General features: G+C 42.1%; 5 protein-coding genes and 1 long non-coding RNA gene across 7 annotated transcripts; 4 read left to right on the top strand and 2 right to left on the bottom strand.

Moving 5' to 3' along the window:
• Positions 1 to 13645: 13645 nt before the first annotated feature.
• On the bottom strand, positions 13646 to 14402 carry LOC131330557 (large ribosomal subunit protein eL27x-like). The gene has a single exon (XM_058364181.1). The coding sequence runs from the start codon at positions 14236 to 14238 to the stop codon at positions 13831 to 13833; it is 408 nt and encodes a 135-aa protein (XP_058220164.1). The 5' UTR covers positions 14239 to 14402; the 3' UTR covers positions 13646 to 13830.
• Positions 14403 to 16636: 2234 nt separating this feature from the next.
• Positions 16637 to 17872, bottom strand: LOC131330555 (putative F-box/LRR-repeat protein At5g02930). Its single transcript, XM_058364178.1, has 2 exons — positions 16939 to 17872; positions 16637 to 16823 (listed from the first exon to the last, which is right to left on the bottom strand). The coding sequence occupies exon 1, from the start codon at positions 17848 to 17850 to the stop codon at positions 17023 to 17025; it is 828 nt and encodes a 275-aa protein (XP_058220161.1). The 5' UTR covers positions 17851 to 17872; the 3' UTR covers positions 16637 to 16823; positions 16939 to 17022.
• A 987-nt stretch (positions 17873 to 18859) lies between these two features.
• LOC131328632 (disease resistance RPP13-like protein 4) lies at positions 18860 to 20515 on the top strand. Its single transcript, XM_058361550.1, has one exon. The coding sequence runs from the start codon at positions 18860 to 18862 to the stop codon at positions 20513 to 20515; it is 1656 nt and encodes a 551-aa protein (XP_058217533.1).
• A 2548-nt stretch (positions 20516 to 23063) lies between these two features.
• LOC131330554 (FT-interacting protein 3-like) lies at positions 23064 to 25156 on the top strand. The gene is made up of 2 exons (XM_058364177.1): positions 23064 to 23538; positions 23873 to 25156. Exon 2 carries the CDS (start codon positions 24348 to 24350, stop codon positions 25053 to 25055), a length of 708 nt encoding a protein of 235 aa, XP_058220160.1. The 5' UTR covers positions 23064 to 23538; positions 23873 to 24347; the 3' UTR covers positions 25056 to 25156.
• Positions 25157 to 28685: 3529 nt separating this feature from the next.
• On the top strand, positions 28686 to 50045 carry LOC131330552 (small ribosomal subunit protein eS6y-like). 2 transcript variants are annotated; one of them, XM_058364176.1, is made up of 6 exons: positions 28686 to 28797; positions 30244 to 30598; positions 30715 to 30842; positions 33711 to 33768; positions 33854 to 33962; positions 49613 to 50045. In XM_058364176.1, exons 2-6 carry the CDS (start codon positions 30590 to 30592, stop codon positions 49894 to 49896), a joined length of 588 nt encoding a protein of 195 aa, XP_058220159.1. In that variant the 5' UTR covers positions 28686 to 28797; positions 30244 to 30589; the 3' UTR covers positions 49897 to 50045. The 2 variants fall into 2 exon arrangements, with proteins under 2 accessions (XP_058220159.1, XP_058220158.1); XM_058364175.1 differs by lacking the exon at positions 28686 to 28797 and having other exon boundaries at positions 30151 to 30598.
• Positions 30890 to 33095, top strand: LOC131330553 (uncharacterized). The gene is made up of 3 exons (XR_009201140.1): positions 30890 to 32259; positions 32360 to 32498; positions 32787 to 33095. It is a non-coding gene; the product is annotated as an uncharacterized LOC131330553 (long non-coding RNA).
• Positions 50046 to 62088: the final 12043 nt, after the last annotated feature.

Genomic DNA, 62088 nt, shown 5'->3' with positions numbered 1-62088 from the left:
AAACATTTTCTATGTCACGATACAAAAAATGACCATAATCAAATCAATAAAAGCTTAGATATCAAGGAGTACAAATACAAGAGAATTAAAAGAACACCATTTGCAAAGAGATTTAGCAATAAAAGTATTGCACACTACCCGGTACCACAAATTTTAATCGCAGTCGGACACCATTTGACCCACCATCGGATCTGTCCAAATCTCTTTCCCTCCATAATTTTCTCAGCTCGGCTCTTTCTCACCACAGAATAAGAATATCTCACTCATAACTTTTATCATTTGGTCTCATTACAAATATAACAGTACTAGGTACATACTAGTCATCCTAGGAAGATTATGTACGTGCCATGTATTAGCTCATACAAGTGCCACCTCTTGATATTTGTCTCAATGTTACTTGGCCTATACTTCGCCACATGTTAAAATCCATGCATAATGCCACCTCTATTTTTCAGACTAATACTCTCCTTTTTTTTTTCTTTTTTTTTTTGGCCTTTTTCAAACTCCAATATCGTAATATACTATCTAAAAGCAATGATAATTTTCAAACACCAAATTATGTGTATGGAGCCTACCCCATTGTGGGTGTGAGTGTGGGTGTGTGTAAGTATTTGTGTATTTGTTTGTAGTTGTAGCATTGTTGTATTAGCAATCACATTCTGAATGCCAACAAAGGGTAATAGGGTACAATCTATCTATCTATACTATACTATACTATAAGCAAATATGTGTGTGCCTCCCTAGCCTCCAAACTCCCAATCCTAATTTTCTAGACTTTTGATTTTTTAATTTTGAGAGAGAGAGAGAGAGAGAGAGAGAGAGAGAGAGAGAGAGAGAGAGAGATGTGGGAGAGAGACGTGGGGAGGGTGGGGAAAGAAAGAGAGAGATGTGGGAGAGAGACATGGGGAGGGTAGAGAGAGAGAGATTTTTAAGGGGAAGTGGGAAGGTAAGTTTTATTAGATGGCAAAGATAAATAAATATTACGCTTTTTAATTATTGAATTTATCTTATTTTCTCACAATTTTTCCTCGCAATAGGCTGTTCGTGTTGTAGTAGTTTCCCATGCATAAAATGGAAACACGCTACTGTGACTGGGGCAGAAAAAATATTAAAATATTTTTCTATCAATTAGCGTTGAACCCGTTCAATACAGGACCAGAAAAATCACCACTATGATTTTTTGTTTGTCCCATACATCGAACAGGCACAATGTTGGTAAATTTATATGCAACTGTAGGCTAACCAGCATGTTGGAAATGTGTGTGAATTGGCTGCTGCAATTGCTTCCAATTGGGATGATGGTTAACTTTTACCCTTTTATAATCATCTCCCCTTTCTCGTTTTTTCCTCTCCTCTAGCAATTGTAAAAAATGCCTGCTTGCATTTCACTATTTATCAGACCAAAGAACTTCTCACATATTGTGCTTTTTCCAAGATTAGATGGTGACATTTACGCTCCTCTTTGCCTTGTCATTTAAGTTCTATTGCTGCAACAACCATCAACATTGAGTAACTGTCAACATAATAATTCAAACTTCACCTAGGGATGTTCACATTTACGTAAATCTTTGACATATGGAACATTTGTTTTCACCTGCTTAATTCATAAATTTAGGCAACAAGCAGCTTGAACCAAATATCATTTTGTTTTTACAAAACAATTTCCTATCAGTTAGAATGCCCAAGTGAGCATTCTGTACTATACTCAACAATATATCTTATTAGTCGAATACATTTATGTTGGGGGTTTTCAAGTCAAAGAAGCTTAGTGATTCTCTGCTCTCCATAGGCCCTAACACCACAATGGGTATTCTTTTAGACATCCCACTTAGCGGTGGCAGAATTTCCGGCCAATGCCAAGCCGGCTTTGTAATATGTCAACGGCTTAGATTGGTTTTCCAATTCATTTTTGTAATTGAGCTCAGCAGAAATTCAATTAGACATAAACAGGAAACACAATTCGGGGTATGTAAATTTGCAACAATGTTCACAGGGCTTGAACCTTTTTTGTGTGGATTGGCTAAAAATTCTAGCTGATGAACAAGACTTTAGTAAAATTAAAAAACAGAAAGAAGAATGAAGTTAGCTACATTGGATGTCCAAAAATCAAAGAACAGTTTACATCAGATGCTTGCGCAAATTTCAAAGGGATGTAAAAGCTATAAGCTGGCAACATTTCCCATGGTTATCAAAGGGGCAAAAATATCAGTTACAGGCATACTTCCACATGAAGACCAAAAAATACACTTGCAAGGTGTGACATTATCAAAAAATGGTGTGGCAAAATCATTTCCCTTAGCAATCTACTATCAGGAACTTCACGGCAAAGCCTGCACAGAAAACTAGGATGAATATGAGAAGTTGACAACAAATTCAAAAGAACGGGAGAGCATTCCGGTCCAGAAAGACAGCATATTAACTCTCAACTAGGAATACCAGACGATCTTGACCCTCCACTAGCTTTGCGGATCGAATAAGATCCCTGGTTTTAATCTCAGGAAGAATTTCTCGTCTAACAGTTAGTGTATCTACACATTGGCATAGGAAGTTTTATAAAATGCAGTTAGATTTCAAAAGGAAATAGGTAAAAGGATGCATAGATCGGCTATTGCTAAGGGAGTCAGGACATACCCAAAGACAGAAAACTGGCCCTCATCAAAAGACAACCCACCTAAGCCAGCCTGTTGAATCCAGATCTCATACAATTAATACTAGGAAATGTTGGGAAAATTTCGGCATAACACATAATTCCAGAGAACAATTTCATTGATATTGTAACAATTACATAATCAAAACAAGATACAAATACAAAACAGAATGAAACAGTGGAGATACAAACTGATTTTTCAAAAAATCAAACCGAGTCTTGTGTGATACCACTGTAGTGCTAAACCAGAGTCAAACCAAGCAAACACAAACACACAACACAGAGAAACACAAGGATTTACGTGGTTCCCCAATAATCGGGTACATCCACGGAGGGGCAGCGGATTCACTATATTTACTGGAGGAGGATTACAACAATCACTCAGACTCACACAGTATTGCCTCACAATCTACTCGTGTATCACTCTCTTCTCTCTGATTTCTGATACAACACTCTGAACCAAAGGTCTCCATTTATAGCCAGATGAGACTCTGTTCATTTGCCACGGTAGTCTCCCTTCATTTTCCACAAAGGAGGCTGAAGGATACTGGAGGATATCAGTCAAAGATTTGGGAGGCTCCTTGTCTGCTGAGCAAATGCAGGCATGGGTTGGAGCCACAAAAGTCAACAATCTCCACCTTGGCGACAATCATTGAATCAACACTGCCCTCTGCGCCCTTAGGCGCGCACTGCTCGAGAGATGTTGATCAAGTCCAAGCAATGTTGGAACTTGATCCCTGCAACCACTTTGGTGAGCATATCCGCAGGGTTATCTGCAGTCGGAATCTTCTGAAGAAGAACATCCCCTTCCTCTACAATCTCCCTGATGAAATGAAACCGAACATCGATATGCTTGGTGCGGGAATGGTGAACCTGGTTTTTCGCCAAACAGATGGCACTCTGACTGTCACAAAAAACCTCCACGTTTTCTTGAACAATTCCCAAGTCCTCAATCAAACCATGTACCCAAATAGCTTCCTTGAAAGCCTCTGTCACTGCCATATACTCTGCCTCTGTAGTAGACAAAGCCACCGTTGACTGTAACGTTGACCTCCAACTGATTGGCCCTCCAGCAAGTGTAAACACATACCCTGTAGTCGACCGTCGCTTATCTAGGTCACCAGCATAATCGGAATCCACGTAACCAACCAAATGCTGACCAAGTTTTCTGTTTCTCTCGTACTTCAATCCAACATCCACAGTACCCTGAAAATACCGTAGAATCCATTTCACAGCCTGCCAGTGCTCTTTCCCTGGATTGTGCATGTATCGACTGACCATGCTAACTGCATGTGAAATGTCCGGCCTCGTACAAACCATAGCATACATCAAAGCTCCCACAGCATTGGCATAAGGAACCTGAGCCATTTGCTTCCGTTCGTCTTCCTTCTGCGGCGACATCGATGCACTAAGTTTAAAATGAGCGGCCAAAGGTGTACTGACAGGTTTGGCTTTCCTGTCAATCCCAAATCTCTGCAACACTCGCTTCAGATACTGCGTCTGAGTCAAACAAACTGTGCCTTTCGCCTTGTCCCGCTGAATTTCCATGCCGAGTATTTTCTTTGCCTCCCCGAGATCCTTCATGTCAAACTCCTTACTGAGTTGAGCCTTCAGTCTGTCAATCTCCACCTTGCTCTTACATGCAATCAGCATGTCATCTACATATAAGAGCAAATAGACAAATGATCCATCCGGGAGTTTGCAGAAGTAAACACAATGGTCAAAGTGACTTCTTGTGTACCCCTGCTCCATCATAAACCGATCGAAGCGCTTGTACCACTGTCTCGGCGACTGTTTCAACCCGTATAGCGACTTCTTCAGTTTACAAGCCCAATTCTCCTTTCCTGCAATTCTGTAACCATCTGGTTGAGCCATATAGATCTCCTCATCCAGATCTCCGTGTAGAAAAGCGGTCTTGACATCGAGTTGGGCTAACTCAAGGTCAAACTGTGCTACCAATGCAAGCAAGATCCTGATCGACGAATGTTTGACGACAGGGGAGAACACCTCGTTGTAGTCGATCCCCTCTGTCTGTGCGTAACCCTTGGCTACCAATCTTGCTTTGAACCTGACTTTCTCAGATCCTGTACCTTCCTTCTTCGCATAAACCCACTTGCAGCCAATAGATTTCTTGCCCTTGGGAAGTTGAACCAAATCCCATGTCTGATTCTTGGAGAGTGAACCCATCTCCTCATCCATTGCCTCTTTCCACTTGTTACTATCTGTACACTGCACTGCCTCCCGGTAAGTGGAGGGGACATCATCGTCTGTCACTGGAAGTGCATAAGCTACTGTATCAGCATATCGAGCAGGTTTCCGGATTTCCCGCCTCGGTCTGCTAGTTGCAATGGATTCTGGCTGCTGTGGTATTTCCTGTAATGAAGCCTCCTCTTCAATAATGACATCCTGATCAACGGGTTGATCCTCAGGACGGCTGACTGTCTGAACAGTCTTGGCTGGAACAAGGGGAGTCTCAACCTCCACCTGTTCTGAATGCTCCACCTGCTGCTGGGCATTCGGCTCCACATTCTCCTTGGAAGGAACCTGCTGTAACATAGCAGATTCGTCGAAAGTAACATCCCTACTTAGAATCACCTTCCTGGACTCGGGACACCAGAGCCTGTATCCCTTAACACCTGAAGTGAAACCCAAGAAAACAGCTTTCTTGGCTCGTGGATCTAACTTGGACTCAGTTACATGATAGTAAGCAGAACAACCCCAAACATGTAATGAATCATAATCTGTAACTGGTTTCTCAAACCATACCTCCATCGGAGTTTTCCCTCCGATTGCTGCTGACGGTAAACGGTTGACAAGATGGGAGGCATATTTGAGAGCCTCACCCCAGAACGCCTTGCTAAGCCCGGCATTTGACAACATGCACCGAACTTTCTCCACCAAAGTACGATTCATGCGCTCTGCTACTCCATTCTGCTGCGGCGTCCCCGCAACTGTGAAGTGTCTGACTATCCCCTCCTCCCGACAGACTTGGAGAAAAGGATCTGACTTGTACTCGCCACCGTTATCTGACCTCAGCTTCTTGATTTTCCTTCCTGTCTGCGTCTCCATCATTTTCTTCCACTGAAGGAAGATTGGAAGGACCTCATACTTGTGCCTCATGGTATAAACCCAGACACGTCTGGAGAAATCATCAATAAATGTCACGAACCATCGTTTGCCTCCCAAAGTTACATTTTTGGTCGGCCCCCAAACATCTGAATGAACATAGTCAAGAATCCCCTCTGTGCGGTGAACTCCAGTGCCAAACTTGACTCGAGTTTGTTTGCCCAATATACAATGCTCACAGAAGCCAACTTTCCCTGTCTTGGCCCCTTTCAACAAGCCTTGCCTTACTAAACCCTGTAAGGCCTTCTCGCCAGCATGCCCTAAACGCATGTGCCATAGCTTGGATGCATCGTCTTCGTCTGAGCTAGTAGTAACGGCCACTCTCCCTGTGACTGTGCAACCGTCTAGGAAATACAAGTTTCCTTTTCGGCTACCTTTCAAGACAATGAGCGCCCCTCGAACTATCTTTAGCACTCCACCCATCATCGTAATCTTGTATCCTTTCACATCAAAGGCTCCAAGCGAAATGAGATTCTTCTTCAAGTCCGGAACATACCGAACGTCTGTTAGCACCCTAAACGTCCCATCATGCAACTTCAAACGGATTGAACCTATCCCTTGGACTTTGCAAGCGGTGTTATCGCCTAGCAAAACAACTCCTCCATCGAGATCTTGAAAACTCGAGAACCAGTCCCTGTTGGGACACATGTGGTAGGAACATCCCGAATCTAGTATCCACTCATCTGAATGGCCAGGTGATGATGAAACTAATAGTGCTGACTCTAGATCATCCTCTGTCTCCTCTGCAACATTTGCAGCTAGTTGTTTGTTCGGACAATCTTTCTTCCAGTGCCCCTTTTGACGACAAAGGGCACACTCGTCTTTCCCCAATCTTCTCTCTACAGACTTCCCCCTTGATTTTGAGCGAGACCTCCTTCGCCCTCCACCACCAGTCCTCCTAGTGTCGGTTCTGCCTCTTGTTGTCAAAGCTGATGCGGACGGGTCACGGTGAGCTTGCTGATCCCTCTTCCGTACCTCGTTATTCATCAAAGCATTTGAAACGTCATTAAACTTGATTTCTTCTTTACCGTACAATAAAGTAGTAGTCAAATGATCATAAGTATCAGGCAATGAATTTAACAACAGTAAAGCTTTATCCTCATCTTCTATGGAAACGTCTAGATTTTGCAAATCAGCCAAAATCTTATTGAAATTGTTCAAGTGTTGGTTCATAGTCGTACCTTGCACGTACTGGAACCCGTAGAGCTTCTTCTTGAGATACAACCGATTCTCAATACTCTTCGTCATGTACTTGTTTTCCAATTTCTCCCATAGCTCTTTAGCTAACGTTTCCTTCATCACGAAGTATTTCTGATCCTTCGTAAGACAAAGTCTGATGGTGCCACAAGCTTGGCGATTAAGCTTTATCCAATCCTTGTCTGAAATGTCGTTCGGCCTCTCCTCTAACGTAATATCCAACTCCTGTTGATACAGAACATCCAAAACTTCGCATTGCCACATGCCGAAGTTACTTGTTCCGTCAAATTTCTCCACCTCGAACTTAGCATTGGAAACCGTATTCCTTTGCCCATAACTGCTCGAAGTGACCTTGGGATGCTCGGTATTCTTCTCTGCAGATGAAGAAACTTCCGAGGTCTCCTTAAACTCTTCTTCCGCCATTAGAACTCCTTAAACTCCACCCACGTGAATATCCGGTGCACAAAAACACCAAAAAACGGCGCTTTTTAGCCAACCAACGGACAAAACACCAATGTCAGAGCTGAGTTGCGGAAAACGGAGTGCGGCGTTGGATCCGGAACGTCGAGAATAGTCAGGAACGACTACTCACTTGCGCAAATCAGAGTTGAAATGGCTCCGAAATCGCAAAATAACACCTTCTGGAATATTCCTTGGATCAGAGAATATTCCCTCTGGTTAGGACTGACTGGACCTGCTGACTCAGCAATAAATGCTGACTGGGCGCTAATGACTGGGCCTTTTTTGCTGATGTGGCGCACACCTGGCGCTGACGTGGAAAGACACGTGGCTGAATACGTGGCTGATGACTCAGCCTCTCTGATGATGTGGCAGATGACGTGTCTGCTGACTGGGTGACACGTGGCGTGCTGCCTGGCGTAACCTTCTGGCCTTCTGAAGCTTCTGGATCGATGATGTCAAGCTGACATCAGCGTCTCTAGGTGAGCCAGTAGCACTGGATAATTTCCCCTGGCTTTGACTAGTCAAAAACCAGCACCTGGTTTTCCTCCTTACAGATATTAAAGTAAAAAAAAACTCTGTTTTCTGAAAAGATAAAAAAAAACAGATCCGGCGAGCAGCAGCTTCTTTCACGCTCAACCGTCGAACGGAGCGTGTGACCTCGTTGTTACTCCGTTTCCGATGGGTCTTGGTGCGTTGGAATCGTCTCGCAAGGACGCACAAGACTCAGTGGTCAAACGGATTCTTGGATCAAAAAAAAACGTGGCTCTGTGACTCGGACAGAACACGGACTGAGAAGCAGAGTCGGAAACTATGGTGGTTTTTGTGTTCTTGGTTCTACACTACGTGCTCTGATACCAATTGTAGTGCTAAACCAGAGTCAAACCAAGCAAACACAAACACACAACACAGAGAAACACAAGGATTTACGTGGTTCCCCAATAATCGGGTACATCCACGGAGGGGCAGCGGATTCACTATATTTACTGGAGGAGGATTACAACAATCACTCAGACTCACACAGTATTGCCTCACAATCTACTCGTGTATCACTCTCTTCTCTCTGATTTCTGATACAACACTCTGAACCAAAGGTCTCCATTTATAGCCAGATGAGACCCTGTTCATTTGCCACGGTAGTCTCCCTTCATTTTCCACAAAGGAGGCTGAAGGATACTGGAGGATATCAGTCAAAGATTTGGGAGGCTCCTTGTCTGCTGAGCAAATGCAGGCATGGGTTGGAGCCACAAAAGTCAACAACCACAGTCTCCTTAAGAAAGATTCGCCGCCTACCGTCGATGTTGTAGGATCTTGTTCGGCGTCTTCCTCCCAGGGTTGGCTCGGCTAAACCGCAAGCCGTCGGAACACTGCAGTCGACCGCCTTGGCGAACTGACTACCGCCTGTCTCTCTCTCTCAAGAACGTATATCAAAATATGTGAGGAATACTATGAATTTCTGGTGACTTCTCCAAAAATGTAAGCCTCCTTTTATAGGGTGATGGAGGCAAAAGAGGTGTAATGCTGCCATTAACATGCCAATGAATTCTGCCAATAAATAGGGAGGTTACAAAATCAATTCTCCATCATGGTGGAGGTTACGGGAGTTACAGAATACCACACATCAATACGTCTATTGATTGTGGTGCGTTAAAATTCAACGAGCCCGGAACACGCACGGTTGCCTCGAGAGACCCTCCGGTTTGCCCCGATTTCATTCATCTGAAATTCTGTAAATTTCCAACAGGAAATTGATTTTTGAATTGGGAGCTCCCCCCCTTTAGCTAGGGTATATATAAGGAAACAAATGATTCTAATGACAAGCAATGAAGGGTTTGAAACCTTCATGTTGATTTTTTTTAGTTAAGAAGCTTAAGACTTTCAAACCAGCAAGAAGTGCCTTGAATGCTACTTACACTTCTCTTATCATAAAGGTAAAAGAAAAACTGATATGGTGATGAATACTCCTCGGAAAAGTCACCGTGAGCCATGGCAACTGCACCATAAACAAATAGAGGAAGCACAGGCAGCTCTCCATCCTGCCAAAGGACAAGTTTCAACTTTGCATGCTGGAAACATGTACAATTTGTATCTAATTATAGACCCTATAAAAATGTGAAATATCAACAGACCTGCACACTGAGAGTTGTTTTGTACAGTGTCTCAAATTGCCCAGATGGCATTATCTCCAGGGGAACACTATAACCACTGTTCTTGCTGTCTGAGAGAATTGTTTGGTTAATACAACTGAGCTTCACCCCATTGTAAGCCCCGTCGACCACGTAAACCGCACATTTCAATTGTGCAAATTTGTATCATATAAAAACAAAACTGATCAATAACCGCATCAGTCAATCAAAAGATTTTCTCTTTAAGGCTCAGTCCACTTGCTATGGGTTATGCTTTGAGACACAACACAAGTACTTTCCTGAATTTCAAACTTACAAAGACCAGATATTTGTTAAAACAGTGAATTATAGAGCTTGTTAGAGCTTGTCCCACATCAGTTAATAATCACCTCCAAAATTAGTATATGAGTCTAGGCGGCCTATCCACTCATTGCCAATTGATTTTGAGTTAGATGCTTTAACATGGTATCAGAGCTAGGCTTTCAGGGGTTTTTGGACAAGACTATAAGTCATTGATGGTTGGTTTTCCCCTTTGTTTGTCGTTGATAGTTGATTGTTGTCATATGTGTTGAATCGTTTATTTACCTCACCACGTGCGAGTGTGGGGGAGTGTTAGTGTGTTTGTCCCACATCGGTTAATAGTTACCTCAAAAACTAGTTTATGAGCCTCGGCGACCTCTCCACTCATTGCCAATTGATTTTGAGTTGGATGCTTTAACAAAGCTCTTAACCAGTGTTCTCTCTCTCTCTCTCTCTCTCTCTCTCTCTCTCTCTCTCATTGCCAATTGGTTTTGAGCTGGACTCTTGAGACCTTGTCACAGTTTGTGAGCTGTCAAATTTCACAGGACTGTAAATGATTGGTTTTCATCTCCTTGTCTATTCTATGGGGTTCCAATCAACTTAAACCAGTTTATTAGGTTTCTATTTGAAAGCTTCCTGGTTGTATCTTGATACCGTATTGCTAATCTAGCAAGGCGGTTAAGACGTTTTCATTTACTGCAGAAAGAGATGTTAAACCCTCTGTGGATAGGTTAATTCATTTACTGCAGAATCTTTGTGCTCTATTAAACCCAATGTGCATAGATCAATTCATTTTCCTCTTGAAATTCCTATGAGTACTAGTGTATAGGCAGCTGGTCATCCTTTACAAACTAATCGCCGTGTTACTATCCAACTCCACTCCTAACTAGATTTGGTTACACTCACCCTTTGGTTTTGTAATTTATCAGGTGCTTGGTAATTCAACTTTCTTCTTCTTTACTGTCTTGTACTTTCTACGTGTTTGCTTTCAGAGCATGTTTGCAAACTCTTTTATGACATTTTATGAGTCTTTTCTGATGCCCAGTCGTTCTGTGTAAGTATGTAGGCTGAATACTTGGCCTCCTTGAATCATGAGGAAACATGATTAGTTAGCAATGGCATGCGAGAGGGCTTTTCTCTTGGCATTGAATGGGTCTTGTCGCACTCCAATTGCTGGATATGCATGTCGAGATGAGGATGCCTCTCCAGATGGAACCAGAGTTCGAACACTGGTTTCAGAAAAATATATCCACGACATCATATTTTAAATCTTCTTTTTTTCCTTGCAAATTACGAATCATTAGACTCTATTCGGTAATCAACTCTTTGGTTACATTAAAACTTCTTTTCTTCTGGCAACAAACATAAATGAAAACCTGTTTGATACGTTTGTGTTAGAAAACTATCTCAAATCTAGTATGGAGTTGCTGAAAGAAAGGAGTCATCGGGGGGAGTCATCATATGTGAGACCAGTGGTGGAGGGGAGTTGCTGAAGTGTCATGGGGCTAGTGGCTGGACGTGGAGCAGTCACCGGGGAGGTCATCTGAGGTGGTGATCAGAGGGACAGGCGTGGAGGAAGGCACCACGACCGCCAGAGGGTTGCCGAGGTGGTAGCCTCAAGCCTGACGTTGGGGTAGCTAAGGGAGGAAAAAGTGAAACGCTGTTTTGAAAACAAGTTTCTTTAGATTTCCAATATTATAGAACATAATAAGAACTATTATCATTTATTCTTAGTCCAATACGTCTGTGTCCAATCTCATTTTTTCCCTACTCTTACGGATTAAAGCGTTCGTCGGTAAATAAAGTGAACAGCTGGTAACATTCATCAAGAATCGCATTTCCAAGTTATCATCAATCCCTTTTGTTTTGCATCTTCCCACCCCCACAGTATCGTTTTTCCTGCTATCCAAAGTGATTGGAAATGCCTACAATGAACTACTGAGAAGGATATTTATCAAAAAAAGAAACACAAACAAAAAACTACTGAGAAGGATGATTGCGTGTACTGCAGGATACAGGATGATTGCATGTATAAAACCCATCCCGTCTAGAAACAGATAAACCTCACGCAACTCTACACAATAGGATACACAACTCCACACAATATGATCCAACACCAGACAAGTCCAGTACCGGAAGAGGCAAGGCAAAGCTGATCAGGTCCTCAGGATATCAACTTGTAGCGAGAAAGAAAAAGAAATCAATCTATCCACTCTAGATAGGTTGACCAAGCACCTCGTAAAACAAAAAAAATGTCCTGACTACCGATACAAGTAACTTACACAAACAAGAGCACCTCGCACCACAAATGTCAATTGAAAGGGTGTCACGGCATAAAGAAGCAATTTGCACTCCTAATGAGGAATCAAAGCAATTCCTTACTAATGGCACATAGTTGCTTCAGGAAATCTGTAAGAGTAGACATCTCAACAACTATAAACAATCAAATTGACACATACTTGTCACCTTCTTTATCCATGCACTAAATCAAACTCCTCTAATTGTTCAACACATAGTTTTGTGTCTATAGCTGTTCAGTGCTAGTCCATCCCAAATGACCAATTTCACCTCTAGTATGGATCTAACATCTGTTCCAGATCAATGACAGATACTTTACTCGCGGGTCATCTTTTGAGGAACTTGTCGCAATCTTGTTCAAAGGACCCAACAAGCAAACATGGTCCTTTTTCCAATCGAGGCAACATGCATTTTTCGAATCTATCATGTACACTTGATCCATATTCAAAAAGTAGTGTCGATTTTCGATCCAGTTTTTCCTTCCATCCACGATATCATAAAATTGAGGCAACATGTTATAAATTCGTTATGAAATAATAGGAAGCACCACTTATTTTCACCCACACAGCCAGTATTCTTTCAAAGCTACTACGAAAAACACATTTCAATGCAATGCCCACAGCCAATAGTCTGTATACCTCCTAGGCACCATTTAACTTTCTTCATCTTATTACTCGTAGGAGCCAATGGTGAGCTCCAATAAATGATACGGCTATGCCTTTTCCTTGAAACAAAAACTTAGAACCCAATGCAAAATAAATCACTGGTCAATAAATCACGGTGACAAGTATTTATCACCTTCTTTATCCCCATATCAATCTAAACTCCTCAAATACAGTTCCAAATTACTGGTTCAAACGAAATTTCACATATGTATCTCACCTATTCAAACTAATTTGCATATTAAGAGCAACAGAGCTGAAGTCAGGTGTTTGTCCATGGAATAGAACAATTTCCGGGTGGAGTTATGAGGTGAATATAACCATATATAGCAACAGCATACCGATGCAACAGAATCCGGGATTAAAACTCAATGTGTACTGCCACATTCGCCACATTAACAGTTTCTACAACTATATGTTGCCGACCCATGGCTCCTCATCATCATACGATTGATGTATATCTAAAACTCACAAATCTTCTCAACAGCCTTCAAAGGCACAATCCGCCCTTGTACCAAAATGCACACGCTAAACAATCACATCTTCATATGACAAGAACATGGCATGCTAAAGTGCCACAGCACAAGCCCATCTCTCAATTACGAAAAAACAAGTCAATGAAATCAATACCACAACAAACAACAGAAACAACTAAAACCCACAACATAATCAAACACTAGCATTTGGGGACGCAAGTGATTACAAGAGAGCACCATTTTACGGAAAAACAAGTCAATGAAAAACATATCACAACAAACAACAGAAACAATAACCAGAGGCCACAACACAATCAAACATAACCCAAAACCGGGACAATTTAAAACCAATCGAGAGCCGGAACAGATTCATCCATGTGAATATAACGAATATAACGAGGTCCAAAATTAAAATCTTACCATAACTTCAAAATTCAAGTCAATTTGCCAAAATATCACGAAAAACACTAGGTTTCCCTCACCAGAGTTGACATAAAACATGAACTAGGATCAGACCCAGAAACCAACTAAAAGCCCAATCAGAACCGGAGCTTGGAAAAGAACCACCGGTTCTTCCCAGTCTTGAACCGCTCCTCGAACCGGGCCTTGATCTCCTTGGCCGCTGTCACCTTCTTATCCCTCGACTGAAGCGAATCCACGGAAACAACATCTTTCAGATCGACGTCGAGGGTGTAGCGAGTGGGCATGATGTGGTTGTAGTTGACGAGCTTGACGAAGGCCTTGACGCGGGACTTCTTGGCCGTCTTCTTGGCCGAGTCTTTTCTGATGACCTTCTTCGGGTACTTGGCCACGCCGGCGACCAGGCAGTGCCCGTAGGGGCGGTCGCGGGTGCCGTCGTCGAAGGAACGGACGATAACCGCCTTGCGCCCCGCGAAGCGGCCTTGTGTTAAGATCACCGCCTTGTTCGTCTTCAAGAACTTCACCATTTTCAACGATTTCTCTCTCTCTCTCTCTCTCCCCGACGATCGGCGCGAGATAGGGTTTTGTTTTGTGGGAACGCTGAGAATTTATAGGGTGGTTGAGTTAGGGCTTTTAGGGTTCGCGATATCTACTATAGATAGAGTAAATTACGCATAGACCCCCTTATTTTTCACTTGTTCCGTTTCATCCAAGATAGTACCATCAAGTACTATCAACAAAGAAAAAACTAGGTTAAGGTTTTTTTACGGAAAGTCTAGGTACACCGCATGAAAATGCGGTGATCGTCCACCGCGTGTTTATTGGGATCCACTCCGGGCTTAAAAAAAATACAGAAAAATATTCATAAAATTTAAAATAATATTTCATGGGGTTTTGTAAAAAATCATTTCCAACAGCTATCGGCAGATATGTTTTTTGAATTTATAGGGACGTAATAGGCGCGCGATGAACGGTCACCACAAAATCCATGCGGTGACCGTAGTCCTGCTATTTTTTTTATAAGCAAAATTATGTTAAGTTCCGCTAACAACAAGAAAAAGTCCAAAAATTCTAAAAAGTTAGATTAAGTTCTGCTAAAATAAAGCCCAAAAGGTCCCCAAAAAATATGAATAAAGAAAAAACTCAAAAATTTTAAAAAGCTAAGAACTTTTTTGGAATTTTGGGGTTTTTCTTGTTGTCTTTGTTCAATTTTTTTTTGCATTTATTAGTTTTGCGCTTAACTTTTATGAATTATTGATTCGTTTCGTCTAGAGAAATCGAAAAAATTAAAAATTATAATTTTTACCCAAATATTTTTTCAAATATCCAAGATAAAGCACAAAAAATAAAAATAAAAATTGAATAAGGACAAAGCAAGAAAGAACCGAAGGTCAGCTTCCTTTAAGTATGGCGGTTCGATTATCAATTACCGGCATAGAACCCAACTAAAGTACTACAATACTCCAAAACTTCAAGAATTCGCCGATGCCCTCAAGTGAATTTGGACATTTATCTTTGTCCCGATTCTACGATGGTACCTTTAAATGAATGCCAAGAGTTAATCTCTCTATTTCAATCCAAGCTGAACCACATAATGTGGTGAATATATGCATCCGGAATCTCCAAATATTATCTTGTAATTTAGGGTATTGGAAAACTAAGCCTTTATTTTTGGAATAAAATAAAAACTCAGCTTGAGGTGACAATTTTTGAGAGACACATTAAGGCCTCCCCCGAAAAGAAAATGCAGAACACGACCAATAACATATTAAGAAGTTTAAAACCAGCTTTATTAGGGCAATTAACAGTCTCTAAATACTTACTACGGCTCTCTCCAGGTCAGTCTTTCTCTAAGGCAAATAAATGAATGATAACAGTCTTTCCCATACGCTCCCTAAATAGACACTACTTGAATTGATGAAAGGTCACTCAAGTAGGAGTCTTATGCTCTTCGATTCAAAAAAGGTGCCCACTGCATGTCTTTCACATCGTTTAGTATTTATGTTATGACATTGGCTCATCACTTAGTGCCCAACATAGTCCTGACATAGGAAAATGACAGTCAATTGTCTCAAAAGTTTATGCTGTTATGACACTAACAAATTTAGTCATAACACATTTTAAATCTTGTGCCAAACACACCACCACTTCTGCAGTAAAACTATATCACACATAGTATTTGTCAAGATTCACAAATCTCAAAAGACAAAACTACAGAGAAGACGAAAATAAACTAGTTTAAGTACTTAGCAAAGTAGGCAAAACCAATAGATATCTCTCTTCTTCTTTTTGAGGTAAATCAACTTGAAATAGAAAAAAGGCTAACCGAACCACAAGATAACGGTACAACCATAACTTAGACATTGCACTAAAGTAGGGAGCATGATTTTACAAAGATTATAACTTGGCAAACTGCGAATTAGTCCCTAGAGTTTCAGTTGAAAGATATTTGAGCGGCTTAAGAGGCTCTAGGGAAAGCTTGCAACTCCTGAGTAAGCTGGAATAATAGCTTTCGTTTCTTGCTTTTCGAGTTGCGCCCGAAATTAACTTTCTTAATGGTTGTGATGGTCATTTTCTCCAAAGCCTAGGAGTTCTTGAGCAAAAATCTCAGAAAATTCATATCGTTCTGTAGATATGCAAGGAAGTCATCAGTGGTACTCATTGGCTTGCTGTCAGGCAGTCTTACATTTTTCACGAAGTTGTAGATTTTGACATCCTTTAGATTGCACAACAGGTTGACGAATTTTGGCTCCTGAAGTTTCCAGTATTCATTCTCTTGAAAATTGTAAGTATCCTGAAAATTGGGAAACAATCATGTCTGATATACAAATGAAAACCAACAAACCACAGCAATTGTATTTACCTACACATATTAGTATCTATAAAAACAAAAAAAACTGACCTCTTTGGCCCAAATCTTGCCCCGAATCTTGTCAATACTAATGATCAGAGTTTCAACATTTGGCGAATGTGATAAAATGTAGGCAATGCCCAGCAATTCCGATTTAATCAACCCTGCCTTTATCCATAGACGTGTGACATCAAAGGATATCAAATCAATGATGTGCTTCTCTCTACAATCTTGAGTTTGATACTCTGCATTGGAAATTGCCTGAACCATTTGTAGATCACAGGACCATCGAAACAGTCAGTGAATTGACAAGCGTAAAAAAAAAAATTGGTTTTAGCAAGTACGGAAATTCATCAAGAGGACTTCATGTTCGTACTTGAATGTAGCAGCTACACATCCGAAGGTCTTTAACATGACACAGATATGCAAGATTCTCAAGATTGGTAAAATGGCTACATCGCTACCAACATGTTTTGCTGCAGACAAAACTTGCACTGCGGAGAGATTCCATTCTCTTGATGACATAGCGCTTCGAAAAAATGCCTCCACTCTCAAATGAAAGAATAAACGAAGCATCAATCTCTACTGTAGTTGAATTCCTAGAGAAATTATCCTCCCGTATCTTTAAGGTCTTCACACAGGAATTCATAATAACAAGATCAGGATTGTTTGCAAAGTTGCAAGTGGTGAAAGACAACTCTTCCAAAATTGAACAAGAAGATAACAAATTGTTTATAGCCCCACCATCGAAATTGACTTCCTCAAATGAAAGAGTTTTAAGGGAACCGAGTTTAATCTTCACCGGGAACTTTATTATGCACTTTTTCACTGCCAATACTGTCAGTGAGCTACAACAGAAGATAGTATCATATAGTGTATACATGGATTTAGGTGAATAGCATCTGCGGAAATCCAGATAGAGTTGGTTTACATTGCGTGTCAACGCAAATTGGATCCAGGAATCAACAAGGGGAGCTTCTGTGCGGTAGTACTTGACCGTGATGTCCAACTTCTGAACTTTTGAACCCTTATGAACAAGCAAAGACTTATTAATGAAAGCTACTTCTTTAGATCTGGTCCTTTTCAATGCTGGGAAACTTAAACAAGGGACATACAACCACGTATACCGCCACCTCTTTGCAAGAACACTTGTTGTAATCACATCCTTCATTGTTAAGTACGAAAGAATGTGGTGAAGCAAAGGTTCTGGCAGTTCAGCGAGACAATCACGTTTCTCTACAACGTCGTGGTCCTCCACCTTTTTCCACTTTCTCTTTGTTCCCTCCATCGCCTTGAGCCTTACCTTATCAGCCTCTATATATCAAATTCAAAAGCCAGAAACAACTTTTAGGTCCCGTTCAACGGGACTAATGCAAAGAAATATATATGATCTCATGAGATTGATAATGATAGTAGGATTAATAATACCACAATCCCATGGTGTTATATATGCCACTCTTTGTGGGATTGTCAACTACAATTAAATCTTGTTTGTAAAACTATGAACCAAATACCGGATATATACTCCTTGAATAAATAGTCCAATATCTGGTTAAAAAAGTGCGTCCTTGTGGTAAAAAATAGAATTAGACGTAAATATGGAATGAAATCTGACCATCTCCAACCCAATTCAAACTTCTACCCTAATCGGAGTAAAAGTTTGAATGAAAATAGGTTCGATGGGAAGCACCCTAATGAACAAACTCAAATCTAAGCATGAAATTGAGCAAAGTTTCATTAATCGCATAGTCATAAACTTGGAAGATAGAAATAGCTGACTAAAATTTAAGTACTACTCAATGGACTTGGAGGCTGCTTTCCCTAGGGACAGCAGCATTCAGTCAATCTTACCGTCTGTCTCGGCTACACCGCTGAATGCGCGGTTGAATAAAAAGTGGAGCTATAGTGTTGTTACTCAACCTTTTTGGTCCGAGTACAAAAAGGAGAATCAAAATAAGGGAAAGCAAAAGGACAATACGTCTTGAGTTCTGACTCTAGAGTCAGAAAAGAAAGTCTCCTACTACAATTTGGTCGCAATGATTAGAATACCAATATCGTTTCAGATACGTGCTCTTCTTCTTTGTTTTTTTTCCCCCCTAAACCCAAGCGGTTTAGCAAGGTGACGTAAGAGAGTAAATAAATGTTTGTCTCGTGTGTTCGAAACCTGCGGACACCAAACATTCTAAACTCATAAAATTAGTAGTTGAGATGTACGTAAACTAGCACTGACATAAAAAGAAAAAGAAAAAATATCTCACGTACATACCTTAGACTATTCCTGTTTGTCAGCAGTAGTGATGATCAGTTATCTTTTCTCATCCATCGCAAAGCTAAAAGTCCGGATCCGTTCGTATTATAAAATCCGTTCTGTCAATTCCAACCTACATCATAAGAATTGGGATAATATAAACGGGGCCAAGGATGGAATGATGCACTTCTTCCACAGGGAGCCAGAGGTTACGCAAACTGGTGATTTTGATGGCATATTGAAAGCTTTCCACGACCTACCAAAGCCATTGCAGGATTGTTTGTTATGTTTCTTCAAGTTCCCACCAATGGCAACCCTAAAGAGAACCCCGATGATGTACCTGTGGATAGGGCAGGGATATATTTCCGAGTATCTCCATTCTGAAGGGTACGTTTGGGATGTTGAAGTGCATGCTGGCAAGATCTTTGATGAGCTTATTGCAAAGGGCTTCATCGAGCCTATCTACCAAAAGTGCTCCTTGGTGCCAGACAGTTGCAGGATAAGCCTTCCAATTCGTTCTTCTTTATACCAAGAAGCTGAAGTTCGAGGATTTACTTCCAATAATATTAATCCTCTTGATCTGGATCTTGGATTTGCTTGGGGTGGTCTAGATGGGCACTCATGTCTAATCAATGTTGGTGAAGCCATAATTAGTTGCGAGCCTAAATTATTTGAGAATATGAAGCATATTCGAAGTCTTTATCTTGGAAGGTGGGAGAGCTCAGCTATGCACCACATTGAACTAGCAGACACCAAAATTCTCCATGGACTGAATAAGCTAAATAGCTTAGCTTTTCTTAGCCTTCGAGGAATTTCTATGATTACGGAGCTTCCCACATTCATTTTGGAGCTCAATAATTTGATGATCATAGATCTCCGAGCTTGTCATAATCTTGAGGTGATTCCTACCAACATTGGTTCGCTCAAGAGTTTGACACATTTGGACATGTCCGAGTGTTACTTTTTAGAACACATGCCCAAGAGTCTTGCTCTCCTATCAAACCTCCAAGTCCTTAAGGGATTCTTGATTGGTGATTTTGATAACAATAAACAATTGTGTACTCTACTCGATTTGTTGGCACTACAGAAGTTAAGAAAACTTAACATCTACATAAGTGTGAAAGAACTTCTCAGACTGCAGGACTTGAAGTATTTAGGAAGGTTTGAAAGCCTGAAAAAGTTGACAATATCATGGGGAGGATGCTCTTTACAAGCTCCAGCTGAAGCTGAAGCATTTGACAATGCTACACTTCCTCCTAGGGTACAGAAACTAGACCTTCAGTGTTTCCCTACGACACGTCTACCTTATAATTGGATGATGCCTGGCAAACATATGGAACTAAAGAAACTCTACATTAGAGGAGGGCATCTCTGTGATCTACATGAAATTCAAGAACGCCAAGGGGAGCAGTGGACCCTGGAGATATTGCATTTGAAGTACTTGAGCGAATTAAACATAGATTGGAGAAAACTGAGGATATTATTTCCGATGTTGATTTACTCGCACCAAGTAGAGTGCCCCAAGGTTACTAACTTCCCATGTGATGAGAGGGGCGTGTGGATGGACAATAAGGCCATTAATACTCACGTGCAGCTGCAGAAATACCTCAAAACCAGTGGCATGATCAGCTCAAGTTCTAATTGGGGCTCTAGTTCAACCTCAGCTCGGGATGATTCTAACATATGTCCAGTAGACGAGAAATAGCTTTAGTAAGTTAGGTTTTGTGCAAGCTCAAGTGATTAGCTAAAAGATAAGATCTGTTAAGAGAGAGTTAAATCGTGGCTGTAACTTACTCCTAGTGGAGCCAGGGCTCCCCAAGAAAGGTATGTTCTCCCATGGCTTCTTTTATCTCGCATTTTCTTTCTTGTTCTTCCTCTCTGTAACTTAGATTATTTCACCAGTAAGCAATTGATATCTAGAAATAATGTTCTCATCATGGAGTAGTTTTCTTATCCCGTGACAATGGGTGGTATTTCCTCTTGTTAAATCATCGAAGGGAATGGATCAGGATCACCCAGCGGCCTCAAGTGTGTCACTTAAACTCAGAAGGTGAACCATTAACTAGGACTTGAAGTGATGCAGAAGAGATACACTCATACACCCAATCACACAACTCAGACTTCAAAGGTTGCTGCACTAATTAGACTTTGTCATTTGGCTGTTTTCACGCGCTTTTGACATCTAAAATTTTCCGTGTTCGTATATTTAGCACTAGATCTCCTGGTATAAAAGCAATGGGTGCTTGTTCACATAATATTTGTCCATGTTAATAAGACATTATTTCTTCAAGAACTGCAGTTGTGTGAGAAAGTTGGTCACAGTGGTTGATGAGCAACAGAGCAAGCTCCGCAACTATCAACTTCTATTCATGTGCTTGATCTATCTAACCAATATTATAGATCTTGATCGAGGATTATTTCTCAAGTCTTCACCGTAATTATCTTCTGGAACATAGCATGGGAGAAAGGTTCAATTAATTTATTTTGCAGTGCTTTCTTTTTTCCGAACAGTGCATTAGGTTGTGGTAAGTGTTGAAATGAGTTACAGATGAGTTGGAGATGTTCATCGGAATTCTTTTGCGCTAAAGCATTCGGAGAGATTACACACAAACAAACTCACTTCCACCCAATTTGCCGATAAAAAAAAAAAAAAACTTCCACCCAATTTCCAGCCCCTGAGTTGCCGGCTCAGACCGCTTCAATTGATTCCAATCTGTGTTTGCTCCCTCGCCACCATCGTTTAAAGAATGACCGTTGTGTAACGTAACTGGTTTTGAATGGATCGTTTGGGTTACGCATGAAAATAGCAGTGTTCAGGAAATTCATGTGGGTATCGACTGATACGGCTGTTACCTATTGTGTACCGGTCCGTAACGGCTGTTACACATCATTACAGACCTTCACGCAGATAGATTCCTCACAAATCACAATCCTTGAACGACAAGTCTACAACTACTTCAACAACCAAAACATACGTTGCAAACCAATTCATTCATCGCCGAAATACAAAAGAATCAAGCCCCAAATTTTGACTTCTTTAACATAATTTAGGGGGGAGGGATTATTGCATGGTCCTTTCTACTAACCACACTCCACTTTTTGTTTTTAATGTGTAAATTTATCAAAATGTCATTATATATACTTTCTACATAAATCTTTTCATTTTAATAACAAAAATGGAATACTGAAAAGAGGAAGGGTGTTTTAGTAACTAATTAACACACTAAAAACAGCAAAGAGAGTGTGATTAGTAAAAAAAGGAGCGCGAAAATCACTCCCCAATTTACATATGTAATATTATGAGTAGAAAATTGATCTTTAGATTTGTATATAACTTGAAGTATTTGTCTTCAATTCAAAAACATTCTCTAATCAAGATTCATATACGCAAGCTCGGTCCTACCCGAATTAAGATCGTGACTCTGCCCTAGCTTCAGAAAAATTAAAAACAAATCTATGCATACATAGTACACGGGATTGTTGGGACCCAAATTGGCGTCTCACAAATTGATAAGAGCCGTTTAATCTATATAGACAAACTTATTCACGGCTCCGCACAATTTTGGCCGTCCATTTTGACAATCAATAATTGAGATTTGTTTTTAATTTGACCGGTAACAGTTATTTTTTACCGGTTAAAACTGGGTTTCAATCCGGACCACCTAAAACGCTCTTAGACGCACGTGATTGAGCACCTTAAACTTTGTTTACAGGTTGCTCCGTAAATAAGTTTTTCTCATTTATCTATATCTATATCTATACTACTAATAAAATTCTGAGGAGTTTGTCTACTTTTCGTTTTTCGATACTCTTTTTCTTTTTTTGCCATTCGTTGATCCCAATCTACTCTATTTTAGTGGACTTGGGGAGGAAATGAGTGTTTACAGAAATCGAACCCTATCAATATGCATGAAAGTATAAGGGAAGCACCAGCTGCACTCTACTTAAGTCAGACTCAACTGTTGCTATTGATCTGATCAATGGGGAACAACCTGAGAATTCCCCCACATTGTTCTCACTTCTTATCAAAGAATGCAAAGCCCTCATGAAAGCAACATCATGCAATTTGAGACACACGCTGGGAGAGGGTAAGAAGATGGATAGAATTGCCAACATGCGAATTGATCAAGAGGACCGAATGGTGTCGCACATTATCTCCCGGATGACATAATTCCATTCTAGAGGCGGATGTGAGAGGCGTGGCTTTTGAGAGGGTGTAGTTTGTTTTTTAATTTTCCATTGTACCAAAAAAGAAAAACTGCACCCCATCCCGCTTGCTTATTTTCGATACTCTAGAACTACCCTTTTCTTTTTCTTTTTCCCAGCTAAGAATTAAATCCCACCCGTTGCCTCCCACGCCAGACACCCCATCCCCTTCCTCGTCCCCCAACCGTCATACCTCTTCCTCACACCCCAAATCCCACGCAACGCACGTACCCAATGGAACATACAGACACCTCCCGATCCCAAACTCCATCAACCGCTCCACCAGTTCATTTTTTAGTTGTATTGCTCTGGAGTTTACACCGGAAGTAAAGCATATCATTTCAATCTCAATTCCATGCTCCAACGTCCGACGACCCTCCAAAACCAACACAAGTCACACAATGCTTCCTTCCCGTCGTATTTGCATCATCAGTGGACACCGGCAAGCATGACTGTTTAATACTTTAGTTCACCGGCAACTCCGGCAAGCATTCTTCTCTTACAAACCCAATCTCTGACTAGGTAATTATCTAATTCTCAATACTCTAGTTCACTGCTACTCATGCTTACAGCGTTCTCCCCTGCCTCCCCTTCAAATTCAAGTACTACATGCATTGCCGACCATTGAATTTCTTCTTCACTGAACACAGTGCACGCTACCTGTTTGAAAATATGTGTTTTCCAAGTATGAGGTTTGCATACATGACACAACGCGGGAAAGCATCGAGCAATTGTATTCCACTGACAAAAACAATAGACTTCTTGATTGAATTACCCACTTTGATCTGTAGGAAAAACGGCACTATGTGTCGAAATACCTCTGTAAATAGCTAATATTCATATTATATATACACAGTTGGGGTATTTGACGGCTGTGACTTGCATGGCGGTGGTGATAAGAACGGAGGAGCGAAGGATTCAAAGATTGGGAAGGTCAGAACCCGTCTTTCCGAGCTTGAAACTAATCGGGTTTACACACACTTGTATCCTCTTTTGGTCTGGGGTCCAACTGGAGTGAAGAAGATGGGCGAAATCCATTTGACTGTGAGGTTTACTCGCTCTTCTCTGCTCAATATGATGCATATGTACTCCCAACCACTTTTACCAAACGTGCACTATATTCATCCACTTACTGCGGCTTAGCTCGATAGCTTGAGGCACCAGGCCACTCAGATTGTGTCCATGAGGCTGAGTCGTGCGGAGCCACCGTTGAGAGAAGAGGTGGTGGAGTACATGCTGGATGCTGGGTCTCACATGTGGAACATGAGGAGAAGCAAGGCCAATTTTTTCCGAATCATGAAAGGTCTCAGTGTTTTATTTGCCGTGGGAAAATGGTTCGATCAGATATGCAGCTGGAAAAAGCACATCACTACAGTCCTGATCCACGTCCTGTTCTTGATCGTGGTTCTGTATCCGAGCTGATCCTACCCACCATTTTCCTCTGTCTCTTCTTGATTGGAGTGTGGAATTACAGATCGAGACCTCACCATCCCCCGCACACGGACATTCGTTTTTCTCGTGCTGACGATGCTCCTCCCGACGAGCTGGAAGAAGAATTCGATACGTTTCCAACTTCCTGTCTCAACGATACGGTGCGTGCGAGGTATGATCGTCTGAGGAACATTGCTGGGAGGATTGAGATTGTGATGCGCAATATCGCGACTCAAGGGGAGAGGCTGCAGTCGTTGCTGAGCTGGCAGGACCCAAGGTTAACTGCCCTGTTTTATATTTCCTGCTTGGTTGCAGCGATAGTTCTGTACGTTACGCCGTTCCAAGTTGTGGCGCTTCTAGCAGGTGTTTATGTGCTGAGACACCCCAGGTTCCGCCTTCTGTGCCTCTCAATTTGTTCCGCAGGCTGCCCGCAAGGACTGATTGCATGTTGTGAGCAAAAGCAAGTTTTTGCTTCCGAATTAATGGTCTCGCGAATGGGTTTCTCCTCCTCTTTCCAATCGGAGAAGACGACGCAGAGATCAATCGAGATTGCTTGCTTCCTTTCACCTACCGGTGAATGTTGGGTGCTGTGCTGGTATGATTTGTAGTATCGTCGTCCATTTCGCTAGTAGTTTTTGTGATTTTTATTCGCAGTTCTATGCCTTCTGAAGGGTGCATGTATGTGTGTGTATATATATATATAATTTTTTTTTTTTTAAAGTTTAGAAATTTCATTGATAATCAAGAGAGAACATCAAAGGGCATAGTCTTCCTTAGACAAAGAGAGAATAGCCAACCAGGTGGATAGGCTCCGACGGGGAAAAATCTACACCCCAAACTCCTTAAAAATGCCGCTGAGGTATACTACCTCACACAAAACTCTCACTACCAACATCAAAAGAAAAAAACACACTACACCCAAAAAAGTTAGGAAGACCCCCGAAGGAGAGAAACACCCACAAGTGGGACATCACAGCATAAAACTAGAAAAGAAAAAAGAAAAAACTGAAGAGTTATCTTTAAATCTGTGGAAAAACTGAAGAGTTGTTTTTAAATTTAGATCGTTGATTGCTGATATGGACGATTGAGACAGCTCACTACACCATGAATAACGAAACGATAGTCTGTTAAAGTTTTGATGCCTATAAGACATTTAGTGCAAAGTTTGGAAGGTATATTGAAAATTTCCAAAAAAATATGAAAGAAAAAAGTAGAAGTTATTAGGTAAGTGCCGACACAATGGATAGTTTTTTTTTTTTTTTTACACAGAAACATCTTGTACTCCATCTGTCTCTTATTTAGAATTCAGTATTCCATTTTGAACTGTCCCTTAATAAGTGTTCATTTTGTAAAGTTAGTGGATAAAAGTTTGTACATTATCTATTTTGTCCTTAAAAGTAGATTCTATTTTGAAAAGTTAGTGAGTAAAAGTGTAATGATGATGGGTAAATAGAGAAAGTTGATGAAAAAGTTGATGTGAAAAATATAATGATGATATCTTTTTAATAAGTTGGAGTTATGGCGTAAAACACTTAAAAAAAAAAAGGGAATGGAGGGAGCAGTAGATAACGGTTCATATCATGATATGGAGAACAAAGTGGACACAAGTCCCTTCTGGCTCCCACATTACACTTTTTCCTGGGTTCTCACACGCAGGAAACCTTTTTTCCTTTTCCTTTTTACCTGATCCCACCTAGCACTGTATTGAGGGGGAGAGCAATTTTGTCCACTCTCGCTTTGCTCACCCTTCTGAGGGTATGCTAATTCCGTGTTTCAGTACCATAATTAGATCTGTTCATGTTGTCTAAATTCATTTGTTAGGAGACTATGCAAAAATTCATCTTAATAGGAGATTGGTAAGTGTTTGATTTAAAAGTTCAATTTTTTAGTCATGAATTTTAAAGAAAATAAATAAACTCCTAGGTGAAGCACTTATCTATATTCGATTGAGTTGAATTGTATTAAGGTATCTCCTAAAAAATGAATCTGGAAAAATTGAGCGGTTCCGATCAGAAAAATGAGACACGGGATAAGCATACCCTCGCCAAGGGTAAACAAAATTACTCTCCACTCGAGGCCAAGGCCCACCACTAAACTGCCCAATTATTTAGTAAAGATAATTATTTAACATTAAAAGCGTTATTTTTTTCGTCCTAAAATATTGAGGTTTATGTTTGAGAACCTAAAATATTTTTGACGCGCACTATTTATAAGTTTTATTATAAGGATAATCCAATGAACTTGAGCTCGAATTGAGCCCATGTATTTGAGCTCAAGCCCCATTCCACTAAGGCTCCTTAAAAAATACTCAAAGTACTTATTTTGGCTTTTTGGAAGGGGAAATAAGAATCCTTGTTCCACTAAGAGTTCTTAAGAAATAAGTATTTTTTTAAAAAAATTTCAAGTGACAGGAAAATTCTTGAACTTAAACAAATTAATGTGACAGGAAAATTCTTTACATGCAAAAAAAATTCTTTTTGCTGAAAACTGATTTGGATGTGGTAGCATTATTCTTTGATTGCATGGTGAGCAAATGAGGATTTGAGCTGAAAGTAATTTTTATATTTATGCAGGGGTGGACCCAGGCGGCCGAGACGCTAATCCCATCCTATTTTTGCTACGAAAATTGTTTATATTTTATGAATGGTATTAGATATACCTTGATTAGATATGCAAAGTTTGTACTACAATGATTTACTCTCCTATCCGAACACACAGGGCCCGTTTGGCGGGTGGAGAGAAGGGAGTGAGGGAGATATAAGAGTCCTTTAGAGCTAGCTAGCGCATGCATGAGCCCTCTGGAAACGCTAAATTCGAAACCTATGCTTAGATCCCCTTATGCGTCTTCTACAAAGTCCTCGGCAGTTGAGAGGCCCAGGAAGCCATTGCTTCGGACCCCAAATTGACCAGGGCCCTGATATGTTCAGACCCCCTTATGCGTTAGGCCGAAAAAATTAAAGTATTCCTGTATGTAAACAAGCCCCAGATCCTGCCTCCAATGGCCGAAAGCAACATAAATTAATGAATCACAGAATTGTAATATTTTTTGGGAATAGTGACTTTCATTAAGAAACCAAACCAATCGAATCAAGGGAATAGCCGTGACGTTACGAACTAGCTAAAATCTGTATCAACAGCTATTGCTGGAAGATCCATTGGAATTAATAGAAAAAGGAAACAAAACTTATAAAGAATACCCCATTAGCCAAAGACCAAACCTATCTTTTTTCAATTTTGCCAAATACTAACATTGATCTGCCTTCTTTATTTTCTATTTTGCCAGTCTTTGATCGGGCTCTTTGCATTGAGTTTTTTAGCAATTCACATTTTCCCAAGTGGAATAAATTTTTATTACTCGCTCCTGTTGTGATGTAATTATGTGAGCTTAATTGATGGGCTATAGTGAAGTGTGGTGAGGGAGCGAAGAGAGATTTGGAATCAAACAAAGGGGTGCGAGCCAGCAACTCGGAGGGCTGGAAATCCGGAGGAAGTTGTGACGATTAGATGTGTTGGTTGTTAGTCTGTGAGTGGAATTGGCTTGTAACGTAGTGTAAATCTGTATGGAGTTTGTATTAGTGTGTGAACTAGCAGTTGTTGAGTGAGAGAGGAAGAGAGTGATTGCGTAATCTCCTGTTGTGATTGAATCAAGTAGTGATCGTTTTGTTTGTGTAATTATGTGTAATCTCTCTGAATGCTTTAGCGCAAAACAATTCCACTGAACATCTCCAACTGCTGTGACTAACTTTCAGCAACAACAGGAGTTCTTGAATTGTCTTTTGACACCAGCTAATGGAAAATGTTATGAGGACAAGCGCCCGCTGTTTTTATACCAAGAAGATCTCCATCCTCCTAAATAATAAGAACAGGTTTGAGGGATGCCAATTTTTGGCTAATTTTTCCAATTGTACCCTTCAATTGCAACCCGTTCAGTTTTCCTTGGCTGCCCAAAGTTGTAATTTCGCCATGAGGGCCACTTATGGACCGCATGCTGCCACGCCAGATTATTTCCCCTCCCCCTCTCTCTCACACCACCCACGAGCACAAATATACGGCGGATCATTCGAGAGAGAGGGAGAGGGAGAGAGAGAGAGGAGGAGGAGGAGGAGCGATCGCCGACGACCACCGACCTACCCACCGGAGCGACGGCCACCACCACTACCAGTAGCGCCCACCACCACCTCCAGCGATCACCTGCGCACCCCTCCCCTTTCGCCCGCGTCTCTGTTTTTTGCGCCCCCTTCCCCCGCCCCCCCCCCCCCCCCAGCACAGACGAACAGAGGCAGTGAAAGACGAACAGGATTAGAGACCGAAAGAGGAAGAGGTAGATGCGAAATCTTGGCGTCTTTCAAGGTATATCTGGAGTTTTCTTCCATGTAATATCTCTTACTCTCTCAGTCCTTCTTGTTGTCTTCTAGGGCTTCGTTTGAATTTTTTTTGTGTTTTCTGAATTGCCAGCTTTCCATGTCTTTGTTATTAGCATGTTTTTTCTGGAGTTTCCACTGTATAATACCTTCCTCTCCCCGTATCTCTTGCTCTTTTTTGGGGTTTCCTTTGAATTTTTTTACTTTTATCTGATTTGCCGGCTCCACAAGTGTTTGTTAGTGCTAATTTCTTTGGGTTGGATGTATGCTGTTGCGATTTTCGCCCAGAATTTGTCTTAGGATGTAAATAGCTGCGTTTTCCGTTCAAAAATTGTCTTTGAATGTACGTACCTGTAATTTTCGTTTGGAATTTGCCTTTGAATAAAGTTTAGATGACTTGATGGATTTGTAGTGATTTGTAGTTAAAATGTGTTTTCCTTCTTCCCCAGAATTACAGTTTGTGCATTGAGAAAGTTTGAGTTCTCTGAGTTGGATGTATATACCTGTGATTTCCATTGGAAATTTGTCTTTGAATGAAAAAAGTTTGTATTTTTGCTCCGAGTTTATATCTCTTGGGGGATTTGTAGTGCTTGTTTTGTCAATGTATTGCGATCGATTGTCAATTTTATAAATTGATTATTTATTCAGAGTTTTATATTCCATATGAAAAATTTTCCATAGTTGTCAGATCATCGAGACTAAGGAAAATTTTCAGAAATAAGATGGCTTTATTATCCAATGGCTTATTTGAGAGGGCTGTAGGAACAAAGTATTGGGGGATCCAATATATAAAGCGTTAGTAGGTCTCTATTGCTGAAGATGATATACTTCTAGCTAACTTTGAGTTTAGGCTCATCAATTTAATCCGGATCATCATCTGTGAACCAAAGGATCCATGGCTAAAAAAAGGCGGCAATGTATCACATAAAACTCTTGTAGTTTTGTACTTGTTACGATGAAGCAATTCAGACCAATGAACAAGCTAAAAAAGCTTGCTCTAAAGGTTCGAGTTCTCAGAATTCACAAAATTAGATACCAACTACTGATGTGGCTGAGCTTGTCTTTGTTTCAATGATATTATGAATTACTTTATGTCACTCATACTGAGGATTGTGATTTCATGGTGGATTCTAATTTGACCTAATCAAGTTTGCATATAGCACAAATCTATGGAACCAATTCTGTTGAAGCCCAAGACTTGAGGTTGGCCTATATTGCATATTTAGGTTGAGTTTATTTGTCATGTTGAGTGAAGACTGATAGAAAACAGTTCACTTTTGATGTCCTAAAATATGGGTTTCGGCAATGAAAAAAGTGATAAAGAAAGGCAGGTAACCTACCTTTTTGAGGCCAACAAGGCAATATTGGACTCACTAGGCATCCTTGGTATAGTAGTATATGTTTTCTATAGCTAACATTTTTGGGTTGCTTGAAGGTTATTGCACAAAATGTTTCAGAAGAAGAAATCAAGGGCTTGAAACAAACGTTCAAAAGCATGGATACCGATGGGAGTGGCTCAATCACATACGATGAACTCAAAGCCGGATTGACTAAGCTGGGCTCAAAGCTTACTAAATCAGAAATAATGGCGCTTATGGATGCTATTATGGATTGACTAGGCTGAGGAGGGAAAGATTTTAACTTTGTTGCGCTTATGGATTAGGAGGGAAAGATTTATTCTGTAAAGGAAGTTAGGCCTCCACAAATCCCTGAGGATCCTAATCCTCTTATTAAGAGTGCAAAATTTTGAGCGCCAACTCATATTATCTCTACAAATTCCGATGTCAAAGGTATGATATGGACCTTTATATTTGTTTCGTCTAGGCTACTTGAAGGAACCAGACTTGAATTTCACTTTTAACTGGAAATAAGGCTATTATGTTTGTCTTTTTCTCTCTATTTGCAGGTGAAAAGTCATGATACACTGGTATCCTTATGCCTTCCATCGTTGAACAGGAGTATGGAGTGGGTGATGTTATTTTCCTGTTGTGGTTCAAATGCAGCCTCCCCCATTACTGCACAAAGTTTATTGAGGTCTGATTTTTCTCCTAATAACACGTGCTATAAAAAATTCCTTCCAATTTCTTTTTTAATTTTTGAATTAGGTCGTGGGCTTGTAAAAGAGATTTTGTAGACTACTATTTCTCACTCTCGCATGTAACCTTACCAGATCTACATAATGCTATGTGCCGACCATGGTCCCTGTGTTTGGTGCTCATAACACCATAGTAAGTAACTACAAGGATAGGAAAAGATCTTCTGTCCAGTGGGCCGACCCAAGGATTTTTAGTACCCAAGGCCTAATAAAAAAAAACTGTGCTCTTTTAGAGTTAATACCTAACAATTTTTACTGCAACAATTACAATACAAGAAAGCCTAACCAATATAAAGTTATATTAATTATTACATACGAACACAAAATACAAAGTTTCCAAATAGGCAAATACATATTATCTCAAGAACGCATAAGTATCCTACATCATGGAAAATCCATTTACGCTCAGCTTCCAAGATAAGGTCGTGTTACCTAAAGGCATAAGCAACTGGATCCCGGAACAAAGACACATTTGATTGTTAATTTCAATGTGGCAAATAGATAGAGGCATATATTTCAAGTCCCGGTGACGTTTGGACCTTCCTTGTTACAGTTACGTGGGAAAAGGGGTTTTATGGGAAAAGTGATTATCGATGGCTATGTGCGATCGAAGAGCCCATTATATATCCATAAAGATTCCACAACCAAGCTGTCCATGAACACTGTCCAGGTTTTTTAAGACATTACGCATAGATGAATGAGGTTATGGTAGTGAATCATAAGAGAACCAAATTTTTCATAGAATTTTTAATGTCAAGTGTTTCCAACAGAACTGAGAAACATAAGTATAATTTAAAAACTCCGTATTCATTTTGGTATAAACCTATTCTGATGGGTTACAAAGAGATTTCATGTAGACTGTTCAGACCATTACATAATAGGTGCATGGAACGTGTTTGATGAAATGCTGCAAAGGGGGAAAAAGAGTTCCTCCATCAGATGATACAAATTTCCATCTTTGTTGTAATATTGGGTTGAGTAGGATTTCCCATGTACTCTGTTGAAATTTTTCACTTCCCGTTCACCGAAGAACATAAAACTTTAGACCTCCTCTTTTAACCAAGATGGTTTCGATCAAGTATATTCTTATTCAGTGTGTTTGTGTGTATTTATTGATTACTACGTGATTTTTAGTTGAGGAACAAATTTTGGCCGAACAGCGACTGGTCTCTTCATTTCTAGTGCGAACTCTTATGATCTTGGCGTTTGCGATGGCGAAAAATTGATTATATTGAAGGATTACGAAAGGAACCAGAGTGGGGACATTTGAGAGGTTTGCATAAAGCAATCAAGCCAAGTGAACCAGCTTTAGTTTCCATGTATTCCACGATGACTTGGCCTGGAAAAAATCTAGAGGTAGATTCAATTGTTCACTGTATCTATGCCCATTGACAGAAATGTACTCATCACTCTTTTGGCATACCTAGCATTATCTCGAATTGTTTGTTATTTCTAGGTTCATGTGTTCCAGTCAAAGGCTTTTTGTGCTTTGCAAACTATGACACCAATTCTGCCGCAAAAATCACCTTTCAGAATATGCAATATGATCTGCCTCGTCGGTCCATCAGAGACTAGGTGTTCACCCTGTTCTCGCGGTAATGTCAGCTGGTCACTTCTTTAGCATTCCTCACATAATGGAAAAAAAAGCATTTCCATAGAATAAGCTTTACTTTTTTATCCTGATTTAAGAACCTCTTATGAGGCGCTAGAAAATCCAAAACTGACATTTAGCAACAATGTGAAGTTGAGAGCTAGAATTAACAAGATTTCTTTGTTTAGCGTTGTTGTTGGTCTTCCGGTTGGTTCTCACTTTCTAACAAAAGTTCGTGTTCTTTGGATGGCAATCATGGTATTGGACTCATTATCATACCATTCATTCTGAGAATGTTGGTGTGCATTATGCGACATAGAATACTCCGGTTCTTGGTCCGGTTACATTGGAGGGTCACAATGACAGGACAAGAGACTTAAGAAATTTAATGTGGTCCAACAATGTTTGTTTTCACTTTTTATGATATTTTTATGCTCCACCTTTCTTTTGCTAGACTGCATAAGCAATTATGGAACTTACAAAATCTCTTTTGTGTTTCTCGATCTTGGATTTATGGAATCATTTGTGACCGGAAAAAAACACAACAGACTCTACTTCATTTTCTTTTTCCTGTACAATGAAGACAACCCCCAGTTTTTGCTTTCCCTCTACAAATTCCTCGACAAATCTGACGTTCAAGCCCAACCTCAAGGTAGATTGGCAAGGCCAACAATAGTGAGATATCATAAAGCCTAATATGGAGATATCATAAAGCCAGATAGAAATCGTTTCTGGATGCTGATTTTTAATCATTAGATCACATTCTGATGACCTGTTTCTGCGTCTCTTTCACTTTATATTTTGGCACTTGTTTTGGTTTTCTCCTTCAGATTTGAATTTTTTTGATATGAGAATTTTATGGTTTGGGTTTGGCATAAAATACTCTTCTTCTATACACCCATAGAATCTGAGCATTCCCCAACCCAATTGATGTTTTTAGGTTTTCATGGGTTTATATTAAATTCCAATCAAGAAAATGTGAGCTAGAAGAAATGAAACTACCGCTACTTGCTTGACATACTTTTTAGTTTTTTGTGAACGCTTCCTTATTTATGGAATATGAGCACATAAAATTCCTTTCTTTTGGAGTACAAAAAGTTGAACAGTTAATATTCCTGTATAGTACTGGAGTTTATGTTGTTTAATAAATGTTCTTTCCTTATAAGAATGCAAAAGTGATTGGCCTTTTATTTTCTCTTTTCTTTTAAATGCATAGCCGAGCTTTTTATGACAACAGCCTCTCACAAGAGGTTAGCGGAGATGCTCTTGGAGAGGTATGCACTTGCACTCCTACATCTGTCTGTGAATTCTACTTTGAGTTTTAATAATTACCTCAAGGCCTTTTCTTTGGTTTAATAGGAGTTTAAGGGCTATGTTTTCAAGATTATGGGAGGATGTGACAAGCAAGGATTCCCCATGAAACAAGGAGTGTTAACAACTGGCCGGCCCCGTCTCTTGCTCCAAAGAGGTGGGATTAATATTCTGTTGAGTGTATCTTCAAGCTGGTAACAGCTGTTTTGGTGTGTGTAGACACTAAAATTTCGGCATGACTTAATCACCGTCCGATCAATTGGGATAAATTGTCTTAATTAATTAAAGTCAAGATTGGTCAAAGCACTCGAATAAATATTGGACCCAACAAATTTCTACGGCTCAATCCATTTGAGATACAGTGAAGACCAAAGTAAGTTGGGCTAGCTTGATTGGCCAAATGGGTTAAGGTATACAAGCCCAAAAGTGCAGGCCCGCTTCAAATAAATCATAAAAGAAAAGAGTCAAATAATAAATATATTACTTCTCTTTTAAATTGAAATCATTCCTTAAAAAGAAGAATAAAATCTTCTTACATAGGAAATGAAATGTGATCAAGATCCAATCAAATCCAATCAAGTCAAGCCAATCAAATCAAATCAAGCCAATCAAAGATCTTATTATAAGATCTTGCCATACTTAGCTCTTCTCTTATTGAGCCTATAAATAGAGGCTCATATGAGAGAGAGAACACCTTTTGCTTGGTATTCTTCAGAGCTCTCAAGCACTCTTCAAGAACTCAAGCATTCTTCAACATCCTGCAGAGAATCATCAAACACCAAAAACCGTGTCGATTTCTTTGCAAGTCCACCACATCAAATCATTCAACAAACCAAAACTCTTGGAGATTTTAAAGATCAAACTCCAAAGTTTAAGTCATCTTCAAACTTTGTTCTTCAGTTCATTCAACTTGAAGATTCAAAGAAAGTTATTGTTTCTGCGATTCAACAACAAGCATTCAAGCCGTTGGAATGCCACCGATTCCGGAGATCGAATCAGAGGATTTTGTTCTTTTCTTTATTTAAAGAGCATTCATTAGAGAATTGTAACCCTCTCAATTCAAAATCAAATAAAAAGTATTATTTTGTGCATCTTTTTCGTCTTCTTTATTGCAGGACTCGAATTTGTGTGTTACAAATTTGGCACGCCCGGTGGGACCTCTCTACCTCTCATCTCTTTCTCCAAAGTCAAGTTCTTCACAAATGGCTTCTAAGAAGATTCAAACCGCTCCAATCAACAAAAACACTAACAAGAATGCCGCTGTTGCCAAGAATAGCAGTAGCACTTCTACTGGCCCTGCGACGCGTAGCAAAGCTAAGGCGACCTATATCGTCGCCAATCAAGGAGCTATGCCAAAAGTTAACCCAGCAAAGGTGCCACCTAGCAAGCGCCGAAGTGTTGCCACACTTGCAGCAAAGAAGGAAGAAGAGCGCTCCGAAAAGCTTCCATCCAATTCTGGAAGTTCTATGTCTGCAAGCTCACCTCTCCCAACTCATTCAGTTTCTGATGCAGATTCTAGCACGGGTTCGCATTCAGGATCCTCTCCTTCTTCTTCGAAGCGCTCAGAGTCGCCAATTTGTTCAGACGCATCTTACTCCATGGCTATGCAGGCAATGACCACTGATGCTGCAACGGTGGAGGAGCAACTAACTACTATGGCGCGCGCCATTGAAAAGCTCACCAAGACCGTGGAAGATAAAGACCTCCAGATTGCATCGCTTATGAACAAGTTAGAGACTCAGAACATGGGAGGAACTAGCCATGATGCTTCACATCCACCAGGTTTCACACCAAAAGGAGTCATAATTGCTGACCAATCTGGAAAGCTCATGATGGGTGACCAAACTGGGAAACTCAAGCAAACGGACGATGGTAATCATATTTTGTCATCAAATCAAGGAGATGGTCGTAAGGTCAATCGCATAAGGGCAATTGAAAGTGCTCAACCAACTTCTATTGCTTCGTTGTCTGTCCAACAACTCCAAGACATGATAGCAAGCACGATCAGAGCACAGTACGGAGGGCCTCCACAAAGTGCGTTTACGTATTCAAAACCTTACACAAAGCGCATTGACTGCTTTAGGATGCCTATTGGTTATCAGCCGCCTAAGTTTCAACAATTTGACGGGAAAGGAAACCCAAAGCAACATGTTGCCCACTTCGTCGAAACATGCAACAACGCTAGGACGGAGGGAGATCTACTTGTCAAACAATTCGTTCGTTCGCTCAAGGGAAATGCTTTTGAATGGTACACAGACTTAGAGCCAGAATCGATTGATAGTTGGGAACAGATGGAGCGAGAGTTCTTGAATCGTTTCTATAGCACTCGTCGCATTGTAAGTATGACGGAGCTAACCAACACAAAGCAGTGGAAGGATGAACCTGTGGTTGACTACATCAATCGTTGGCGTGCTGTAAGCCTGGACTGTAGAGACCGACTCTCCGAACTCTCGGCCGTTGAGATGTGCATGAAGGGTATGCATTGGGGTCTCCTTTACATTCTTCAAGGGGTAAAACCGCGGACTTTTGAAGAGTTGGCTACACGTGCACACGATATGGAAATCAACATAGCAACTCACGGAGGAAACAATCCTCCTATTTTGGGAAATCCAAATGACAAGAAGGATGTGAAAAGAGGAGACAAGTCCTCCAAGAACACAACCAAAGATGCGATGATGGTAAATACGACCCCAGTAAAGATCACAGCAAGAGACAATAAAAAGGAGGTCAAAAAAGAATATCGCCCTGTAGAGAAAGACAAACGTCTGCCTCTAAAGGAATTACAAGAAAAGAAGTACCCGTTCCCCGATTCTGATGTGCCTGGCATGCTAGAAGACTTACTTGAAAAGAAAGTCATTCAACTACCTGAGTGCAAACGTCCCGAGGAAATAGGTCGTGTGAATGACCCAAAGTATTGTCAATATCATCGGATTGTAAGCCACCCTACTGAAAAGTGCTTTGTGTTGAAGGAACTGCTTATTGATCTAGCAAGCAAGAATAAAATCCTTCTAGACCTTGACGAAGCTACGGAATCCAACCATACCACCACCATTGTTGTGGGGTCGCAAGATTCTCCAACTTCTGGTTCTAAAGCAAAGGGAGAGCACGTAACAACATCGACAGAAGGGGCAATTGCGAGAACTCTCCAATTTGGCTCACTTGAACCTGTGATAGTTCAAGTCCTAAATCAAGAAATATCAACTTTTTCTTGCATAGACAAAAATTCGAGTGCAGAAATTGATGAAGGATGGATCGTCGTGACACGAAAGAAGTCATGCAAAAACAAGCCCAAAGCTAAATCAGTTTGTCCTACAAAAATCCAAGGAAAGAGGAATCATCACCAATATTCAAAGAGAAAGGGAGGAAGGAAAATGAAAGCCAAGAAAGAGGTGTTAGAAGTTCGCGAACCTGTAGAACAAAATCCTCTTGCCCCAATCACTTTACAAGATTTCTTTCCAAAGGGTTATTTCAAGGAGGACGAAGTCGAAGATGTCTACATGGTTTCGACAAGTGAAGAAATTGTTAGCGACGTCGAACAAGTCCACGAGCTAAAAGCAACAATGAACAAAGAAGAGGCTGACCTCTTTACAACTTTGAACGAAGCACTTCCATGGTTTAGTCTTCGCGAAGCATCGCAACTCTCCCAATCAGCCAGGCTCGCACTCATTCAAGTTTTAGAAGACCCCATGAAGTACGAGTCTATAATCAATAAAGTTGGTACCACGGAGAACTCCACTACTTGTGCTTCTTGTTGTGCGACGATCACATTCACCGATGAAGACTTGCAATTAGGTTCAAAACCGCACAATCGACCATTGTTTGTGTCGGGGTACATCAAAGAACAAAAGGTGGGTCGTATTCTTATCGATGGAGGCTCCGCAGTAAATATCATGCCAAAGTTCATCATGAAGAAACTCGGAATCCCAATCGATGAGTTGGCCCGTAGTCGTTTGGTCATTCAAGGCTTCAACCAAGGAGGGCAGCGAGCAATCGGAATGATTCGTTTGAACCTCACCATCAATGAGCTTGTAGCAAGTACACTATTTCATGTCATCGATGCAAAAACCTCTTACAATCTTCTGCTACTGGGGAGACCATGGGTTCATGGAAATGGAGTGGTTGCATCCACACTCCATCAATGCTTTAAATTCTATCAAGACGGGATAAAGACTGTAGTAGCAGATGACAAGCCATTCACTGAAGCTGATTCTCACTTTGCAGATGCAAAATTTTACATGGAGTCCATTGCCGTTCTTGAAGTTATCCCAGCTGAAGTTCCTTTCATGGGACAAGGAAGTTCAAAGAAAGAGAAGCAAGCCACAACAACGCATTCACAAGAAAATGCAAGAAATTGTGAAGAACCACTAAGAATTGAGTCTTCACGAGAAAGATCTTCATCTTCTGAAACACAAGCTGCGGAAAAGAGCTTTAGATACATTCCAAAGTCTCGACGAAAGGAAGGACAATCACCGTTTGAAGAGGTCATCACCACTATAGGGAATCCAGCAAAATGCTCTCAAACTTTGTGCAAGGAAGATCTTCAAATGCTAAAGGGAGACCTAACAACACCTCTTCCGACCTTGGGACAGCCTAGCTCAACCAAGCCTCCATTGAAAGGTTTGTTAAGTCTACACAAAGTCCTCTTCAACATTCACCTCTTCCCGAAAAGATAACCGACGGTTTTGATCCAAAGGCTTACAAGCTCTTGGCTAACTCAGGTTATGACTTCAATAATCCTACGCCACTTGGAGAGTTGAGTCCTGAACTCACTGGTGAGAAGGTCCACGGCCTTAGTAAAGCACAAGAAGAATTAAGGCAGCAAGGATATAGAGTTAGTCCTCCAAAGACCGGTCTTGGGTTCACACCACCGAAACCCATCCGTATATCTGCCAAAGGAAAATGTAAGAAAGCAAATTCGCAGCATATCACAGTGGAAGAGGTGAAAGAGGGCGACAATGAACAAGTTGCTCCTCGAGTCTCTGTTTTTGATCGCATCAAAGCTCCCATATCTCGAACCTCAGTCTTCAATAGACTTGGTGTTACAAAAGAGACGTGCGAGGGAGCAACGTTACAGCCAAAAAAGTCAATCTTTTCTCGACTGGGGAATAAAAGCGCATTGTCGAGAGAGGACAATTTCGAGAGAAAGGGAAAAAGCATCGACCTAGATTCTGCAAAGGAAGATGAGGAGACTCGAAGCTCTATACCTTCTCGTATGAAGCGGATAACATCACTCGAAGTCAATGCAGAACGTCCACTCAAAGTTAAACGACACACCATCGTACTAACTGGGCAACCTAAGGGTCATGAAAGAGCTGAAAAAGAAGAGGAGATGGAGTACACTACATCCTACCACGTGATGGTTGAGGAACACTCGAAATCAGATTCTGAAGATGACGATTTTCCAGAAGCTCCTCCCGAACTGGAAGATGGAGGACAACCAACAGTTGACGACCTCAAAGAACTCAACCTTGGAACTTCCGACAAGCCTCGACCAATCTTTGTGAGTGCACTTCTAAGCCCAGAAGAGGAAAAAGCATACTTCGACCTGTTGTTCGAGTATAGAGACGTCTTTGCTTGGACTTATAAAGAAATGCCAGGACTAAGCCCTAGAGTAGCTGTTCACCACTTAGGGATTAGACACGGTGCCCGTCCTGTAAAGCAAGCTTGTCGGTATATCCGACCTGAGCGGATCCCCGTTATTGAAGAAGAGGTTAACAAACTAATCGAAGCTGGGTTCATACGTGAAGTAAAGTACCCACGGTGGATTTCAAGCATGGTCCCAGTAGTGAAGAAAAATGGAAAGATTCGGATATGTGTCGACTTTCGAAATTTGAATGATGCATGCCCCAAAGACGACTTTCCTCTTCCCATCATGGAGTTGATGATAAACGCAACTACCGGCCACGAGGCATTGTCTTTTATGGATGGATGTTCTGGATACAACCAAATAAGGATGGCACCCGAAGATGAAGAAGCAACGGCCTTCCACACCACGAAAAGAATATTTTGTTACAAAGTAATGCCTTTCGGCCTCAAGAATGCTGGAGCCACTTATCAACGCGCCATGCAAAAGATTTTTGATGATATGCTCCATAAGATCGTGGAGTGTTATGTGGACGACTTGGTTGTCAAGACCAAACAAAGAGAGGATCACCTGCAAGACCTTCGACCAGTTTTCAATCGATTGAGGAAGTACGACGTGAAAATGAATCCTCTCAAATGTGCCTTTGGAGTTACATCTAGAAAATTTCTTGGTTTCATTGTCCGACATCGAGGCATTGAGGTCAATCAATCCAAAATTGATGCTATACAAAAGATGCCAACGCCGAAAAACATAAAGGAACTCCGGAGCTTGCAAGGCCATTTGGCGTACATCCGCCGATTCATTTCAAACTTAGCGGGACGTTGCCAGCCTTTTAGTCGTCTGATGAAAAAAGATGCACCTTTCATTTGGGATCACGCTTGTCAAAATGCCTTTGAAAGTATTAAAACCTACTTGCTCAATGCTCCAGTTTTAGGGGCTCCTATTTCTGAAAAACCACTAATACTTTACATAGCTGCCCAAGAGGAGTCACTAGGGGCAATGCTTGTGCAAAATGATGAAGAGAACAAAGAACGAGCACTCTACTACCTGAGTCGAAGATTGACTGAAAACGAGCTCAAGTATTCACCTGTTGAAAAGATGTGCTTGGCACTCGTCTTCTCTTCGCAAAAGTTAAGGCATTATTTTCAAGCACACACAATTCATCTCGTGGCCAAAGCGGACCCGGTCAAATACGTCATGTCCAAACCCATCCTCTCAGGACGCTTAGCAAGGTGGTCTCTCCTCTTTAATGAATTTGAGATCATATACGTCCCACAGAAAGCACTTAAAGGGCAAACATTAGCAAATTTCTTGGCGGATCATCCTATCCCAGCCGATTGGGAAATATCCGAAGAGTTCCCTGATGAAGATGTACTATTTATCAAGGTTCTTCAGCTCTGGACGATGTTCTTTGACGGGGCTGCTAGATTGGAAGGGGCTGGAGCTGGCGTCATCTTCGTCTCTCCACAAAAGCAAGTCCTACATTACGCGTTCATACTTAGTGAAAAATGTTCAAACAATGTCGCTGAGTATCAAGCTTTGATTCTTGGTCTCCAAATAGCTAATGAATTGAAGATTGTAGACCTCGAGATCTTCGGAGACTCCAAGCTAATAATTAACCAACTATGCGGAGACTATGAAGTGAAGAAAGATGACTTAGTCCCATATTTTCAATATGCAAGTCACTTGTTGAAAAATCTTGAAGGAGTGACACTTGAGCATGTGCCACGAGAGGAGAATCGCATGGCAGATGCACTAGCTAACCTAGCAACAACTTTAGCAGTGCAAAAAGGTGAGAATGTCAATGTCCATGTGTGCGAACAATGGATATTACCACTGTTGTTGGACTGCCGCCTCGAAGAAGCAAATGCAATCACAGTCTTGCCCATTGAAGACAACGATTGGAGACAACCCCTGATTGACTACCTCCAACATGGAAAGCTTCCAAATGACCGTCGACATAGGGCAGAGATAAGACGACGAGCTCCTCGATTCATCTTTTTCAAAGATACTTTATTTCGTCGCTCATTCGAAGGTGTCTTTCTCCGCTGTCTTGGGAAAGAAGAATCCCAACAAGCAATGGAAGAATCCCACTCTGGGATCTGTGGGGCACATCAATCTGGTCCAAAACTTCACTTTCGAGTAAAAAGGATGGGATACTACTGGCCCACTATGGTAAAGGATTGTTTGAATTACGCTAAAAGGTGCCAAGCCTGCCAATTCCATGCAAACTTTATCCATCAGCCACCAGAACCATTGCACCCTACAGTTGCCTCGTGGCCATTTGATGCATGGGGGTTAGATGCAGTTGGACCACTTACCAAGTCTTCTGCCGGCCACTTGTACATTCTGGCTGCAACAGACTATTTCTCAAAATGGGCTGAAGCTATTCCTGTTAAGGAAGTCAAGAAGGAAACCGTTGATTTCATCAAGTCAAATATCATCTTTCGGTATGGAGTGCCGCATCATATCATTACTGACAATGGAACACCTTTCGTCAATAAGTTAATGGATAAGCTTTGCGACAAGTTTGACTTCATGCAAAGAACCTCCTCAATGTATAATGCACCGGCTAATGGGCTCGCAGAAGCATTTAACAAAACGTTGAGCAACCTCTTGAAGAAAGTGGTCGCAAAGTCTAGGCGAGATTGGCATGAAAGGATTGAAGAAGCCCTTTGGGCATACCGAACAACGTATAGGACCCCTACTCAAGCGACCCCATACTCTCTTGTGTACGGTGTTGAAGCTGTTCTTCCACTAGAGCGACAAATTCCATCACTAAGGATAGCCCTCCAAGAAGGCTTGACTGATGAAGAAAATGCAAAGCTCTGCCTCGCTAAGTTAGAAGCACTAGACGAGAAGAGATTGGAAGCGCAGCAACAATTGGAATGCTACCAAGCTCGAATCTCTAAAGCTTTCGACAAAAAGGTTAAGCCTCGCTCCTTTAAATTTGGAGACTTAGTGCTTGCACTGCGAAGACCCATTATCACTAATCGTCGAACCCGCAACAAATTCTTGTCAAAATGGGATGGTCCATATGTGGTGGTGGAAGTCTACAACAGTGGAGCGTACAAGATAGCTGATGAACAAGGTTTCAGAATTGGGCCAATCAACGGAAAGTTCTTGAAGCGCTACTATCCCTGAGACCTCCTACTCCTAATCGCACGAGCATAAACTGCATGATGCTTCTGGCCCGCATGAGCTAAAACTGTGTACGGCCCAAAAAAAAAAAGAAAAAGGATTCATCATATTTGAACTACGTTTTGACTTGATCCCTTTCAAGGGTACGTAGGCAACTTGAGAATTTTTCTCGAGTACAGTCAATCAAAAAAAAAAAAAAATTTGTTATCTTACCTTTGAACTACGTTTTGACTTGATCCCTTTCAAGGGTACGTAGGCAACTTGAGAATTTTTCTTGAGTACAGTCAATCAAAAAAAAAAAAATTTGTTATCTTACCTTTGAACTACATTTTGACTTGATCCCTTTCAAAGGTACGTAGGCAACTTGAGAATTTTTCTCGAGTACAGTCAGTCCCAAAAAAAAAAAAAAGAAAAAGAAAAAAGAAAAAATTGTTACTCTTGGCCCGCAAAAGAGTGAACTATGAACAGCTAAAAGTATGAGAATAGCTTTTATTTAAATAATAATTGATCATCTTATACTAAGCATCATAAACGCAAGACATGATTTGCGGTGAAAATGAAACACTCATCCAGTAGAGTAAACAAGCCTAAAGGAAAGCAAAATAAGAATTAAGGTAGCCATGCCAAATTCTGGATCTCGTCTTGCTCGGACTTCAGAAGTTGCTCCAGATTATTAGCCACTTCCATATCATTCTTCTCGATCACCTCAGCTGCCTCTAAAGTAGCTCGTTCTGCTTGCAAATTTGAGATAACATGCTGATCCTGACCTCTCTCTACATCAATCCCATCAATTGATTCCTTGAGCTCATTTGCCTGCAAATCTAACAACTCTAGCTCCTTCATCAGCTTAACTCTCTTCGAACCAACGCCATCTAACTCAAAGCTGAGTACTTGAGCGCGTTGCATTTTTTGGCCATCGAGAGCCAAAGCATTGATAAGACGTTGATCTATATCCGCCAATCGTTGCACTTGCACCTCTAAGGTCATCCCACTAGCAAAACCGGATCTCATCAAAATATAGTTGCCAGCATTCTGTATGTGCTTCTCTATCTGGATTCGGAGCGGAGAATAATCCACTTGGAATTTTGAAAACTCATCATAAATCTTTTGCAACTTTGGCCTCAAGTATGCTAGCTTCTTAAGAGGGGTCTTGCTTAAGACACTCTTAATGCTGTTATCCAAAATCAAACAAGCGGCGCGACGAGCATCAACAATAGTACTTCCAATATCAAATGCAGTAACGGTCGATGGTGCAGCTGGACCTAACTTAGGAGGGTTTGATGAAGGTGGAAGACGGATTGCCCCAAATGTGTGATTTTGTCGTTGTCGTAGTGCCAAATCAAAGGAAGATGGGCCGCGAACTGATTCTCCACTCATGGACTGCTCATCAAGGAGGATAAAATTTTCGTCCTTAGAGTTATGTATAATATCACCTTCCAGCAACTAAAAAAAAAAAGAAGAAGAAAATGTTGGTGTTTGGAGATATAACAAGCAAATATTGATTGGAATTAAAAATAAATTTCCTTACCTCAACCTGATTGGCCTGAATTGGTTGACTGCTACTTGGGACACCTTCAAGAAGCTTGTCCATATCATTAAATGAAACATCAGCCCTTTCAGCAATGCCACAGCCAGATTTCTTCTTAAGATGGCGCCAATTGCGATCCTCACAACTGCTCCTTTCATCGGTTGTTTTGTTAAGAGGAACAACACTTCTAACCAGGTCGTGGTTTCCACCATTCATTCGTGTGGTACGAAGGTCAGTACGTGGTTCAGCGGTAGCAAGTTTTTTGGCCTTAGCAACTTGTTGCTTGGGAGAGGCAGGACGCTTACCCTTCGCAGAGTGCTCGGCCGAGCTTCGAAAATAATCTCTGTAAATATGAGACCACCACTCTAGATATGCCTTGGTAATGGGAATGGCTCGACGGTCAGCACGGTTCGGCAACCTCAACTTGCTCTGGGACTTTTCACGAATAAGGGACTCAAAATGCTTGACAATATTCTTCAAGCTGCAAATACGAAGGTTAACGTTAAGTTTCCCTGGTACATCCTGAGTAAAGCCAAACTGTCGGCTGAATCTATGGGGGCTGTATGGTTCGATGAATTTAGTGGAACCACTCCCCAATGTCAGATATCCAGATCGAATGCTGATGAGGTACTCCATCTCCCAATCACTAAGCTGACCGTCGTCAACCAATTCTTTGCTTTTGCCCTCTCGTTGTGCGAAGCGATCCATAACCAGACCATCACACTTTCGGAATAGGTCAAGCGCTTCAGCCTCATCAAGCTGCTTAGCCACTCTTTCGCCACCATATCTAATCATCTTTGGTTTTTGAAGCGATGGTTGGGCGTCGCTGCTAAAATGGGTGCCGAAATACTCTCCTAGCCATGCATAAACATAATGGACAGGAAAAACAGCATCACACTTCCCAGGATTAGAAGATTTAGCAATATCATTTAATCCTCTATAAATACTCGCTAGTACAGGGACGGCAAGGCAGAATCTTGTACCACGAGCCATCATGGCGGCAACTTTGAAAACCCCAGGTCTAATCAATTCGCAACTCCCAACAGGCAAAACAAATTTGCATAACCAACAAGCAAGAAAAGCTGCCAGATGGGCAACGTCCTTTTGTGTCTCTTTGACCCCCAAAATGGTGAAAACCTCTTCCTGCTTAGGTGTTCGCACTTAAGCTTCGCCAATGGTACCAGAAGGATTGTTAACATTGGCAGGTCGCTGGTCTTGTTCCGAGAAGTCTTCTTCGATGACTTGGAATAGGAAATCTTCCCTTTGAACCAAAACTTTACCCAGGCATCAATCTTCACTTCACCTTTCTTTGAGTCTGTAAGAAGACGATGGTAGGCAAGGAAAAGGTAGCGACAGTTCACCGGGAGATAGTACGTATTATCCTTGTCGACACCGATTAACTCATCTACACTTGGAACAGCCTCATCATAAATTAAACCAGAAATTGGAAGCCCGCCAAGTGCTCTCAAGTCCCAAAGAGAAATGGACATCTCTCCCACAGCAGTATGCAATGTGTTGGTGGATGGACTCCATAATTCACAGAAATGTCGCATGACACTTCCGAGTCGATCGTATGAAAACAAAGAAGCATATATGGCCTCATAAATCTTCGCCTTCTTCAACATTTGCTCATGACGACTCAATATGTCTTCAAGCCACTCCCAATACCCTTTGCAATAGGAAGGATCGACGATCGCTTTAAAAGTGTTTCCCCAAACGGCTTCTTCGGTCTGGATCCTATGGCTAAGGAGGGAGAACGGAGTAGGTTGATCTGTCTCTTCATCATGATGAGCTGACTGCAAGAGCAATGCCTGAGAATCAGACTTGCTTCCAATAACCTCGCAATTAGTCTCGATAGCCCACTGTGGAGGATGAAGCACGTCACCTAGAGACTCATACTGTAGAGCCCATGCACCAAGAAAAGCGAGATGAACAGTCAAAGTGGTCCCATTCTCAACGTTATCAGTAGGGTCATTTAGTCATGAAGCCTTCTTGGAAACTCTTGAAGCAAGCCATGCCTACGATGCAAAATAGGGTACAAAAGGAAAAGAGACTAAAGAAACTTACAAGAAAAAGCTCATGTTATAAGAAAGATATAATTAGCCTACGATCACAGGACGTGTTGAGGCGCTCGGATAACTAGGCAAAAGCTAGCCCACCGGGCGCACTTTCCATAATGGTAAACATCCAACCCTCTCCAATTGGGGTGGAGAAGTGTCTAGATAACTAGTCAGTGACTAGCCCACTAGGCGCATCCTCTGAACCGCAAGGTTAAAAATAACCACCTTTGGTCCATAGTGTGGTGAAGTGTCTAGATAACTAGTCAAGGACTAGCCCACTAGGCGCATTCTCCGCTAAGTCAAACTAACCACCTATGGTCTGTGGGTACAAAGAAGTGTCTAGATAACTAGTCGAGGACTAGCCCACTAGGCACATTCTTTGCTAAGTCAAACTAACCACTTATGGTTTCTGGGTGTGGGGAAGTGTCTAGATAACTAGTCGAGGACTAGCCCACTAGGCGCATTCTCCGTGAAGTCAAACTAACCACCTATGGTCTGTGGGTGTGGAGAAGTGTCTAGATAACTAGTCAAGGACTAGCCCACTAGGCGCATTCTCCGTGAAGTCAAACTAGCTACCTATGGTTCAAATGGTAGGAAAAGTGCTTAGATAACCAGCCAATGACTAGCCCACTATGCACATTTTCCGCTACGGTCAAAGTGTTATGTATGCCAAAGAATTATGGAAAGCGAAGCGATTGAAGACAAATTCTCCAAACTTTGCAAACTTTGCTAAAAGTAATATACCTCGGTATTGTATAGCAGGGGGCAACAAGCAAGGAATGTAGGGATGGCTTCGTGAACTGCTCATTCATGCAATCAAAGTCAAAAGTGTGAATAAATCTGTAACAACATGCATGGGTATAATGTCTTGGGAAAAGTAGACAGATATCAAAAAAAAAAAAAAAAACTCCGTAAAAGAGTAAACAAGCTTCAAATAAATCAAGTTTGAGACGGATCTCGAATATCTCAGCTGCAATTTTGGTTCTATGCCGGAATATACGTGTACATGCATGACCATTTTCGGTGCTGTCAAGATTCCCAAAAAAAAAAAAAAATACAAGGTTCCACCAAATGTTGGGAGCAAACTATAAATTAAGGGGGCATGCTAGACTTCTACGTGGAAACCATGAAGAGCACTTCGCTGCATTTTGACAAATTGCTGGTGACATTCACATGAAAAAAAAAATTTTTTTTTTAGAGGAAATAAGACAAAGACAACTGCAGGCATTTTCACTTTGGCCGGACATGCATGATGGTCACCCGTTTATGCAGAAAACATCTTTTCATTCCCACACTAACTAAGAAGTGTTTGAAATGGAAGCCGCAAGACGGACAACAATGGTCCCGTGCCAATGAGTTTATTTTACGGGCAAGCAAATCTGTCATGCTAAACCAAGATCAAACAAATAAAAAAAAAATTTTGAAAGAAGAGGAATCTGCTCAAACGCATGCAATGGAATAAGGGAGAGCCTTTACCTTCGAGACCCCTTTCCGTAGCCTTCTGGACTTGTGGCAGTGTTCCGATGCAGTGGATGAAGGAAAGGCACGAAGCCATTGTGTGTTCCAACGCCTGTAATATACAAGTGGCTCAAGGGTTTCCTAAGGAAAGTTGTTTGGCCCTCCCAATTAAAGAAATCAAGTGGCAAAGGAAAGAGTATATTTGTGATTGATAATGGGAACCATATCATGGGTCTACGCATGGCAAGGATTGTGTCAGTATGCAAATTATACTTTCTTTCCTTTGAGAAAACATAAAAAAATGGAAGTAATTGATGATCATTGCCTTCAGTTTAAAACTGAAGAGGAAAATCAATATTCCTTTTGTGGAGAATACAAAAGACGGACGTAAAATATGGAATCATTACCATTAAGGATGCTCTCACGTGCAAATCCAAACCGTACATGGATTTGAAAGAGTTCTCTTGGAATTTTTTTAATGAAGGAAGCTGACAAAGCTCAATTCCAAAGATCAAATATCTCGTGCGGAAGAAAATTCATATAATCATGCCCTGATTCTTAGGTTGACTTTCAACACCCAATAATATTGGTGCATGTACAAGGAAAGTATATATTTTCTAGCAGATAAGGATACCAGTATACCATGGTTGCAAAATCATTCCAACATTGAGAGTATTACCAATAGTCCGGCTTTTGAATTATTGGAATCCTTTCCAAAGCAACTCCACTCTTGCCATTAAAGATGTGAAGTGCACGTGAATTTTTCTCCAAAAAAAAAAATTTAAAAAATTAAAAAAAATTAAAAAAAGGGGGTCACTCAAGTGAATTTTGCATGCAATCCTTCAAATGCAAGACAAATCTCAACAATCACAGGCGCCAATTCATGAGTACTTTTTACCCAGGGATTTCCTCCCGTTAGCATGTCCACGACAAGCTAATGTTAAACTCAAACGAGCTAGTCGGCAAACAAGGTACTTCAAGCCTCGCCCTCAATGCTAGCAAGCAAGCATCCGCCTAAGACTTAAAGTGGGGGCAAATTTGTAGACACTAAAATTTCGGCATGACTTAATCACCGTCCGATCAATTGGGATAAATTGTCTTAATTAATTAAAGTCAAGATTGGTCAAAGCACTCGAATAAATATTGGACCCAACAAATTTCTACGGCTCAATCCATTTGAGATACAGTGAAGACCAAAGTAAGTTGGGCTAGCTTGATTGGCCAAATGGGTTAAGGTACACAAGCCCAAAAGTGCAGGCCCGCTTCAAATAAACCATAAAAGAAAAGAGTCAAATAATAAATATATTACTTCTCTTTTAAATTAAAATCATTCCTTAAAAAGAAGAATAAAATCTTCTTACATAGGAAATGAAATGTGATCAAGATCCAATCAAATCCAATCAAGTCAAGCCAATCAAATCAAATCAAGCCAATCAAAGATCTTATTATAAGATCTTGTCATACTTAGCTCTTCTCTTATTGAGCCTATAAATAGAGGCTCATATGAGAGAGAGAACACATTTTGCTTGGTATTCTTCAGAGCTCTCAAGCACTCTTCAAGAACTCAAGCATTCTTTAACATCCTGCAGAGAATCATCAAACACCAAAAACCGTGTCGATTTCTTTGCAAGTCCACCACATCAAATCATTCAACAAACCAAAACTCTTGGAGATTTTAAAGATCAAACTCCAAAGTTTAAGTCATCTTCAAACTTTGTTCTTTAGTTCATTCAACTTGAAGATTCAAAGAAAGTTATTGTTTCTGCGATTCAACAACAAGCATTCAAGCCGTTGGAACGCCACCAATTCCGGAGATCGAATCAGAGGCTTTTGTTCTTTTCTTTATTTAAAGAGCATTCATTAGAGAATTGTAACCCTCTCAATTCAAAATCAAATAAAAAGTATTATTTTGTGCATCTTTTTCGTCTTCTTTATTACAGGACTCGAATTTGTGTGTTACAGTGTGCTGTGATCTTTTTCAAAGGATATTTTGCATTTGCTTCCTAATCTGGAACATCTTAATTTTGATTGGACAGGGACTCCATGCTTTCGTGGACATGGAAGGCGCACCGGAGAGAGGAGGAGGAAGTCTGTTCGTGGGTGCATTGTGATCCCAGACCTTTCTGTTCTGAACTTGGTTATTGTGAAGAAAGGTGAGAGCAAACTTTCCGGCTTGACTGACACTAACAAACCAAGGTTGAGGGGTCCTAAGAGGGCATCAAAAATTTGTAAACTCTTCAGCCTCTCCGAGGAAGACGATGTTCGAAACTACGTGAACACATACCGCTGGATGTTCACAAACAAAGCTGGTAGGTTTTAATGTTTTTTATAATGTTAGAAGTTCGAAGTGATTCATTTGGCAATAGAGTTCGTTTTTCCTGTATTTTCAAGAACCAAATTATGGTGTTGTGATGTTTTGTAGTTTTTTCCCACATTTTGCAGATGGACCTTTACTGTGGTTTTAGACCAGATGGATCAACATGTGCCATGGGCTAGATTATTTTCTATTTTGCTATGAAAAGTCTCTTTCCAAGTACTTTTCAATCCAGCAAACTATCTACTCTATATGCAAAGTACCATCACTAAATAGGTTGCGCACTGTGTGCTTTTCCTATCATCACCACTCACCACTGCAAACTCTACAAGTCTTATGCTCCTTCACCATCTATGGATAAAGTGCAGACTATGTAGAACGTATGTAAATTATCTAAACTTTTGCTACTTTGATAAATCTACGTAATATATCTTCCTACCTATTTTCATGTTCTATTGCTTCCAGCTCTGAAATTACAAATAGGACATATCTAGCCTATATAAAAACTTGTTCCCTTCAACGGGCATGCATTCGTGTTGTGCACGAAGGAGCACCTAGTAGTGTTAAATATAAGAACATGGATAAATTTTGATGTCAAAAGCGCCTTGAAAACCATCAAATGAAAAAATCCAAGTACAGCAGCCTTGAAGTCTGAGTGTGATTCGTTGTATGAGTCTATCTCTTCTGCATCATTTCAAGTCCTAGTTAATGTTTCACCGTCTTCAAAGTTTAAGTCACGCAGAGACCTGAGGTGGGGTGATCCATTGTCACTCATTCTCTTTGATGATTTAACAAGAGGAAATACTGCTTATTGTCAAGGGATGAGAAAACTACTCCATAATGAGTACATATTCCTAGATATCAATTGTTTATTGGTGAAAAATCGAAGTTATAGAGAGGAGGAACAAGATGTTGGAAATATCTGTTTAATTTTTGTGATAAAACCAATAACATGAATGCAATAAAATTGGAACTCAAAACCTGGAAATCGATGGAAACAAATTGGTGATCAAGGTGAGTGTTAGTGTGTCACTCTGTACTTAGGACAAGTTTCCGCTACGGTGCTTTTGGGCACACGATCCAAAATTTTCAATTTTTGTTTTAAAATCGGGTGCGCCCTTTTTTGGAGAAGCGTGGCGAAACGCTACAGTTCAGAGTTGCCACTCGGGTTTTGCGGTATACCACCCAAGGAACCAAACTTGAAACGTTTGCTACGTTGTTTGATTTTGAAAAAGGCATAGACTGGTCCGTCGTCACCTTCGATATCTGAAGTTCGGGAGCCAGGTTACGAGAGGGGAAGGGTTTTATGGCACCTCTCTCGCTCAATCCGGAGATTGGTCTCTACTCGGGCATTTTATAAAACGTTTGCATTTTTCTCTCATTAATCATTTTTTAGCCAATTAGGGCAGGGGAACATTTAAAGGAGGATTAAAAACTGTAACAAGTTGCATTTATGAGACAATGAGATGGATGCTCGATCTAGACAGATATAATAGATTGAGAACAAGCACCTGTGAGGATTTTAAACAAACTGGAACGCGTTTTCCCGAAATGAGGCATGCAAGAGGAAGCTGTATGCATTGGCCAAGCCAGCGCATGCATAGACTTCTTGTGTGTGCCACCGGTACACTGGCATGCGCCTGTAAATCTAAACTCACAGCTCCTATGTTTTAACCCTCTGGGCTCTGGAAGGACCAGTGCACACCCAGGACAAATCACGCAGTCAAAAAGGCAGAGTAAAATACAGTTACAGACAGCAGAGATGATTTAGAGCGGAAGAATGGACAGTACACCCCATAAACAGTGTGAGGGGAACAAATCGAGGCCAGGGCTTAGCTGCCATGCAAGGACCAGCCACTGGACTTCGATCTAACTGCCATACGCCGGTCATCAGAGGCCGTACGCCAGTTACGTCATTTGTCCAGTGCTTGGCTTTGCACGATCTGGATTCTGGAACATGATCAGAAGGATCTCAGAGGCCTTAAAGTATAAATACAGCTAAGGAGCTACACAGTTCTAAGATACAGAAAGCAATAAACTGATTCTTATCATGCTTAACAGGAGATAAAATAAAATGAAAGCAAGAAAATGGATGATTGGTGGTCCGCACGCCAGTGGTGCACACACAGCCATAACTGGCGTACGGCTTATAATTACTGGCACGCGCCACTTATCATCACACACGATCATTGAATCTTTGCCAGTTTTAAGGCCAAGACTGGTATTGATTACTAGCCTTGACCCTGCTAGCACCCCTCAGGGTTCAGAACAGGGCACAAAACAAAAGGTGGTATACCTTTTTATTGGCCTTTGATAGAAGGTTTGAACTTTGAACTTGTAGTTTAAAGAATGGATGATGGGTATGGGGGTGTGAGAGTGTATGGGAGAGGGTTGGTTCTCTCTTTCAACTGATGGGAGAAGAAAGAGAGCAAGAAGAAGGAGAGAGAAGACTTGAATACTCTTTTAAGAGTCTTAACCTTGTGAACCCCTTGCATATAAATGCAAGAGGGGTATTTATAGGCAAAGGGTGGACTGAGAGAGGGCCAGTAACCTGCTGGTTAAGGGTTGGTTGGGTTAAGAAGGGAGGTCTCCATGCATTAAATGCATGGGACTTGGCTTGAAAGGTGGTGTAAGAGAGAGGGGGAGCCGGCTGCTCGATTGTAATCATTAGGGGACTGTAGCCTACGTCAGGGTGGCCACAAAAGTCTCGAGCACGTGGTTGAATAGTGATGATTTGACCGGCTTTGACTGGCGTACGCCAACGTTGTACTTGCGTGCGCCGGTAAGAACTGAGTCAACGGTCGATGACTGACACGTGGCAGTTGACCGGCGCACGCCAGAAAAGTACTGGCGTAAGCAAGTATGATTTTGCTGAGGCCTTTTGGTTCTGGCTTGAAGGGCCTGGGCAGGGCTTGACAAAGGTTTTGAGTGAGGTTCATGACGCTCAAAGCTCAACACACCATTAGCCTCGGGTTGTTCTTGGCCGTAATCATCATTGGGGAATCAAAAGATCGTAAGGAAACTGACCAGGGCAGCCCAAAATAGGGTGTCTACAGTGGCCCCCCTTTGACGGCACTTGGAGCACCATTGATTTGGTACAAGTAACGTCAAAGGTTTTCTAGACACCCTCTTCTAGGCTACCCAGAACAGGACATACATGAACTTTAAAGAACTTGTTGGATGGATGGATCGTCGTTGATATGAGATTGGACGAATGGATCGTCGTTGATTTGAGATTGGACGAATGGATCGTCATTGATTTGAGATTGGACGGACGGATCGTCGTTGATTTGAATTTGGACGGACGGATCGTCGTTGATATGAATTTGGACGAACGGATCATTGTTGATTTGAGATTGGACGAATGGATCGTCGCTGATTTGAGATTGGACGGATGGATTGTCGTTAATTTGAGATTGGACGGACAGATCGTCGTTGATTTGAATTTGGACGGACGGATCGTCGCTGGTTTAAATTTGGACGAACGAATCGCCGTTGATTTGAGATTGGACAAATGGACCGTCGCTGATTTGAGATTGGACGGATGGATCGTTGTTGATTTGAGATTGGACGAATGGATCGTCGCTGATTTGAATTTGGGAAAATTCTGCTTCGAGCTTCGGTGTGCTATGAGGTCACCTAGTTGTGAACGGTTTTCAACTCGGGGAATGATTTGGGCCGAAGGCCCAAACGTTACTGGCGTACGGCGCCTAACAACTGGCGTACGCCCATAAGTTCAAAAGACTCGAGCCTAGATCTGGCCCAGACCCGGCCGAATGCTGCTTCATGTCGTATAAACTTCTGCAGGCGTTAAAAACCGCCATGCTTCGGCTTCAAACTCCAAAAATCCTCCGTACCCTCCTAAATCCTTCAATCCTTTCCTCATTCTTTATCCTACTTGCAAAAGCTGCCCACTCATACTCTCCCATGGCCGAAAGTGGTGGTAGGGGCGGCAATGGCGGTGATAAAGGTGAGGATCGGTCGAGAGTTGGCGGAGATGAGACCGAGAGGTCTTAAATCAACGATCAATCGGCGGGCAAAGCTTCGACGAGCGCCGGTGTAGCGATTTCAGGCAGCGGCAGCGGCGACGGTGGCCATGCAATGGTGGTAGGTGGCGGTGATGAGGGGCGTATGCCAGGAAAGATAGGGCGTACGCCAGCTGTGGTCGACACAGGAGGTCCACGAGTTCAACGGTTGGACTCCCGAAACAGAGTAGAAGGCTTGGTAGTCACTGGCTTGGGCTCGGCCGGAGGCGGCGGGATCGGCAGCAGTATTGGTGGCGGTGATGACCGGCCGGAGACACCACGGAGAGACCCGGCAAGGGGTAAAGATCTAGTGGTTGTAGAGGGGATATCCGAGGAGGCACCCGTAGAGGGGGTTGAGTTTAGGCCTGTAGTGGGGTCTTCAGCGCATGTACCTGTTACGCGTGGAGACTTTGTTGAGTTTGTGACTGAGAAGGAGGTTGGCCGTTTGCTTCGAGAGAACCCCAGGGTTGTGGCTGCGGTGATAGCAACACGAGAGGATCGGCAAAGATAGGTTGAGAGGGCCCAGGAGGAGGAGCGTTTGAGGGTAGAGACTGAGAGAGCCAGGGCCGAGGAGGAGGCCTTTGCGCGTGAGACCGAGTTAGCCGAGGAGGCTCAGGGGGAGGTATGGTCCTTTGAGCGTGTAGTGACACTTGCCGAGTCCTTACGGCAGGCACCCCATGCTAGGTTTGTCGCGGACGCGTATGTTATGCCAGAGCCACACTTGTTCATACCGTCCGGGGTTGAGAGCCTCGCACCTCTGCGGGATAACTACGACGCAGAGCTCATACTGAGAGACCCACAGAGACACCTATCCGTGGATTGGGCGCAGGTATATTTTTGGACTCACATCGATATTCATGTTTTGTCATTGTAACAGTACGTAGCTTGAACTGGCGTAGGATAGCTTGCAATGCACGTAGGTTAAAACCTTGAACTGTAGCTCGACTTAGAAAGTAGAATTTGGGTAGTATGCCTCGACTTTGGAACTTGATTTGACTGATAAAATACTCGACATAGCTGAATTGACTTGCAGAGCACCAATAACTTCGACGAAAACTGCTAAGGCCAAGCTTGAATCAATCATAAGCTGCCTCAACTGATAACATAGTCCTTTGAACTTGAATTCGACTAGGCAGACTGTCATGACAAGATAAGTGCCAGGATAACATGCCCAATTGTTTGAATCGGCCTGTTGATAAACATAATGCCTTTAAAACCGACTGAGAAGTGTACCCTGATGAAAGTAACGCCTCGTAGTCCGGGGCTTGACTGAAAGATGCCTTTGATTTGATTTGACCAATAGCAGAATTGGATAAAGTAACACGAGCACCGAGTAGCTTTGATCGACCTCTGTAATGCTTGTTTCGACTGTAGAGTTAATTTTGAGGTTTTGAATTAGACTGACTATTGGACTTGAGTTGCATTTGCTGATGAATCTCTTTTTGTTGTCTGTCTTTGTATGTAGAGAAGAGCAGCCAGCACTCGGGGTCACGGTGGTCCTGCGAGCTCGCTTGAGTTGTACAGAGGGCTACCGGAGCAAGTCAGGTCTTTGGTAGATGCTGTAGGGTTTCGGTCGTTCATCCTCACGTTAACGGTAGTGAAGAGTGACCATGCCCTGCTTACTACACTGGCTAAAGGTGGTGGGATTCCTCGAATACCTTCCACTTTTCGATCGGGGAGATAACAGTTACTCCGTCAGACTTTGCAGCTCTCATTGGCTTGAGGGTAGCAGGAGAGCCTATCCCATTTGACTCAGAGATTTACAGAGATACCGGGGCACTGGAGTGGTTCTTAGGGCAGGCACCGGCAGGCGAAGCGGAGACCATTCATTACGACCAGTTCAAGCGGTATTTGCAGGGGAGGGCACCAGACTCAAAGCAGGAGGCGGAGCAGATGGCGAGGGCCTACTTGTTGTACTTGTTCGGGGCTACATTGTACCCGAACAAACGATCCACAGTGCACCTGTCTTACTTGCCGGCCCTCCGAGACTTACGCACAGCTTCGAGCTTTGACTGGGGAGGAGCAGCTCTGGGAACGTGCTATGGCTTTATGGGGGAGTTCTTGCGGGGGAAAAAGGCGACTGCCGGTTACTGGAGAGTGTGAGAGGTAAGAAATGAAGCTTGCAATTCATTTCCTATTTTCCTTTCTTGCACTTGTCTTTGATTTGCATATGAACTGTACCCTGATGCTTTGATTGTCTGAAAACTTACAGCTGTGGGCCTACAAAGTGCTGAAGATGTACCCGCCGGAGAATAAGTGTCCAAACTTGAGGATACTCTCACGTGCCATGATCTGGGGGCCTTTACACAGAGGAAAGAAGAAGTCGAGAGGGAGCCTTCTAGCTTTTAGGTCGTACCTTGACGAGTTGTCGGGTACTCAGGTAAGCAACATGTCAAATTGACCATTTTGCCCTTAGAATTGCTTTAATGCTATCGCTGATGCCCGTCTGACTCTGAATCTTTGCACTTGTCTCGCAGGTGGAGTGGGACCCATGGAGTAATGTAGAGCCTGAGCCTGAGTACTTGGCAAGGAGCAAAGTGGTGACGGCGAGTCGGGTGGTATTGGAGTTAGCCTTTGGGTGGCGGTGGTACTTAGGTGACCGGGTGACACGACAGTCACTGGGCTTACTTGAGTATCAGGTTCCTGGGCCATTTCCACTTCACGCTTCACATACGGACAGGTACACTCTGGCTGAGCTGTGACGCTTCACTGTTCCGGCTGGCCTTGCTGCTTTCTTGAGGCCTGAGCGTGACTATGCCGTTTACCGGAGACAACGCTTGGCGAGACCACTTGGGGTATTGGAGCACATTGCTGTGCAGGGCGAGGCGCTGGAGGCCGGCGAGGAGAGGCGAAGCCGGGGGAGCAGGGCAGTTCGCTTGAGAAAGAGGAGCAACTACTCCACAGCGACTGGGCTACCTCGGCTTTCTTGGACCCTAGCAGTGCGGGACGCGCAGGGGGATGCTGCCACAGTTCGGTTTGAGCCTGCCAGGACAGAGCCAGCGGCTATCACAGGACCGGTTTGATTTGCTTTCTGCTATGCTTGTTATCCTCATACTATGCTTGAACTGCTTTCGAAACTAGCTTGATCTTGATTTCCAAAATGAAACACAGGCGCCAATGGAATGGGTGCGAGAAGCCGCTCGCCTGATGCTGGCCATGGAGAAGGAATTCCACAAGATAGCAGGCGGCGCTTCTTTGCAGTTGCACTACCCACCAGCGGATCCGGCTCCTGCTATATAGCCCCAGGTATATCCCAAATTCAACTCTGTTTTGCTTTCGGCACTTAGATAGATAATACACCTGATAGAGCTTTGCTTTCTGATATTTCTTGCATTCACCATTTCAATATACACAATATGCACAATGTATGCTAATCATATAATGACTATGACCATGCAGGGATAAGCTAGGGCGGCTCCTAGGAGAAAGAGCATGCGACCTCTCCCACAGAAGAAAACAGCTGGATCCTCCTCCACTCCGGCCACTATACTCAAGCAGGCATGCTCTACACGGCCAGGGACTAGAGGAGTCGAGATTGCTTCCGGGAGCGACGAGCCACAGTTCTGCCTAGAGCTGAGGAAGAGGCCTGCAGAGAAGAGGCCAGCCGAGGGGCCATCGCAGAAGAGAAAAAGAGAAGAGGAGGAAGAGGAAGAGGAAGAGGAGCAGTCACCCTTCAACAGTGGCTCTGACGACACTGCCGATGATCCTGGGTTCAGGATAGACCCGAGGGAGAGAGACGACGATGAGGATGACGATGACGACGAGGACCTCTTCGACGATTGGAGCTACCATTGAGCTTCAGTTACTTGGTTGTCTTTTGACTTTGATATTTTGATACTTTATTTTGGAGATTGGGGCCTGCGCGCCTTTTTGACTTTCGGGCGGATGTGCCTAGTACATATTAGTTCTGCTTTTCTCAGGCCGTTGTGCCGTTTCAATACATTCCCACCTTTTGCTTTGTAGATATCAGCTTGCTAGTATATAATAACTGTGTTTTCCATTTATTGATCTCCTTTTGATGGGCACTTGGCAGAAGAAAGAATAAACCATCCACTAACACCTAACATGCATTGATAAATGATCTAAATCGACAAAAAAACATTCGCGTATGTACATGACTGACCTAGCTCGAAAGAAAAAGAAAGGGGAAGCCTTAGGATATGACACGTATCCTAAAACACACGAAAGACACGAAAATTTGGACATTAACGGGCCAACACTCAAAACGGTCCCGAACGAGGGTAAATGACGCTTTGATAAGACTCTATAGGTGCCCCATGACTTGCACGAATCGACAAAACCGGCCAAGATGTTCCGAAGCGAGGGATACGCCGAAAAATGCTAAAAATGTCACAAAAACGGACATAAGACACAAGAGATGACTCAATTTAGTCCCGGACTGAAACCGACACCTCCGTACAGTCACATTAAGCTCATATGACGCGTACGGCATGACAAGACTTGGCAAAAGCCCCCGGAATGGATTTTGACTTCCCGAAACCTTGATTTGAGCTTGAAACGAGCTGCTAGACGCCCGAAATCTTCGTTGGATGCAACATTTGGTATCCGGCGATTTGACATAGTTCCATATGCCATTCATGACTTGTGTAAGCCACCAAACTTGCAAAACAGACCCCGAAATCGAAAATGCACACTCAACGACAGTAGCTGCTGCAACATCTGTTTCTGGTACTTTGACTGGCATGTGCCACAATATGAATGGCGTATGCCAAGATCAAGGGACATGTATACGCCAGTAAATAACTGGCATGCGCCGGTCAGGTCTAAAGCAGATCCACTTGTCTGGCCAACTGTCCTTTTTCTGGGAGGCCCTTGTCTTCATTTCCACACGTTTTGAACACGATTTCTGGGCTTTCAGGAGGCAGAGTCCTTGCTTGTAAGGATGTTTGAACCTTTAGTGGTTGGCTTTGAATATGTCACAGGAAACAAGATGATTCATTGGCCAATAAAGAGGGAATGCACGCATTGCCCCATCTTCATACCATTTCCCTTTCAACACTCTGCAACCCATTGCATTTCCAACATGGAAAACCCACTCCCAACCTTGCTCAGGCCTTGGCTAGCACAATTTTTGAGCATTGACTGGCTAAACTTCCAATACCACGACCTAGCCTCGTTCCGGTATCTTCGACACGTACCACTACGGCCAGCACTTCTGAGGGCTACTCTCCGATTCTGGGACCCTGACGTCCATGTCTTCCGCTTTGGTGATGATGAAATATGTTCGACCGTTGAGGAATTTCAGGTGTATCTCCGGATATTTGCGACCGCGACACTCGTCGTCCCCCCTTATCAGGTTAATATGCCAGGGCTATTGGCATCCTCGCTCGGCATTTCCAAGGGTTTGGCCAACACTTTGCTCGAAGGTAGCCAGGTCAACATCATGCGCCTGATTGAGCGGTACAGTCCGGAAGGTGATTTGGGTGACAACGCTGTGCAGGCTCGGCGCCGATTTGCCTTGGTAATCTGCTTGCTAGCCGCTTACTTGCTTATTCCTGCCGATGGGCGGGTGTGTCCATCGTTGGTGAGCGTTGCTGCTCAAATGGGGGCGTGAAGGAACGTGGTGCCCCTTGTCTTAGCGGAAACACTCTTAGGCTTGGACTTAGTGTATACAGGTCAAACGAACACCTTTAGCGGGAGTCCACTTCTGCTTCAGGTAAACTCACTCAGCTCACATTTTTCCGGCTTTTCACACTTTCTCGTTTTACTTCGTCGCTCGGCTTAGGCTGCCTCCTAGCTCTTGCTTGTTTTTCCGCTCAGGTTATATCTGGCTTCTTACTTGTTTTTTCGCTCATGCAGTTGTGGTTATCGGACAAGCTTGGGTTGCTGCACCCGTTTTTGGAAGGTTGGAATCTTTTTCCAAAGAGGATTCATCAAAGGGAGATGCGGTACCCTGACATGGATATAGAAGGTTGGTACGAATTCATGCAGCAAATGCAGCCTGACGAGATCGTCTGGAGGTGCTCCTTGCTGGACCTCCCGGATATGGCTATTCACTCCGATGGATTCGATAGGATGGTGATTGCAGGACTGTCAAGCTTTACTTTCTACATTCCCGGTCGTATCCTTCACCAACTGGGCGTTTCTCAGGAGAATCACCGCCTCGATACTGGGGACTTCTGCATCCCGAGTTTCAATGCTCAAACGCTCAACGGCTATCAGAGGTGCTAGGGTCTTAGAGTCCTTCAGGAAGAGATGCCGGATTTTACCACAAGTCTAAGGAATCGCTATAGACAATGGTTGAGAACGGATGTAAACGCAAGGGAAAACATTAACTGACTCTGTAGGGAGGTATTCCCGAACATATACATTTATTTGCCGAACACGTGATATTCGAGAGCACGTGGTAAATATGACAGGACTTACCGCCTGGCAATATGGTGAACAGCGATATGGACCAATGATATGGGAAGTCATTGATCCATGTTGTCTGTTCGGCAAATAAAGGGCCAAGTTACATGTGAAGTAGATGGTCCAAAGCAGACTGTTCGGTTATAAAACAGCCGAACAGATGAAGCAAAGAACCAAGCACGTGATATGAGGGATCACGGGTTAAAAAGCAATGCAAATGGTATGTGGGACCATAGTTTGAAAATAGACAGGATAGTCATCATGCTAAACAAGTGTACGGCAAGATGGACCAGTGACATGAGAAGTTAATGGTCCAAGCTGTCTGTTCGGCCATGAGATGGCCGAGCAAAGAGAGAGCTCCAATCAAGAATAGGAGCATAGGGAATACTCTGGAAGATTCCAGAGTAATCATGTCCCGTAAAGGAATAAGATCCCGCGAGTATAGGATCTAGTAAAGATACCCAATGAGAGTAGGATGTTCAGCTCATTATGGAAAAGAATCCAAAGAGGACTCTTTTAATGAGCTGATAAAGGAAACGAGAATCCTTGATGTCCTGGGTTTCCTATACGAGTTGGGAATCCTATGGTAATAGGGATGCTTAGGCGCCAAGCATACAAATGTCTATATAAACAGAGTAAAACTAGAGGTAAAAGGTACGCAATACTCTGCATTCTTGCTTTCCTACTGATAATTAGGGTTTGACTGCTAGTACGTGATACTAACTTTGGCATCGGAGGGCCTTTGCCACGAGAGGCAGAGGTGCGCTGACCCCCTGTCTATTTTGCAGATTAGGGTTCCGACGACGAATTAGGGTTCCGGTGAAAAGGCACGAGAAAGCCGTTGCAATCCAGTTGATCAGAAAGCATCAATTGTTTTCATCCCCCTACAGACTTCGGACCACTTTGCTATGCTTAGAATAAACTGTGAGCCGTTAGGCTTCTTAAGCATTTTGTTCTGTTTTTCATGCTTTACCTGTTTTAAGGCTTTTATGCTCAGCTCATGTATCAAAAGTATTAATTTGTAATAAAGTCGAAAGACGATGGGTTTCTCCTTTTTTGATTTTCTTCAATGCGGCTTTGACTAGTGCTCGATCTTCTCAAACTGCGACGTGGACCCGAAAATGTCAACCCTGGATCAAGATTTTGATAGAATATGACCGAATCTTAAAGTGAGATTGCCTATGTATCCCTTTTCAAAGAATCAGGTCAGAACGTAGTTTAGGCAAAGGTTCACTCGTGTATTTTACCTCTCCTTTTACGCTCTAACTTTTGCCTAGAACTGCCCTTTTCAGGTTTTCGGCCTAGCGAGCTTTTGACTTTCGCCTATTTATTTTTGCCTAGAACCGCCTCCTTAGGTTTCCGGTCTAGCAGGCTACTCTTACTTTTGCTTGGAATCGCCCACCCTTGTGGTTTTCGACCCAACGAGCATCTCTCAGGAATAGTAACACTTGAGTTGATCCAGGTTGACCAGGGTGTTGAATTCGTTACCGTTGAGGTCGATGAGCTTAGCAGCACCCCCGGATAGGATGGTCTTGATGATGTAAGGCCCGGATCGCTTCGACCTAAACTTCCGGCGGGGATCAAACACTGGGGCGTGGATTTCCTTTGTGACCATGTCTCCTTCGACTAAACCCCTGGATTTCACCTTTTTGTTGAACGTGCGAGCAATTCGACGCTGATACCCTTGAACATGATATAAGGCTCTGAGCCTTCTTTCATCAAACAACATCAGTTCGACAAACCTCCCGCTTAACCATTCAGATTCCTCGAGATCACTTTCAACTATGATTCTCAGTGACGG

Source organism: Rhododendron vialii, chromosome 6a, assembly GCF_030253575.1.
Source record: "Rhododendron vialii isolate Sample 1 chromosome 6a, ASM3025357v1".
Lineage (NCBI taxonomy): Eukaryota > Viridiplantae > Streptophyta > Magnoliopsida > Ericales > Ericaceae > Rhododendron > Rhododendron vialii.
Note: the sequence above shows the minus strand (reverse complement) of the source record. Positions and strands in the feature narration are given on the sequence as shown.

Coding starts and splice junctions, on each gene's coding strand:
- LOC131330557 (XM_058364181.1), bottom strand. CDS start 14,238: ATGGTGAAGTTCTTGAAGACGAACAAGGCGGTGATCTTAACACAAGGC.
- LOC131330555 (XM_058364178.1), bottom strand. CDS start 17,850: ATGGAGGGAACAAAGAGAAAGTGGAAAAAGGTGGAGGACCACGACGTT.
- LOC131328632 (XM_058361550.1), top strand. CDS start 18,860: ATGATCAGTTATCTTTTCTCATCCATCGCAAAGCTAAAAGTCCGGATC.
- LOC131330554 (XM_058364177.1), top strand. CDS start 24,348: ATGGTTCGATCAGATATGCAGCTGGAAAAAGCACATCACTACAGTCCT.
- LOC131330552 (XM_058364176.1), top strand. Junction 30,843..33,710: donor ACTGCACAAAGTTTATTGAG/GTCTGATTTTTC, acceptor TTAAATGCATAG/CCGAGCTTTTTATGACAACA. Junction 33,769..33,853: donor GCGGAGATGCTCTTGGAGAG/GTATGCACTTGC, acceptor TTGGTTTAATAG/GAGTTTAAGGGCTATGTTTT.